The 60,948-nt window shown below is 45.6% G+C and overlaps 5 protein-coding genes, 2 long non-coding RNA genes and 1 other non-coding gene across 10 annotated transcripts; 7 read left to right on the forward strand and 1 right to left on the reverse strand.

Moving 5' to 3' along the window:
* The first annotated feature begins 2,254 nt into the window (after nt 1–2,254).
* mtmr9 (myotubularin related protein 9) lies at nt 2,255–9,857 on the forward strand. Its single transcript, XM_029141243.3, has 11 exons — nt 2,255–2,403; nt 2,771–2,960; nt 3,414–3,522; nt 3,631–3,756; nt 3,866–4,039; nt 4,123–4,340; nt 4,498–4,659; nt 4,767–4,908; nt 5,044–5,264; nt 5,398–5,549; nt 7,786–9,857. Exons 2-11 carry the CDS (start codon nt 2,779–2,781, stop codon nt 7,947–7,949), a joined length of 1,650 nt encoding a protein of 549 aa, XP_028997076.1. The 5' UTR covers nt 2,255–2,403; nt 2,771–2,778; the 3' UTR covers nt 7,950–9,857.
* A 234-nt stretch (nt 9,858–10,091) lies between these two features.
* tdh (L-threonine dehydrogenase) lies at nt 10,092–15,229 on the forward strand. Of its 2 annotated transcripts, none has more exons than XM_029141244.2 (9): nt 10,092–11,034; nt 12,042–12,236; nt 12,473–12,515; nt 12,599–12,669; nt 13,057–13,206; nt 13,288–13,460; nt 13,539–13,629; nt 13,879–14,148; nt 14,397–15,229. In XM_029141244.2, the coding sequence occupies exons 2-9, from the start codon at nt 12,050–12,052 to the stop codon at nt 14,534–14,536; spliced, it is 1,125 nt and encodes a 374-aa protein (XP_028997077.1). In that variant the 5' UTR covers nt 10,092–11,034; nt 12,042–12,049; the 3' UTR covers nt 14,537–15,229. The 2 variants fall into 2 exon arrangements, with proteins under 2 accessions (XP_028997077.1, XP_028997079.1); XM_029141246.2 differs by lacking the exon at nt 10,092–11,034 and adding an exon at nt 11,531–11,662.
* A 2,952-nt stretch (nt 15,230–18,181) lies between these two features.
* On the forward strand, nt 18,182–33,533 carry pinx1 (PIN2 (TERF1) interacting telomerase inhibitor 1). 2 transcript variants are annotated; one of them, XM_029141382.1, is made up of 7 exons: nt 18,182–18,279; nt 18,933–19,042; nt 19,143–19,235; nt 19,355–19,433; nt 20,049–20,138; nt 23,406–23,488; nt 32,327–33,533. In XM_029141382.1, exons 1-7 carry the CDS (start codon nt 18,261–18,263, stop codon nt 32,951–32,953), a joined length of 1,101 nt encoding a protein of 366 aa, XP_028997215.1. In that variant the 5' UTR covers nt 18,182–18,260; the 3' UTR covers nt 32,954–33,533. The 2 variants fall into 2 exon arrangements, with proteins under 2 accessions (XP_028997215.1, XP_028997212.1); XM_029141379.1 differs by lacking the exon at nt 18,182–18,279 and adding an exon at nt 18,728–18,755.
* Nucleotides 20,145–21,430, forward strand: LOC114849694 (uncharacterized). Its single transcript, XR_003784670.2, has 2 exons — nt 20,145–21,182; nt 21,367–21,430. It is a non-coding gene; the product is annotated as an uncharacterized LOC114849694 (long non-coding RNA).
* LOC129603708 (uncharacterized) lies at nt 26,581–33,693 on the reverse strand. Its single transcript, XR_008693879.1, has 2 exons — nt 33,614–33,693; nt 26,581–27,122 (listed from the first exon to the last, which is right to left on the reverse strand). It is a non-coding gene; the product is annotated as an uncharacterized LOC129603708 (long non-coding RNA).
* Nucleotides 33,694–35,658: 1,965 nt separating this feature from the next.
* sox7 (SRY-box transcription factor 7) lies at nt 35,659–38,496 on the forward strand. Its single transcript, XM_029141378.3, has 2 exons — nt 35,659–36,114; nt 36,797–38,496. Exons 1-2 carry the CDS (start codon nt 35,883–35,885, stop codon nt 37,759–37,761), a joined length of 1,197 nt encoding a protein of 398 aa, XP_028997211.1. The 5' UTR covers nt 35,659–35,882; the 3' UTR covers nt 37,762–38,496.
* Nucleotides 38,497–43,986: 5,490 nt separating this feature from the next.
* Nucleotides 43,987–44,069, forward strand: trnal-cag (transfer RNA leucine (anticodon CAG)). The gene has a single exon. It is a non-coding gene; the product is annotated as a tRNA-Leu (tRNA).
* Nucleotides 44,070–46,747: 2,678 nt separating this feature from the next.
* On the forward strand, nt 46,748–60,382 carry rp1l1b (rp1 like 1b). The gene is given in 4 exon segments (XM_055506517.1): nt 46,748–48,271; nt 49,290–49,455; nt 49,563–55,981; nt 55,983–60,382. Coding segments are annotated over 4 exon segments (11,109 nt in total). The 5' UTR covers nt 46,748–47,800; the 3' UTR covers nt 60,036–60,382.
* Nucleotides 60,383–60,948: the final 566 nt, after the last annotated feature.

The raw sequence follows: 60,948 nt of genomic DNA on the forward strand, positions 1-60,948 counted from the left end.
GTTTTAGAGTAGCAGGAAGAGTCCCAGTAATGCTGGATAAAGAGAATGAGGCCATAGCTATTCCTCCGGGCCACATGAATGAAAAAAAAAAATCTTTAAATGTGATCGAATGCACACAAGAGAATAAGATTTTGTGTGAGGGACTGGCACATCATAAAGCCTGTTTCATCTGAGTAACCTTCATTCTCACTTCTTCTTCCTCAGGGTGGGAAGGTGTACACAATGCACAATAGACGCACGCTCAGCTCTAATGTTGGAGGAGGTAGTAGACAATTTAATGCTGAAAGGGCCCCACAGCAATAAAGACAATCAAATCACGCGACATCAGTTCAAATATGAAACACCACTGGTTGACAAATCTCGTTCAAGAAATCTAATAGACAAAGAAAAACAAAGAAAACGGCTCAATATTCAAATAAAAGCCTTTGCAGTTGGCTACAGATGGAGATTTGACTATACTGTAAGAAGCCTGTCAGAGTTTGGTATTGGCAAGTCATCATTATCTGGCGTGAAAGACTGCTCTGATTCACTGGACAAGCCTAGAGTGAACAGAACATCCCATAAATAGCAACTTGAATGAACGTCAACATTGTCTCAACCGGAGACTGAATGAAAAGCTTGAGTGAGTTATGGTGTAGGTGTGGGTACAAAACGTCAGTTGCTAAAATGAGCAAAATAATGTTCAGAACTTGTCAATTACTGTCAAAACCTTATAACGTGACACAAAGAGCTGTGAAAGCTAGTCACAATTTACAGCCGCAGGTCATTGCTCACCACAGCGGGAATGATTGCACTTTGCTTTAAAAGTGCAGTTCCGTGTTTGAAAAGATTATGAACCTATTTGCAGAAATTCTTCCAACTCACCACAAGCAAAGTGTGTTTTCTGTTTTATCTCTGCCATAAAAGCTAACTGGTTATTTCTGAATCTTTTAAGATACTAAAATGAAATATTTTCCCTCCAGCTCCGGCATGTTTGTCTGAGCATCCTGCTAAATAACACACAGAGCTTCGGTTACTCCACTATAACCTTCACATGGCAGTGAAGTGAATAACTGCTTTGAGAGCTGTTTTTATCACCCATCTTCTCTTACAAAAGACACAGCGAAGCACATTTTCCTCAAAAGAAGGGCACTAATTTGGTTTGTGAAGCAATGCTAGGTTTCACATTCAACTGAGCTCTGGCGTCTCTGCCGCGCTGTCTATGATGTGGGCTGGAACGGCCCAGAGTAAGCCAGCGATTGTGAATCCCAGACAGGCTGCAACTGAAGCAAATATTGCACTGATTCACAATACACACACACACACACACACACACACACACACACACACACACACACACTGCCCTGACAAAGATGCATCTAACACAGCAAACACACAGGCCGACTGTATTGGTCGCTGAACCATCTGTCCTTTTTTGTGTCTCGCTCCAAATTCGTTTGCCTCATTCGGGAGTCTCAAGGTCGACGTGTGCTCCTTTGCATGCTTTAAGATCTCAGCAGGCAGGCCTCACCGCCTTCCCACAACTAAGACAAACTCCTCAGGCAGGAGCTCTTTTCTACGGTTCCCTCTTTGTTTACAATTAGCTCCCAGCTGCTATTAGAGATGCCAGCGCTGTCATTTTCCTTTATTTTTACTCAGTGGACTTTTCAAGTCAGCTAATTTGTGTTAGTGTCTATAAAGCAGAAGGTTTTCTGTTTATAGAGGGTGTTACTCTCTATTTTGACACTGACTCAAAACCTCTGTTTCACAAAGCTGCCCCTAGTGTATATACTAATCTATTTTACTTTACAATATACTTACTTGACATAATTATGCCTTGTCTGACTATTAGTATTTACTCTCTCTAAATAAGAAATACTAAAGCAGCAAAATACAGCTAGACATTATTTTTAACTTGAAACATATTTGAATAAAGATGTGAATAACAGGTTCATGAAATGCCGTCTTTTAATAACTCCTTAAAAATGTTTCGAGGTCACCACCTAGTGTCAGTGTTTTGTATTATCAGGAGAGGAGATCAAACGTTTAACTGGAAAGGGATCAATAACTCAGCACGAAACCGATCTCAAACTTTTAAACCGTGTTATTACGTTGTTATTTTTTAAATGTCATTAAGCATACATTCATTTTAATCTGGAGTTCTAATATCTGGAGGAATACCTATATAGCTGAATAACCTAATTTTAAGTATTGTTTTCATGCCACGTGTTCTTTCATAATTAGTTACTTCTCTGCGATATTTATAATGACAAACAAAATCATTATTATTTTATCAATCAATCGCAGTGTTAGTATTTGTAAACATTGGGTCCTTTAGAATCCTCGGTCCGCTGTTTCCAGTCGGCGTGTTTTTGTTACAGCACCAGTCTCGCCCAACAGTAAAATAAACGAAGAAGTAATAAGGTAAATGTAATGCTGAATTCTTTTAGTGAGTGTTTAGCACACCTATTATATGTATGATGTTAACATTTTGACCTAAACTTTAAATTGACCGACAGTTTGTAGGCGTAACGTCTCTTCTGTCACGATTAGCTTCCGAGCTAACATTAGCAACTTCATTTCCTGAGTCCAGCTAACTCGCTGCAAGATTTTTGCAGCTTTTGTTGGCTTAATTTACGTGCCGTCTTGTAAAAGCAGAACGTTACGTTGTAGAATGAGTCATCTTAACCTACAGTAACGTAACGTAAGCTAATCGATGACGTTTGTTCGTGTTTGTGAATGAGACTTCTCTCATCCTGGACCTGAGCTCCTGCTGTTTACGTTAATGTAGGTCAAGTCATGGAGTTTGCTGAACTGATAAAGACACCCAGGGTGGATGGGGTTGTACTACACCGACCTTTTATGCCCAACGTGGAGGGGACTCTGTGTTTGACTGGTCACCACTTGATTCTGTCGTCCAGACAGGACAACACGGAGGAGCTGTGGCTGCTCCATTCAAACATCGACTCTATAGAGAAAAGGTGATAAGTATAATCTCGTATTAAAATCATCATGAACTAGACTTGGATGAGCAGGGCATTCACTGACAAAGGAACTAAGAGTAGATTATTTATCATTTCCGTGGGCCCCATCCAAGTGCGACATTGCATCAGTTTTTACTGTTCCTTTGTACAATAGAGGATCCGAAACTGCTTTGAGGATACAAAACTGTTGATTTACTGGAAAATTGACACATGTTAAGAAAATATCTTTTGTAATTGCGGCTGAGGCGATGAATATGCAGCAAGCAGCATAATCAGGGAATAGACAAACAAAGGTATATTGTGTAACCTTTGGTTCAGATATGCTCCACAACTTATCTTAATGCAGCAAGGTTCCGTTAAAGCCTACATTGACACTGGCTCACAGAATGCCAGAACGACAGACTGAGATATTCAATTACAAAATTATTAATTCCATGACTTGTCTTTCAGATTCGTGGGGTCTCTAGGAAGCATCATTGTCAAATGCAAAGACCTGAGGGTGATCCAACTGGACATTCCTGGCATGGAGGAGTGTTTTAACATTGCCAGCTCAATAGAGGTAAAAGGGATTTTGTGACTTGATTTTATTAAGTATTATTAAGCATCAGGTTAAATTTTTTATAATTTACACTGTTAACAGTTTTTTGAAATATGTATTCCTCTTTAGGCTTTGTCCACACTTGATTTAGCCTCTCTGATGTATCCTTTCTTCTACCGACCCATGTTTGAAGTGGTAGACGATGGCTGGAATTCTTTCCTTCCTGAGGATGCGTTTAGAGATTTGGAGTCCATGGTATGGACAAGAGTAGTGAAAGCATTTCCACACTTACGATACATTATCTGATTCCTTTGTTTTAAATGCTTATAATTGCTCTTAACATATCACTTTCAATTCCTTTTAGACTGATGAGTGGCGACTCAGTGAAGTCAACAAGGACTTCAGTGTGTGTCCCTCCTACCCTCCTCTGGTGGCTGTGCCCAAAGATATTGATGATGATGCACTGAGGAAGTGTGCTACCTTCCGTCACGGTGGCCGATTTCCAGTACTAAGCTACTATCATAAGAAAAATGGCATGGTGAGTGCCTGAGAAATGACTTCTGGCAGTGTGTGGATTTCACTTGTTGGAACATCTTTGCCTTAAATAACTATAATTTCCAGGTTATCATGCGAGCAGGACAGCCTCTAACTGCAACCAATGGGCGACGGTGTAAGGAAGACGAGAAGCTGATAAATGCCACCCTGCGGCCGGGAAAACGTGGATACATCATTGACACACGCACTATTAATGTTGCTCAGCAGGCTAAAGCTCGAGGTGGAGGATTTGAGTCTGAGGCTAACTACCCTCAGTGGAGGAGGATTCATAAGGCTATTGAAAGGTGGGTCTATAAAACTGTAACTAATCACAGCTGATTTAAAAAATATATTTTTGGGAGATTTTAGGAATCTGAATTTAATTGGATCTATCTAAAAGTTGGTTGCATTCATGTTTGTTAGACTATTTGTTTAATATTGAATTACATCTGTCATTTCCAGATCTAATGTTCTTCAGGAGAGCCTCATAAAGCTGGTGGAAGCATGTAATGACCAGTCCCACAGCATGGACCGCTGGCTAAGCAAACTAGAGGCGTCTAGCTGGCAGACTCATGTGAAGGAGATCCTCACCACTGCTTGTCTGGCTGCACAGTGCATCGACAGGTTAGGAGACATCGTTTGATTTGCTTTTGCTACAAACCCTGTGTCAAATATAAATAAAGATAAAGAATCCATTCACAGATTGTTTGCTCTGTCCATGTTTGTCTCAGGGAGGGGGCATCAGTGCTAGTTCATGGTACAGAAGGCACAGACTCCACCTTGCAGGTGACCTCCTTGGCTCAGATCATTCTCGATCCAGCCTGCAGGACCATCAGAGGTTTTCAGGGCCTGGTGGAGAGAGAGTGGCTGCAGGTGAGGTTCTCCGAGCTTTGGTTCACTCTGACATTTTTCCCAGACTTTGACAGCATTATCATTAAAAAAAAGAAAGAAACTTTGTTATTTTCTTTTTTCTTATAACTCCTGTCACCTTTTTGATCATCTGTCTAGGCGGGTCATCCATTTCATCAGCGCTGTGCCCAATCCGCTTACTCTAACAGCAAACCTCGCCAAGAGGCTCCTGTCTTCCTGCTCTTCTTGGATTGTGTTTGGCAGATCCTGCGCCAGTTTCCCTGTTCCTTTGAATTCAGCGAGAGCTTCCTGGTGCTTCTTTTTGAACACGCCTATGCTTCTCAGTTTGGTACTTTCCTAGGAAACAGTGCAGCTGAAAGGTTAGTGTACCAGCTCAAGGTAACCTTTTGATTTTAGTATAGCCATCCGCTAAACTTAACAACTCATGGCACAGATTACAGGACAACCACTTTCCATAATTGAGGAATTATTACCTTCCTGTCTGTTTCACAGAGCCAAACTGTGTCTCCCTGAGAAGACGGTGTCCCTTTGGTCGTGGGTAAATCGCCCACAGGAGCAAGAGCGCCTGTCTAACCCTCTTTATGAATGTAATAACCTGGTGATCTGGCCCTCTGTGGCTCCTCAGAGTCTGCTGTTGTGGGAAGGTAAGAATTTAATTCTAAAGATTCATACTGAGTGCGAGTGTCTACAGAAGGTTAAGAGGTTAGGAATCTCAGCTGGAAGAAAACACATTGCAGTTTTGTGTCTTATCACATTATATGATTAAAAATAATTAGTAGAATTCAAAAGCAATAAGAGTTTACCCCGGAAATCCTTATAAGTCAAGACTTCCATTTTGTTTATCCAGTTCTACTCAAGTTCACTAAACTCATTGCTTATATAATCTGAATTTTTGTTGCCTTTGCATTGAAAATGTTTAGACTACGCATTCATTATCAGCTCAGAAAGCTCATATGGGTTGTGAGTTTAAACAGTACTCGTATGCTGGAGCACACTGGGTGTAGTTTACACTCCTGATAAGTATGTGCTGTGCGCACGTACTCTTTGATGTGATAGGTCTCATGACATTGAGGGTTTGAGTCATGGTGAGTTAGGTTTAACCTTGGACTGCACCTGAAAACAGTCTAAGGTTACGGCTAAAGTTGTAGGTGGGAGAGTCACAGGCATTGTTCATTGTCTCATCTGCAGTTCGATTTCTACTCAGTAGGGGGCACTATTCATTTCACCACGCACAGCAGATAAACTGACTGACCCTGTGATCCACTAGTACAGTACAGTAAATACAGTGCCATGTATATTTGATCCCTGTTTATATTTGGCCCTATATGTTCAAAGTTACATAAGGCCTTACATCATGCATGCATTTTATTATGTCCCACCCACAAGCATGTGTTTCTCATTTGAGGCAAAAATAAGTTCGGAAGTTGAATGAAGCAACTTGTTGCTAAGATGGATGAACAAAAGGTACAAAAGGAGTTTCTCAAAATTAAAAGTGGGCAAAGATTCATCATTTTGCTGCATTTACTAATTGTCCCCTGTAAATTAAATATATAAATATATCATTATCATCGTATGTAAATAATATCAAGGATTGCATCATGCTGCACATGACAACAGCATGGCTGCAGTCCAGACAATGCACAACACATGGACAAAGAAACGTCGAGAACTGTTCAATGTTTCTTTTCCAAAGCTTCAGCACCCGATCTCCCGTGTTTACACACTAGTAATAATGGTGAGATGATACACTGGTGAAAACATGGCCCTTCCACAACATTCAAAGACATGGCGCTGCCGTTCATTTCCAAATGATCCTTTATTCAATTAAATGGTTGAATTTCTATGATCCAGTGTGAATTAAACATAGTTGTGCTTATACAGTATAAAAGAAACTTATTCAGCAAATGAATTCATTCTGTTCTGAAAAACACCATAGAGTCTGTTAACCTCTGATACCCTCAACACTTCACGTGGCTTTCAGCGCCTTTACATTTTTTACATTGCTCAGTCACGGCAGTGATGTGTTTGCCGTGTGTGTGTCTTATTATAGATTGCACACACGGTTTCCTCACTGACATGTGAGCTGCCCCAACACTGCCTCATGATCTGTAACAGTAGGAGCCTGAGATTTTATCCAGCAGCAGATATATTTTTGTTTATTATAAATCAAGGACAGCACCGGATTGATAAGATGCCATCCTCGGTATCAGGGCTGGAAAATTGAGTTTTCATGAGAAACCTTTAATATGCGGGTTCAGTGTGAGAACGTGAATTCAGTGACATTACCTCTAGAAACAACCCTCTGTGCTTAAACATTCTAAATGTTCTGGTATCGGCTGAAAGTGAAGGCATTTCATAAAGTGTGTGTCCAGACAGATGATGGGTCACTAGGTTCAAACGTTGGTGGAGGCGTGAACTTCCTGCCCACTAATCCACAAAGCCCCACCTTCATTCTGTAGGCACAACGTACAGCAAAGGAGCTGACTGAAGCGCGTGAAATTCAACAGGCATCCTGCTTACACGGCTTTTTCATACAAAGTGCCACTCCAGGACCGACAGAAAGAGCCTGTGGAGGTCCTCACGTGGAGCGCCGGGTCATTGTCACACCTCTTCGCTGCGTGGCGTGTTCCGACCTCCGTGGTCACGCTCGTGTTTCCAGTATGCCAGTCCCTCTGTTCATCTGCCAACGTCTCCCACTCACCGCCCAAGTGTGTGGTTGAGGGCAGTTCACACACTCAGAGCTCTGTGCTTTTCATCAGTGCGGCGATGTCTTCTCAATTTAACTTCAGCCGCAGGAACCTTTATGAACCATGTAAAACAGTCATTTACATGTTATGGGTTTTTGAACCTCATGTAGTTACTTCTTCTTTTTCCTCCCAGGAGTGTTCCTGCGCTGGAACCGGTCCTCTAAGTGTTTGGATGAGGCCTATGAGGAAATGGTGCATATAATTGAGTACAACAAGGAGCTTCAAAACAAAGTAAACAGACTGCGCAGGCAGCTGGCCCAGCTGGAAACCGAAGACCCTCTGCTGCAAGCTCCATAGAGAGTGAGAAAACTAAGAAAGGATTCAAGATGAGTAGAAAAAGCGAATGTGTAACTAAAAATGACAACGAATCAGTCAGTTTGTTTATGTGTCCTTGTGCTGTGGGGTATCTGAGAAATCAGCTCCACGCAGGAAATCGCTCCGTGCATTTACATGTCCCGCAGTGCCCCTGAATGTAAATCTATACGCTTCCTTCCCTGTTTTGTTTGGAAAACGTGGCCTAGAGATTTAAACTGCATCGCGCTGCTTACAGATTTTCTTTTTGCCACGTCTGTGTCAGAACAAATTGACAGAGCGCCGAGAGGGAAAACATGCATACAGAGCAGAACAGAGCCCCCTTTCAGGTTTTCGGCCTGAATTGAACATTCAAATGTGGTGGCCAGCTTACCCCGACTTCTACCTGCCTCAGTCAGCCTTATTTTAAATAAGACAAGCAGTGACCCCTGTGAGTATCTCCCTGCTCCTTTTCCTAATACTAGTCTATTGTCTTGCTTATGGGCTGTTGCCAAAAGCCAGTTTAAAGCCCTGCAATGCATATACATGGGAGAGAAGGCTTTGTTCTCCTGGACAGATCAACCCCAGGACTCCGGTTCCTGTAATCTCCTTCCGCGATTACAGTAACCAGGCATTTAAATGCACTCAGTGACTAGTGAGGTGTCAGTTATTTACAGGTATTTCAGAATATACGATCTCTATGCGATTTGCTATTTTCAGGGATTTTTTTTTAATACGTTTTTTGTGTTCCCAGAAGGGATTTGGTTTATGCCTGACTGGACTAGTGGTGACTAGTAACCTCACAAAGTAAAACATGAGCAAGAAGGAGGATCGGTCACCTCCCACCTCTTTGGTATCATTGCATTTGCTGAAAACTATGTTCAGAGTCAGATAAATTAACATTAGCCAGTGAGACCACTTTCGATTTAACATTCGTATTGTGTGTTTGTGGGTCTGGGACATTTGAAGGCCAGTTGGACAGAAAGCGCGTCTGCATGTTCAGTTGCCACTGGTACAGTTTCACCAAGCATCCTGCTGAAAATATATGCCACTGAAGCAATGCAGCCGCGTTACTATGGCAACATATAAGCTGCCATAAGCCAACACGTGACTTTGCCGCACATCGAGATGATGTGAAAAGCGTAGGTAGGGTCAGCACCCACTGTACCCTGCAATGAGCTGAGAGGCTTGTTTAACGTGATTATGATCAAAAATATCCTTTGGTCCAATGAATTACACACTTACTGCACAACCACTTGCGCCAACAACCCTGATTATGAGTAAGACTTGCCATCCTTGAAATGAGATGCTTCTTTAGAGGCCGGTTTATATTTACAGTAGCTAATGAAAACTATCTAGCGCTTTTGTGGGCGTTGTTCATCGTCATGAGTGTCTGCTGTTTTATATTTCACATTCCAAACTGATGCACTTTGTTTGAATGTAGCTCATCTGTGTGCATGTACGTGGGTGAAGACTACAGTTACTAGTAGAGTTAGGAAAGCTCATCGCCGGTCGTCCTTTCAGCTAATTTCAAGAATCGTGTAAAAATCACACTAAACTGGAGCTGCTTTGTAAAGTAACGTTTACATTGATGTTTCATGTCTGCACTGCTTCCTGCAGCCTTCGCACCTCGAGGCTTTGCATGTGCATGGATGTAACCGAGGCTGTGGCGTCATTGATGACTGGACCAATTTCCCGTGCTTCGCTTTACGAGTACTGTTCCCTTTAAATGACCTTTGCTTTATCAAACACTCAAAACCTTTACGGTTATTTGTTGTTGTTGTTGTTGTTGTTGTTGTACTGATCATTGTTGTGTAATTGCTCACTGAAACTTCAAGTTGTTTTTTTTAAGTGATGTTATTGAAAATATGTTTTTTTTTAAGTTTCAACCCATTAAAATCGCAGCACAAATGATGTCTCGTATTTGTATTTATTAATAACTATTATTATTTGCTTGGCTTTTGTTTACTTTGTGTATTATTATATGACACGTGATGGCAGCTTGTGCAGCATCTAGTAAACAGCAGCCCCCGCCCCCCAAAAACCCTGTTACTGTGATGAAACCGATCATCTGATGAGGTGGCTGGGGCATAAATAGCCAAGGATCAGATACTTCATGAGGGCATGCGACAGCGGCCAGTGTTTATAGTGCTACCGGTCAGCCATAACTCTTCGCTTCATTAATGTGACCTCGCATCTGTCGCTACTCTGATTTCACGGCCGAGAGCGTTGCTTCGCTGGAAACCACAGATGCCGTGAGGCCTGAAGGTCTGTTGTGTCTGAGTGTTCTCCTCGTCCTCGACGCCCTTTTTGATGCTCACGTCTACGTTTGTGTCTAGTTTTTCCCCTTTTGTTTTGAGCAGAAGCGGGTCACTTTACATCAACACAGCGAGCAGGTCATTTGCCTCCTGGTGTTGACAGTCATGGGGGGTGTGCTCCGATCCACCACTCGCGTGCATGGACGGACCTTCAGCCCACCCTGGTCATTCTGCGTGGTCCTCCTCTATCTCCTGCAAACAAACCAATGCCAAGTCAAGCAGGATGTGCTCACACCATATGTTGCTCTTTGCCAATGACATGCAATAATAACATAAATGGGTGTAAAAAGGTTGTGAGGGGTTTATAATCTTTTTTAGGCGCTGACTAGTTTCTGTACTTCCCTTTAGTGTTAAGTAAGATCACAAAAATGTAAACGCCTACTAAGAATCTAAAGGTTGTGTATAAAGGTCCTCCAGGCGCATCCCATGTGAATCATCCCTAGTATGTCTCATCATCCAGATGGCCGGTGGCCTTAACGGCTGTGTAGGCTGAGTTTTTCCCGTAAATCGCTGCAGACGTGTGCAGCTTCTAAACGGACACACACCGGCGGCGGCTGGTGCGAGTGACGCCCGGTGGGCGTGGCCCGGCCAGGAAGGACCGCACCTCCGAGCCTCCGCCAATCCGAGCGAAAGCCGGCTCCTGCTGAAACCAGATGACCCCAGATATATAGCTGGAAGACGTAGCTGATGCAACACTGGTCGCAGCTTAAAGACGAGGCCGCGTCTCACTGAACAAGTCAGATTTAGTCTGCAGATCCTCATTAGATTCACCGGTAAGTCAACTGTTTCCGTTATGGCGCATTGTGTGACTCATTCCGCTCTGATTTAACGAGTATGTGTGAAGTGTTTCTACTTACATTGTTATACGTGTTTTATTAGATTATTTGTGCTTTATTATTAATTGTACAACGTTTATTATATTATATATAATGTTTATTATTATTATTATTATACCATACCGTGCGCCAACACGGCTTCACGCCGCCGCGTCGACCCGGTTTACTTTGTGTGGCCGCTTCCCGTTGATTCTCTTAACTAAATAGTATTAAGACTGTTCTGCTAATGCCACGATTGAAGGAACTCGCGCATGCCTACTACAGTACGCTGCGATGGGGGAAGTCAACGAGTGCATGCCCCACGGAGCGCACGGGTTTTTTGCGCAAAAGGAAACCACCACGCAAATTCAAAAGAGCCAAAATGTCAAGTGACCCCCGAGCCGCTTGGTCCCGTTTCGTTTCGTCACAGATTGTCGACTTGCTCCTGGCACCGGCGCCAGGCTGATGCCTGATACACTATAGCGCCGCACGCCCTCTCCTCCTGATTGGCTCGTGTTGAAGGTAGGGCAGTATAAAGACCCCAAAGTTGCGCTCTTATTTCTTTTTCGGAAGCTGTCGACGCGCGGTAAGTGCAGTTTTGTTCGCTAGAACTAAGCAAAACATTTGGAATTTGGCATTTTGGATGATCTGTGCGTAAAATCCACTTTCCGCGTGTCTCAGAACAAGTAAATGTGTATAGTGGAAATGTACAACTAGAGCATCATTCCCTGGCTTTTCTCGGTGAGCGTTTGACGCTGCTGCGCTGCGCCTACGTGTCTCCGGTTGCGTCACGTTTTTCACCCCCAGTGCCACTTTTCTGTTTGTCGTGACGTTTTTCCGCAGAGACAAACGACAAACCTTATAACCGGGGAAGGCAACATTTATTATACGCGTTTTTGACGCAAACGGGCTCTATGACCATGTTTGTATATTAATATACAAAGGGAACCTTTGCCTGTCCGCAGGTACCAGCATGCCTGTGATCAGAACCCTCACCCAGGTGGCCAAGCGGGCCGTGCTCAGCGGCCCAGCCTGCGCGTGCGCGCCCCTCACCGTCGCCGTGCGCAACATCAGCTTCTCCCCTCGACAGGTGACGTCCGACGCCAGCTTCCACTCTGTGTCCTTCTCAGAAACCGACCACCCCAAGGTGCTAATTACAGGTACGCGGCTTTGCCGTTAACTGTTGCATATTAAGTCACGCTGCTGAGTTCATAAGGGCCACGTACTAGTGAGCCGCAGCAGCTTGGCGGCAGGTTTGGCAGTGGGAGCCGGACAGGATGCCAAGGACAAAGTCTGCCTCCTTATTGTCTCCTGACCCGCTCTCCGGTCGCCATGGAAACGGCCGCTGGCGGCTGACCGCGTGCTGACTCTCGGTGTTTGTGTGTCTCCCCATCAGGAGGCCTCGGCCAGCTCGGGGTGGGCCTAGCCAAGCTGCTGAGGTGAGGGTCCAATGTGTTTGTGCGCCGCTGAGTCCATTTAGGTTCATGTTCTAATTGTGTAACGGCGGTGTTTTGCTTCATAGGAAGAGATTTGGAAAGAACAACGTTATCCTGTCCGACATCCGGAAACCTCCGAGCAGCGTCTTCCACAGCGGTGAGCTGGATGTTTCACAGATTTACATCTGACATTTACTTTTCATCATGACAGAACACGCTCACGTTCATCTGAAGTCGTGACTAATACCTGAATGATTTCAAACGCCAAGAGCGTACGTGGAACAGCTGAGGACGCTTGTTAATATATTACAAACGAGCCTGAAAGGACCAAACAAGGATCCAGCCGATATTGATTTTCTCAAACGTCACGTTTTTCCTCAAATACGCTTTTGATGAACCAGGCCAAATCAATGCGTGACTCAGAGTTTGTTTTGTCCTTCCACCCAGAAAATGTCACGATGGACACGCGGCCCTCTACAGTGAAGCCACATGTTGACTTTAACTGTTTGCTAATTCAACCTTTGAATCCCTCCGCTCGCACCAGGACCCTTCATCTACTCAGACATCTTGGACTACAAGAATCTCAGGGAAATAGTGGTGAACAACCGCATCACCTGGCTGGTCCACTACAGCGCCCTCCTCAGTGCCGTGGGCGAGGCCAACGTGGCTCTGGCCCGCTCTGTGAACATCACCGGTGAGTGGGTGGTCCGCGTTCGCCCGCTGGCTGAGGTCCAGCGTTCTCCTGGTTCTAATCGCAGCGGTTCTGGTTCCCCAGGGCTGCACAACATCCTGGACATCGCCGCGGAGCACGGCCTGCGCCTGTTTGTCCCCAGCACCATCGGAGCCTTCGGGCCCACGTCCCCGCGCAACCCCACGCCGGACCTCTGCGTGCAGAGGCCTCGCACCATCTACGGCGTCTCCAAAGTCCACGCCGAGCTGATGGGAGAGGTGAGCGCCCCGGTTCTGACACGCCACGAACCATGACCCGAACGGAAACAGGTGCTGATGCCTCCGCTGCCTTCACAGTACTACCACCACCGGTACGGCCTGGACTTCCGCTGCCTCCGCTACCCGGGCATCATCTCGGCCGACTCCATGCCGGGAGGCGGCACGACAGGTGAGGGGGGGGGGGGGGTGTCAATACACATCTGTTCCTGCAGCTGCTGCTGTTATGTCACACGTTCGTTATGTAACTGAGATCTGCTGCGACCTGTTTGTTTTCTCAGAGGGAATTCATATCATTCATATTTACATTTGGCGTCAACGGCCGCCACGCTTGAATCTCACCTTGGCTTTTCACAATAAAACTTTCTTCGACCCACAGTCTCGACCGCCCCTCTCTCTCTCTCTCCCTCTCTCTCTCCAGACTACGCTGTGCAGATTTTCCACGACGCCATCAAGTCGGGCAAGTTCGAGTGCAACCTGAAGCCGGACACGCGGCTGCCCATGATGTACATCGACGACTGCCTCCGCGCCACGCTGGAGGTGATGGAGGCGCCCGCCGACTCGCTCAGCATGAGGACCTACAACATCAACGCCATGAGCTTCACCCCCGAGGAGCTGGGCCAGGAGCTGCAGAAGCAGATGCCCGAGCTGGAGGTCACGTACGACGTGGACCCCGTGCGACAGGCCATCGGTACGCGACGCAGCGAGAGGCGAAGGATGAATATAGAACAACCATGCTCTTCGCTCAGTTATTAGGGGATTACAGTTATTGTTTCTTATGACGAGTTGAAATGCGGCCGAACAGGAACTCGGTGTTGATCAGCAGGTAGCATGAGTCAGCGGAATCTGAGCGCAGCAGCAAAACTTTGCTTTTTAATTAAAAAATCCTCAATTGGTCTCAGTTCCCACTTTAAATCCAGCGTCTGCTCTTCCCTGCAGCCGACAGCTGGCCCATGAACTTCGACGACTCCAACGCGCGCAGCGACTGGGGCTGGAAGCACGACTACGACCTGCCGGAGCTCGTCCAGACCATGCTGAACTACTTTGGGGTGGACACGCGCATGGCTCGCGCTAACTGAGGCACCGGCGGGCGCTTCCTGTACATACTGTAAAGACCGACCAAAGAGACTAGAAAAAGCTGGACGGACTGATTCTGTCTGTTCGGCTCTGCTTCCCCGGAACGAGCCGATGGGGTTTCCGGGGAAACCCCATCTTTGCTCTCGTCAACCTTTTTTTTGTTTTTTTATCTGCTTGAGATTTGGGGTGAACACGCTAAAGGTTTCCAGCTGCACGAGGGCGCAACAGTGATTTGCACGTTCATTAATTCCAATGTTTTCCGAACAAAAGCAATCGAGTTGAGAAACGGGGGGAATTTCGTGGACTCTAATCCGAATCGGTGTTTTCCGCTAAATTTCCGAGCAGTGTCAAAAATCAGGTGTTGGGGGAATAAAGCTTGTGGCTGGATGCATCAGCTGCGTCCTCTGATGCACCTAGGATGGATTCATGAGCCCAACCACCGGCGGACGGGATCCCGATAGAGCGGGTCTGTAGTTTGAGCAGCGTGGAGCGATATTTGTTAAGAATCGTTCTTCTGTCTATTCCATGTAACATTATTTATTGTCTGATGGTGTCAAATGCCTTTTTTTCTAAGTCTTTCTGTCCACTCTTGTTTTATTCTATTTTAGTGTGCAGAGAAAAGAGACGTTGCCTCTACCTGTTCTCTCAAACACACGAACTTTGAGAATAAAGAACTTTTTCTTTTTTCACACAAACCTTGTTCCCGCGTCTGTTCATTGGCACAACAGGATGAAAGAATTCAGCCTTTTATGTGGTTCATCAGGCTCTGAGTCGACTCATCGTAGGCAGCGTGATTGTTGGGGGTTGATTGTTGTGTCTATCAAAGGAGAAGCATCTGCTGACAAGCTTCATTAGACCACGCACTGGGTGATGCTCTGTAGGATGAAGCATTTGCATTTAAAGTGCACCCCACATGATTTGATGCAGTTATTATATTTAATATTTAGTATTTCTGTCTACTTTTCCTTTAGGCTACACCATGAAAACTCTTTTACCAGCCTCAGTCAGAGTTTCAGCTGAATGTATGTTTTTCCCAAACTGCCACGTCAGCAAAGCCTAACCCTTGGGTTCTTCCCAGGCCTGTGGACGCGAGCCTGTCATTGTGGTCCCTTCACGCTCCCGCGCCTTCCTCCAATTTCCCCCACGTCAGTAGTTGCCGCTCGCTCCCTGTGTGTTTTTGTTTCGAGGGGAGCGATCCACTTCATTTAGCTAAGCCCTGCGCGCACTAAGGTGAAGTGCATTTTCCACTCAGGTCCCGGCTTTGAGCCACTGAGGCTGAAGAACATGCAGGCAGCACATGAGCCCCTCGTTACCAATTAGTGCCTCTTGCCTGCGATTGAGTCGATACGTCCGCAGGTGTTCAGTAGCATTTTGTCAAATCGCTGATTTCTCACACTAGTACACGTTCTCCAAATAATATTATCTTTGTTATCGTAACTTGCTCAACAGGAGAACACAGAATATTGCTGACGCTTCAGTCGTGCTACATATATTTATGCTACTAAAAGCCAAGATGAGATTTTTATTAACAGGTTTACCTCAGAACACACAATTTGATTTTATTAATAGTATTTTCTGTTCTCAAATTGATTGAAGTATGAAATCATGTTGTTTGTTCATGTTCTGTTTGCAGTATTGTGTGCTTGTTAGAAATCAGTATTTGCACTTGGAAGATTGGAAAGTTCAGTTCTTGGAAAGCAGTGAAGGTGTAATTCAGTCCCCTTCCTCTGGGAACAGAGGATCCTTTTGCTGACTTGGCTGTAAAAGGGACGAGAACCTGGAGAAACGAGAAATGACCCCCGATGAAAATCAGCGCACACGTGTGCAAGCATGTGCAGAGCATCCACATGTACAGTAGTGGATCAGTTTTCACGGGCAGAACATTCGCACGTGCAAATTTTGCTTTAATGGCCCGAATTTAAAACGCATCGGATCAAGTGTGTCTCAGAGTGACCTCGTTCTTCGGCCTCGTGGAGCAACGTGTGAGGGCGACAACTGCGCTTTTCCTGCCCCGTGTTCACTTGGCTCTTATCTAAGACGTCTCCCTGTGCTCACACACACACTCGCAGGCTTGCCTCCAGCCGGCCAATCAGGCGCCGCGCTCAGTCGGCAGGGCCCCAGCGCCGGGTTCGTCATCGTGTAATAAGATTCTCACAGTGACTGGAGTTGGCTGGGGCACAGGCTGTGGGACTGAGTAAAAGCAGGGGGAGGGAGATGCTGGGCAATGGGCCAAAGACTCCATAACACCCTATGGTACAGCTGTTACTCTACACAAAGACCTGTTGCTATGATAATGGAGAGCCAGACCCCCGCGTTCTCCACGCTTTTCTTTAAGAAAACAGGAGCAGGCCAATGGTTTTGTGTTGTCTAGTGATTGTAAGTTGTTTGTTGCTTATCGTAAAATGTTTTTTTGGTTTATTCTAATGGCAAACAGTAATTAATAGCTTCTGAGAGTGTTACCCAACAGGGGACAATTATGTGATATAATGGATCTAATGACTTCCTTTTCTGATCTTATCGCTGTCATTGCACAGTTTCAGCACGTGGATCCTGTAATAAATGCGACATGCATAACAAATGTATAACAAATGGAACTTCAATAACAAGCTTAAATGGGATGAAGCACGACATGGATTGGCAGATCAGGTTTAGTGGCACTTGGGTGTGTCAGGCAGACACATTTACTGCAACTGATCCACTTACTGTTACATAACGTGTCTTAATCCTGTGTTTAACCAAACTTTGTGGTGAGATCAGAATGTTGCACAGCCCAGACGTAGTAAAAAAAAGTTGGATACTTGAATAAATCACGCTGAGTTCAATTCTGACTTGAATTTGAAGAAATGACAGCTTTGTGTAACAGGCATAAGTTCTGGTGAGAAAAAGAATGAAGTGGTACTGAAAATGTTTGTGTGAGTGTTAGTGAGACAGGTTTGGCGTCTGGAAGTTATGTAACATTTCAGACACTGTTTACGTTAAAAATTACAATGGAATTTTTCTTAGTCATACCTGAAAGACTGGCTCCTCCCCAAAGCAAACACTCCTTGAAAGTGATACAGATCAGATTTAAGCTTTTTGTCCCGAGCATAAACTTGTACAGTAAAGCTAATGTCAAGGGGAGTTATGCAACGTAACTAAATATTATGTGTATGACAGTATCGTTACCGCTCACAAAGCACCACTCATAGTACTGTATATGGCAATTGCTGTGACATTGAAATCATTTTACAGGCTGAAATTATTTACTTTTACATTGTGTGTGTCTTTGTGTTGACTGGGTTAATGTATAAGCAGATTATATTCTGAATCGTACATTGGTTATGTATTTGTTTTTATATTGCAATTAAAAATATTTATTTGGTTGTTTATTTGCTCTCATCTTAAATCTACTTTATTCTCACAATCACTCGTGGGTAGTTTTGGGTTCATTGAACCTGAGTTACCCAGTGCACCTATCGACTTTGCATAATGTGGCTGTGTAACTGTGGCGCCATCTATAGGCGACTATCAAGATTAGCAGAAATAAACGATAATTAATAACGATAATATACAACAAATAGATACAATGAAATAATACCACTGCTTATACTAAAGTCATCGTAAAGCATGACTCGCATTTTATACTGAATATTTAGACGCACAACGAAAAACAATCCTGGCCGCTTATTGTGTTCAGGCATTTTTTGAGGCTACCTGCGTTACGTCACGCTCTTTAAGGACCCCAGGATGTCCATGCTTGCAGAGCGTATGTACATTTTGTCCAAAGTATAAATGTATTTTTAGTTTTATTTTCTATATAACAGTGTATGTCTTTAGTTTTTATATCTTTAACCCTGCTAACGTTAGCTACTGTTAAGAAATATAGTTCAGAAAAACATCTAATATTTGTTAAAATACGGACAAAACCAGCTGCCAAAATTAGCATTAGCTTGAGTGATCTTAGTAAACACGTGTCATTGAATGTGAACCGGCTTCTTAGTTATAATTATTTGTTATTGGTTATTTTTTCAGCGGGATATCTTTATTATATTAATATTTTAAAGACCTTTTCTGTTTGACTATGTGACAGATGTCAGTCACTGTGTTTTCTTGCGTATATTATACTCATTGATGAAAGTTTAATGCGGACATTTAAACGTTAATTTCACGATTTTTGTTGCAGATTCATTAATTATGTAAAACTGGTGTTTTGAAATATGTGTTCTCAAATGTATAAGTCGGGTATGTTGTTTTCAAATAAGGAGTTTTTGTAGAATTAGAGTAAACTGTGTAAATACAATCGCATTGTGTCGTTTCTGGGTTAATGTTATGTGTAAGGGGTCGTAAGCATAGCTTAGCAGTGTGAGCTTGTCATATATCTGTTGGCTGACGGTTATGTAATAATATGGTCACTTACAGCCCGGAGGAAACAGAAGTGGTCTATTGACCCCAGGAACAGTGCCTGGAGCAATGATGACTCCAAATTTGGCCAGAAGATGCTGGAAAGAATGGGCTGGTCAAAGGGAAAGGTGAGTGTTTACATTTTTTTTAAATGGGTATAATAATTTTAGACTAGTAAGTGGAAGCTGATGAGACATAGTTGATATATTCCAATTTCCCTGTGTTAAGGGCCTGGGCCGGAGTGAGCAGGGCTCCACCGATCACATTAAAGTTAAAGTGAAAAACGATAATTATGGCCTTGGAGCAAATGCCAGCTATGAGGTGAGCATGATTGTTATTTGCTACAGTTTAAGGTTTTCTAGTTTTGTTCTTTGAGTGTTCCTTAAACAGATGTGCTTGTCCTGTTTTTATTTAAATAAATGTATCCTCTGGATTCACAGGACAATTGGATCGCACACCAAGATGATTTCAATGACCTTCTTGCTCAACTCAATAACCACCATGGCCAAAACAGCAACGGTATGTACAAGAAGCTTATTTAAGCTGTGCATTGCACATCTTGCTGTTGAGTTTAATTATTGTTCCATCTCTGTGCTTTGATATTTTTAAATGGGCTGTTCTTTATGCTCTTGCCAAAGAATTGTGTACTGACATCCATTAGTTTTTCATTTCTTTGATTTATTTGTAATTATTTGTTCAAGTTTTAAGTTTCACGGCAGTCCTATCTAGCATTGACACATACTTTTAGATAAACATATAGAATAACTTAGTTTTTCAGTTATAACCTCTGCTTCATCAGTTTAGCAGCTTTGCATCACATGACTACACCAAGCTAGTGAGTAACGTAATTTCAGTTCTCTGTATGTGAAAACATACATACAACATATTGTTGAATTGACATTAAAGTTGACTTTGAGTTTGAGTGAGCATTGTCCGTACAGCTTTTCCTTTTTTTATGGAGTGTTTTGTCTATTCATTAAACAGTAGAGGGCGCCATAGTGCAACATGTACACAGTACCACTATCCTGTCAGAAACAAAGCTGATGTATGGAAGCTGGTGGAAGTCTGGTACACTCACAACAGCATGTTATATTAAATTGATAAATGATTAGACTTTTTGTTTTATTGTTCTAGAGCCTCCAGAAGATGAACTGAAAGGTTTTAGCCTGGAAGAAAAGTCCAAGTCCTCCAGAAAAAGGGTCCATTACATGAAGTTCACAAAAGGTGAGTTTGTGTTGTGGCATCTGACATGGAACAGAGGAATAAGCTCCTCTTAGTGAAATCAATGAAATGTTTTTTTTTTTTTTAATTTTTTTATCACAAGTCATACTAGTTGTTGATTGGTCATTAGATTTTATGTCAGCAACTAAACTAGGCCCCTCTGCTTCTAATTAAAATTTCAGTCTGTGTAACTGTAAGCTTGCAGACATGGACATCCTTCTTTATCCCTTGTTGAGCACTTGGCCCAGACGTTTAACAATCTTATGCAGCCTGCGCTGGGTTAGTTGGTCCAGTCAGGGCTTGGGGAGGTTATTAATAACTCTTCCCTGATCTTTCATTACTCCTTTTCACGTCAGGAAGTCAAGATTTGCTGGTCAAGGCCAGTACACTGATAGGCAGGAGGAGGAATTTGGTGGTCAGGAACACTGGAGACCAAAATGAAAAACCGCTAGCTTTATTGCTCAGTCTTTTCATTTGGACATGCAGTATAGTTTCACGATGACAAGAACACATGTTAGAGTTTTGCAGTGTTCTTATGCTGCTTTGGATTGCACTTAAATTTTATTTGTATGGTATGTGTTCTTTGTTTTCATTGCATTCCTTTAAACTAAGGAACGAGTCCCAAACTGCTCAAATATATTTTGAAGTAATGAATCTATACTAGTTTGTCACTTGATTCAGATCTATCTCATCAAGTCAGTGTACATGGGAAAATAGCTCAACTTTAGCCTCACCTGGAACAGCCTTTAATGCTTTACGTCATTCAGTAGCACCTTCCTGTTTCCTGTTTGGGGCATCTGGCATGTCCATTTACTGGTCCCCCAAAAAAAATACATCCCAGGGGCTGTGTGACCTACTAGATGACCGCACCAGATAAAACATGACTGAGGCCTCTCCTCAAGACCCTCCTCACCCTGTTTTTGTGGTCTTAATTTGGCAGGAGTTGAAAAAACCTTGCTGACAGATGAGATGCACCACTTAACACACAAAGCCTGGACATTAGGGCTGTGACGATGACTTGTTTTCACCGGCCACGTTTGTCTGTCTGTCCTCTGCCTAACATTTGTGCTCTCTGTGAACTTTTATTTTAATTCTTTTATCGTATTTGCCTTAAGGTGTCCTTATTCCCCAACCTGTCGTCAACTAATTAAGTCTGATTCTACGAGACTTTGATACTAATCCGTTTGTGGAGATCCTTCTGTTACCTCTGCCAGTTGTTTGAAAATGTCAGGAGAGTTGGAAGCATTAGCACTTAAGACAACTGCTGTTTTTTAATAAATTTTCACTGCGTTCTGCATTGCGTTTTTCTGTCAGCTTAAGGAGCAATGGATTCGAGAATGTTAGTGAAATTTAATCTACGCAGACGAACTGTCAATCCAACTGGCAATTTAACAGCATTAACTGTCTTCAAAGAAGCCACCGACGTTGTCATGCAACAGGAGAGACGCTGGCACTACTTGTTTGTTCATAAACGACTCCTGCTTTAATTGAAAACGTGAGAGTTCAGTTCCTAAGTGGTACGGAAGGCACAAACCTTCAGCGCTTTTACAGCGAAAGGTCAAGTCTAAGATCTAAGATGTTGGAAATATTTTATTACAGCTAAATCAGTTATGGATTTCATTACTATTCATATAGTCACTGTGCCCAGTCTCATTTTGACTTATAAATGGACATCCAGATAGTTACCTGGCAATGTGAAAGTCGCCACGCCCGTTTGCATGCTTCCACAGAGTCCTCTGTTGCCAAGTTAAGGCTCGTAATGGACTTAGTGTCACTAAGCTTGTTACACGAGAGGATGAAAAAGTCAGGCAATAGTGCTATAGTTCTTGATGGTGGGCAGCCAAAGGTCAACCAGTAAGATCACCTGGTAAATACTTGACTGGTATTTAATGGTGTTTTCAAAATTGTATTATTGTTATTTGATCTTTGGCAATAAAAAAAAAATCTTTCTGAAATATTGATATCCTATAAACAATAGTCATTTATTGAGTGTTTTTTTTAAGTTTAACTACAGAATGTGTGGTTGCAATAACAGAGAGCACAACCAGTCTTGCTTTCCCTCTTAATGCCGGCGTCCTCTTCTCTCGCATGCTTTTTTTTATTGATATCCTGTTCACGCAGGCTCCCTCACTGCCAGCTCTGAGGATTGATGGCCTTTGTTTGTAGGGGAAAAGGCACCAAAATCTCCGCCGCCAAGGTCTGGGGCCCACAGCATAAACCAGTAACCCAGTTTTAATTGCTGCCGCCATCTATCACCTGTCAGGGCAGTGAGCATGGTTGATGCAGAGTTTAACTACAGCTCTCTGCTGCGTTGCAGTGTGGCTTTATTGCAGCCTTTGGGTTAATGGGTCTAATGTATATGCTTTGGAGGAAAGAGGGGGTTTTGGGGACATATGACTGTCTGACTATCAATCATTTATTTTCTTCTTTTTAAACTAATTAAGTTTTTTTTCATTATGCATTTGTCAGTTATGACGTCTGAGATCTGTAAGTCTGGTTTGACTTGTTATCTGTACTGACGGTTGTTACCATGACGACCATGGATTAGGTAACACTTGACACTTAATGTGAGCGGTGCTTCGTCCAGCGTTTGCAAGGGAAATTTAGCGTTAGACTCCTTTTTAACAGAACATCCGTTTTTACTTGGTCTTTGAACTCAAAGCCTGGGTTTCCTATGAGAGCTGCCTGACCCAAAACAGTTTACCTTTAACCTGAGTTCACTAGATGACAAACATCATAGACCCCTGTTATTTATTTTGTTTGCAACATACTTTCTTGGTTTAACTTCTTAGACCTGTGTGAGCAGTGACTTTCAAAGTCAGGAGTAGGGGAAGATAGAGGTTTAAAAGCAATAAATAACCAAATGTTATCAGAGCCGTGCTGAAGGAAGAGGATGCAGCTGTACGAACAGGACCCAGGCTTGAGACAGGCGACTGTGTGCTACAGGAGTCTTTGAGGCCTGGCTTGAAAATGGGAATCCGGAGGCGTGCCGTGGTAGACGTTGTCGCCGGTTTATTTTTCTTTGTCGTTTTATCCCTGGAGCAAGAAGCAAACCTCTCTTGCTCAGAAGCCTCCTCCCCTTCACTCCCAAAACATACCACATGCACAAACTGAAATGTCCCTGTACCTAACTGTGCAATGACTGAGTTCCCTATATTTAAAAGGTTTTGCTAAAAAATGTGTACACTTTTTGTTTTTGTCCAGGAAAGTGTGACCTAAGTTGTATGTTCTCATGTTGGGCCTTGAGTAATGCTGCTCCTTTGCTTTTAGGGAAGGACCTGTCCTCGCGCAGTGAATCAGATCTTAACTGTATCTTTGGAAAGAGAGCTAAATCTGTTAAAGACCGGGAGCAGGTAAGAGACAAGGAATTTAGACCTGTTTCTTTTTTGTCATGGGTTCATTTGCAATCTAATGAAGTGGCCAGTGTGTGTATTAAATAACAAATTTTAAAGCAGTGTGGTTACATTTTCAATTTTACCTATTTCCATAGTACCATGACTAGACACCCCAAATGTGAATGACAACAGTAGCTGTGATGAGTTCAGGCCTTAAGTGCATATGAGGGGAGACGATGACACACCTCTGGCCAGATGGCTCAAGTTTTTCTGCCTCTGTTCTGGTAATTGACCACTAATGGCTCCGTCAGTAGCTGCAGCATCATGTGCTCACCTCTGCTTCCACGGGGCCCAGTTTTCTGAGCAGCCTGTGGCCCTAGATTAGCTATGTCGCAGCGTGCTGCTTTAACGCTGCCAACAGGCCACTGATGGTGGCAAGGGCACCTAAATCCACTTAAAGGATGTACACCCTCACCCCCTACCCCTCTCCTTCGCACCATCCTCCGTCTCTGCCTCTGTCTTGGCGCGCTCACATCAGGTACTTGGGTGAGCCAGCGGGCATTATTAAAGGGAGATCAAAACTGCAGAGATCTAAAATGATGACGCTTGCACAAAAGTTGTCGAATAGCCTTTGGCACCGGTGGTCACTTTAAGCGTGACCTGTCCATTTGGCGGGTGTGCTGCCTCCTATGCTTTTGAAATGTAGCTCCGGGAGGTGCAAGTTAGTTTTCAAGTACCTTCGGTTGACCTATTTAGCAAAAAACAAATCTCTGTTAAGTGATTGTGCACATTTGGTAGCTTCTACTTATTATTATGAATGCCCTGCCTGCAGATATGAATAAATTGTTTTATTAGAATTCCTACCAAATGTAGTCAGAAAATGGACTGAATCTAGCTTGATTTACTGTTTTTAAATTTAGTAGAACGTTTAGATACTAACACAAATTGATTTGATAAGACCATTGAGCTTAATGCCCTAAAATCTGTCTTTTTTTATTTTGCATATCTATTAAAGTGTATTTTGTTAGTAGTAGACCTTTTATTAACTCAACATGGTTTCATGTGGACTGCTGACCCTGTTCAAAGCTTGAAGGACAGTGACAAGCAGAGCTTTTGGACTTTATGCTCAGAGGAGCTGTTTGCTGGCTTCCTCTGTTTATCTCAAGCATTTGGCTTGAAGAAATTGGCATCTTGAAATCCATAAATTGTACAGGAGAAAAACCTTCTCTATTCCCAAGCAGGTGCCGAGCCATAGCATCACAATGGCTGCAGGTCCCCAGCTGATTAACATTGGAAATGCAAGAAATACACACCACCATTTTGTCCCTAATCGTTTGGTTATGGGTTGTTATTTTTCAGCCAGGAGGGACACCATTGACCATATCGAAAACTGAACACGATCACAATAGCTTCTCATGAGGCCTCGTGTTGAAGGCCAGCAACATCTGAGGTTGTTGGGAAGAAGCTGATGGACCAATTGAGCTTTGGGCATTGTGCAGGCTGTCCCAAAGTCTGCTTATAGCAGACCACCATGTAGTGTACACACTAGCTATAATCTCAGTACACAGACCGTTGTATTCTTAAGTAGTGACTGTATAAACACAGCTATTGTGTTAGTTAATTTGCAGGGGCCTGTTAATCTGTCGCATTATCACATGTCTGCATCCTGACAAGGTGAGGCCACGAGACCGGACCAAATCTCGATTGGCTTCGCCAGAACTGCCCTCCTTCCTCCACATGAATCTTCCAGTGCTTCACCCCCTCACCCACTGTTGTCTCCCAGCAGCAGCCCCCCCCTCACCCCACCCCCTCACACTGCTTGGGTTTTCCTTCCTTTGCAGTGATGTGCTTCCTGCTTGAGTCTTATCGCTGCTCACAACACTCCCTGAAACGCAGACACACACACACACACACCTACCTACCTCTGTTCATCAAAGGCAGCAGTGCATGTGTTGAAAAGAACATGAGCAGATGGAACAGAATATAAATTTCAGCTTGTTAATTATTTATATCAAGGTAGGCACTAAGTCTGATCTGTTATATTTCTCTCTAACTCCTCTTTCACTTACGATATAAAAATGTTACTAGGTTATAAAGTATTTTACTTAACAAACATAGACCCTAATTCCTTCTCATTAATAATTTGTGGCAGTAAAATATTCTATACATGAGGCTCTGTGGGTTATATATGGTGGACAAACCCTATTTGCTCTACTCTAGTTTTCATGAATGACTTCACAAGCTGAATGACCCTCTTTCCTCTCACTCGTGTCGCTATTCGAAAGCACAAGCTCATCATCATTAATACTCCTTGACCAGTGCGAGTTATCAGGTTTTAGTGGAGCACCTGTCCATCCACACGGCTCCCCGTTATCCATCACCCATCCCACGCTTGCAAGCCCCCTTCATCTTCTGCCTCCTCTTGTGTCCCTCAACACAATTACTCACCGCATGACAAACGACAGGCGCTCTCTGCCGAGATATCAAAAAGCCCCGGCCACTTCTAAATGAAGGCACTTTGGCAGCCCTGTGCTCCCCGTGCTTATCGGCGGGCGAGCAGTGCCCCTGGCCATCCTACGTCCCCCCTCTCCTTCCACCACTCCCAGTTCTCTGTGCCCTTCTCAGGGGGTTTAGTTAGGGGAGCCACATGGAGGGCCAGCCCAGCTTGATTTATCTCCCTTGCCCCTCTGCCCAGCCACTCAGGCAGGCTGAAAGAGCCGACGAGGCTCCAACGGGCCGCAGCTAGAAAGCCCGGCATTAGCTGAAATAAACCATTCTGCCGCCCAGTGAAAAATGTCCTCTGATTGGCTAATTAATCAGTCAAAGGGGAGCGACACAGCTTGTGACTTGAGGGACCCAAGCGGGCGACCGCAGAGGGCCTGCTGATAAATAGACTCCCCGCCGATTCATATATCAACAAAAGTTAGTCATTTTTTAAAGGCGCCAGCTCGGATGAAAGGTGGAAACAAGCCATAGTTTTATTTTTCCACCTACATTGCTTTTTGGGTGTTCAGCACAAAAAAATGTTGTGCACGTGTACATAATTTGTACATTTTATTTTAAAAAAAACCTTAGATTTTTACATTCGGTACTGGTTATTGTAAAAAAAAAAAAAAAAAAAAAAAAAAAAAATGATTTCAGTATTATACATTTAAACCAAATCTTCCATCTATTAAGAAGTCTCCACTCTACTGTTTCTGTAGCTCTGCACTCCCTAAACATGTCAGCGAAGACAAATAGTCCAACCGTAATTTGGTCCAAGCCTCATTTTGACGTCCGCACCCTCCAGTCTCACGGTCGGTATGGTGCAGCCTGCTCTCCGGTCACCATGACCCCTGCGGCCTCTCAGACTCCCACTCCTGCTCAGGCACAAAGGGCTGAGGATCAAGCCTCGTCGGGTGGCACCTGTTGCGAGTATTTCCTGCCCACGCGTCGTCCACATGAAGAATAGCTCGACAGTGGGGATTCCCTCGATGCCTCCATCTTGAGGAATATGGGGCAGGGGTGACGTGGGTTGGGGGCCCGAGCGTTTGGCAGATGCGTCGGCAAGGCGCCAGGGAACCGGTGGGTGGAGTCGAGCGGCCAAACTTTGCTGACGGCAGAAGAAAGCACGCACTCTAAAAGTACAGGGTTCACAGGTTGCTATGGAGACCTGGGTGTAAAAGTTAATTAATTTTCAGTTTTTTGGTTAAAAAGGTCCTCGCAGTTGTTGCTCTAAACATTTGAGAGACATTTTAATTTTAGCTTAACTGCAGGAGATACATTTTCAACTTCTGTTGGTTTTGAAATGAGAATAGTTTGATTGCATTTGTCATTGACTGCATTAAAATAAATGTGGAAAGTTCTTTGTCTTAGTTGTTTGTCAACTAGATCTACTGAAAGGACATAAGGGTGTAAATGTGTCGTTTCAATAGGCCAGTCCACCGGCTGAAAGCTTCGGTTATTGTGAGGCTGAGGAGCTCCAACACCTTCTCAGATAACATCTAATTGCCTCAAGCGAAAGCTTTCCCTTTTCAGAGCATGTTTGTTGACAGGCCCTTTTGCTTCTGCCGCTGAAAATATCAAGACCCGCCAAGCGGCCTCTCCTGCGAAGGCACACACACACATTTACCACCCACCTCCCTGGCAGTTGTGTGGACTGCTCCCTCCTGGCCATGCCAGCTCGCTGACACTTACAGATTAGCAGAGGACAAAAAAGAAAAAGAGGGCGTCCGTCTCTTAGTTACAGGCCTAAGCTCGAATACATGAGGCCAGGGTAATTACTGCCTGGTGCAGCTAACCGCCCAAAGATTTCCAGCCCTCTCGGCTGTTTACAGCACCGAGTACCGTTTAATCACTGACTCTTTAATCTAATAAATCACAGCGGGGGGAAATAATCACGGTATCTTCTCTGGGGTTGTGGTTGGGGGGCTCCTATTCTCTTCGGAGGGCTTTGTCGGCAGTCGTCTGCAGTGTCGAACAAGCGCAGAGCAGTCATGCCGCATGCATAATATGGTCTTCATTTGTTACCTAGGAGAAACCTGCACCAAGTGCAATTTTTCAACAGACATGTTTTGTTAACTACACATAGAAACTACATCTTTTTAGAAAAACTGTGTGGAATCCTCCACGTGTGGTATTTAATATTCTTAAGGTTCGTAAGGCTCTTTACCATTTTTTGTGAATATTATTTCTACAGGAGGTGAAGATGAATATTATTGTCACTACAGAGGCAGTGACATTACTTAAAAAATATTGATGGTCATCCAGAGTTTTTGCTTATTTACTAGGGAATAAGATTCACCTGTTTTTCCGTCCGCCCACGTCAGGCCCATGAAGGATGGCCTGCTGGACCTGGGTGCTCATCAGGGACAGACAGCTGGCTAATCAGGGCCTGATCCATAGACCTTGAGTACCGCCAAATTTATTATTGTGGCAGGACAATGAGGGCACACTCATGCAATTGCAGACCCAACCAATATTGGCTGGAAATTATTGGGTAAGAAGAAGAAAAAATAGCAAGTAATGCTAAACGGCAGTTTTACATAAACTGGCAACTGCAGCTTTGTAAAATGCTAATTAATGTGAAAGCCAGGAAGTAGTTTGGCCTCATGAAGCTGATTAGTCAGACATGAAGTGGTCAATGTGTGTATTAAATAACAACTTTCATGTTATTTTACTGTTTTAAGAAAAACATAAACTGTCTGGGTTGACATTACAGTATAAAATGACTCGGGGTTTGTGTTGTTTCTCCTACCTTTGCATGAAAGCTCTTCAGAAGCTGAACATTCATGATCGGGTTCGTTAGGGTGTCTTACAACTTAATTGTATTTTGCTTGTTTCAAGCTTGCACATGGGCTATTTTTCCGTTCATGTGGAATTCACCTATGCGGCTTAACGGTCACCATCTGATTCTCTTTTCGGCAAGAAAAGACAGAAGTGTCTGCAGTGTGCGTCTGTGGCGCCGACTGTCCAGAGAAGCACACGCTCTAAATATGAGGCTGTAGAAGAATCGGCCCCGCATTTATTCTGCTGCAGTATTTGAGACTCCCATTTAGTTGGTCTATCGAGTGAGTAGTGTTTTAGGAATTACTGATGTCATTGAGGGCTGAGCGCTTCTGGATGTTCTGTTGTGAGGTCCTTGTGTGTAACATCCCAGTTTTGCATAGCACAGAGTGCAATTTTTAATCTGCTTAAAGAATTCCTTGTAGAGCGAGAGGCATAAGCATGTTTTATAATATGTGGGATAAATGTAAACATTGTAATGTCATGCATTCTTATAAATATATTTAGTCCGCCTTACAATTGCATACATATCACTCTCCCTACGTGTATGTAATCTCTGCCCACCACAGGCTCTGACTTTTACGCTTTCCATGTTTCAAGTACCGCACTGTAAAAATCCCATTGACTACACTGAAAGCTTCACTTGATTTGTCCTCTGCAACTGCACAGACTCAATTTCTTTAGGATCAGAGACATCTAATATTGTCTCCCACCTTGCGTGTAATGGAGTGGGTTTAGTGGATATGAATGCATATGTTGACTGATTTTTCTTATATATTAGCTCATCTAGTGTCAGAAGTTCCACATGCACTCCAGTGAACCTTCTCCGCCGTTCCTCTGCTGGCTGGATTGACTTGCCTCCTAAATATGTTGGCCTTCATATCCTGGCAGCCTGGCACGCGCCTTGCTGTTGGCTTTCCATTGGCTACATTAGCAGAGACAGATAGGTTTGGAGTGTCTTGAAGGAGGCGGCCTGTTGAACGTCTTCCCACCCTGTCTCTTTCTCTGGGACCCTCAGCGGACCCCCCTCCTCGTGTTCCCTGTCCAGCCCCGGCCCCATCCCCCGCTAGGGGAGAAAGCGGAGCAGGAAGGGCCCGATAGCCAGCCAGGCCGCTCCTCTGCTGAAGGAGCCTTATCTCAGAACTGCACACAGTGCACTGAGCGCATCCTTTTCCTGGGGTTCTGGGTCTGGGAGGAGGACTAGACGCGGCTGGATATAGGTGTGTTCTCCAAACCTCCACTTCTCAACCCCACTGTGTTCTAGCAAAGTCTGGCCTTTCTCTGGTTCCAGCAATTATGATTCAACAAATGCGTTAAAACCCGTTTTGAGATCTGGTAGTTTAATTTAAATGCTTTAATTGTGTGTCTTACTATTTTCCTTTATCTGCTTTAAATATAATTTGCATGCTTTAGATGTATATTTCTGTGCGCACGAGTCAGTGAATTATTGTAACGTTAGAAACACTTAATGGTTTGCTGTCCTTGCGTGACAAACATGCATTTTGTAAATTTTCCAAATGGCATCACCGGCCTTTTGTGGTGTGAACGTATTCCTTTGTGCCTCTTGTCTGCACTTTGATATCACTATTCGCACTGCGCTTGAGAATGGTAGCAGCCAAGAGGAGATAACCGACACCTGGAAATAGTGAAACACGATCTCAAACACTGCGGCAGAGTTGTCCTGGTTACATGTTGCCCTCAGTGTTGGCCAACAAAAATCTCCAGGGCTGCCAGTAATGCGGACTGGCTGTGCAGGTTTACATCCACACTGAGCGTGTGTTTCCAGCCTGTGTCAGCACAGAATTTTCTGCTTGTTGGGTCAGGGTCTAATGGAGATCCCCAGGCAGACGGAGAGCAGACCAAGTCCCAGCCTTTTCCTGATGAAGATGATGTTCTTCAGTCACTCCTGTTTTTTTTCCACACTCATTCACACTCTCCATCTCTTGAGAGTAATTTCACAGGCAGCTCTAAAGTGGCCCCCAGCCATCTTCCCAAATCCCAGTTACATGTTGTTTGGCGCTGTCAGCTCTAAGCCCCATCTCCGCTCCGAGCGAGGAGGAAGCCATTGTGCAGTAACGGGGAGTATAGATTTTCTCTGGGTAGCTGTAAAGTTTTGTTTAATGGCACCTCACCTGACCGTGTCCCCCTTGTTAGAAGTTGGGGCTCTTTGTAGCCCAGGTCTGGAATGGTGGAAAACTTTATGGTCCATGTGAAAAATGCAAAACAATGCCGCCTCCTCATTTTAAAGTCAGGGGTGTGCGTTATGTAATATTCATCTATCACATATCGTCCTTTCTGTACCTTTTCACGTCTGATTCACAGCTTCAAAGGAGTTCATCAATATATTGGATCCCAAGGCAACCGTAAATAACTGTAAATGTATAGACTTTTAAGGGTTTAGACAAATGCTTGTGAGGTTTTACAGGAGTCCCGTGTGTCATAACATGAGACTTTTCATAATTCTGAGTTGACTGTTAAACCCATCATTTGACGTAGTACATCAATCCCTGGAGAAAGACCAGTGTATTTACTGTAGGTCCCCCAAGGCCTGCATTCATTGTTTCAGCTGCTCATCAGTTAGTCTGTCTGTCACAGTCAGTATTGAGGGTCAGAGCAGTGTGATCTGTATGTAAAAGTGTAAAAGGCCAAACTACGCAGTGACTCCTAACAGCGGTCCCTTCAATTTATCTCTAATCTGTAGGCTTTGAAAAATGCTGTTCGCTTCAGCATCTCCGGAGTCGCACACGGTGCTGCTGTATTGTTTAGCGTGATCCTCAGGAGGAGCGTCTGTATTCTTCTGAACAAATCATTATGCATTGAGTAGGCCATTAGGAAAATGAAGACAAATGGGTCGCAGGCGTGAGGTGACAAATTGTTCGTGCTGTGGAGCTAAAATCCCGACCGCGTTGTGCCTCGCAATTGTAAAAGTGGTCGTGTTTAACGTGGAGCCTAAAGGTTGAAGAGGGGCGTTGGTGTCCAGATGCTTCTCTTCCTTCTGTGGACATCATCACTTGATTCTATAACCTTTTTGCTCTGAGTAGCTCCCACTTTGATCCCAGTGTGAGCTATAGAAGTGATGATGGGGAAAAAAAAATACAACACCATACAAAAAACCTTTTTGATTCTTGTTACAGGAATGTTAAACATGTTACATTTAAAAAACCTTTCTTTTCTAATGATAGTGTTAATTTAGCTAAAGTAATAAATATCAAATTTACTTTTTAAAGACCACAGTCTAATTTACCACAGTTATGTAGAGTGAAAAATGCTGTGCACACTGCCGACACTTCTGTCAAAGTGGCTTTGACATGTATTGTTTTATTCTGGCGGGACAAAATTAAGTCTGTTACAGAGGGACGACAGTTAAGGAGCTGACTGTGCAGGCAACGCACAGCTGCCTGTGTGAAGAAGGAAAGATGATGAATGTTGTTTGATGGTTACCTGCTTTTAAAGGCTAAACTCTGACACCCAATCGTTACATCAACATTGTTTGAGCTCTCTTCACAACCTGCATGGCTCGTCTCTGTATGTTGAGTCAGTCGAGCCTCTGGCCTAACTTGATTTTTTTTGTCTCTGTGTCTTTTTAAATAGGAGAGCAGCAGCAGTGATTCTCAAGGTGAGACGGAGGTGAGCGCGTCTGCTGGTGCTGAACTGGACGCGGAGTCCATCACCAAGACTGTGACCAGTACTCTCTCCGTGAAGGAGTATTTCGCGCAGCGAATGGCTCAGTTGAAGAAGGCTCGAGGTCAGGTCGAGGACTCTGGTCCCATCCACAGCTGCAACGGTGACACAGAGGAGCCCAGAAAGAAGAAGAAAAAGAAGAAGAGAAGCAAAAAGGCTGAGGATGAAGTGGATGCAGAGGAGAGCTGTTCTAATCTCACTGTGGTGGAAGGTGAAGACATCCAGGAGATGGAGGGTCCAAGGAAAAAGAAGAGGAGGAAAACGATAGAAAGTGAGACTAGTGAGAACTGTGGCTTTAACCCAGATGTGGCTGTGGAGCAGAGCTGCGAGGAGCAGCCTCCTCCCAAAAAGAAAAAGAATAAAAAACACTGTAAGGACACTGAGCTGCTAAATGGACACGAAGCTGCTGATGATCAACCTCTCAATGTATTAAAAGACGGGAAGGAAAAGAAGAAGAAACGCAGAGAGGAGGTGGACAGTGTCGTAGAAGAGCAGCAGGTGCAGAACAAGTCCAGAAAGAAGAAAAGCAAACTTTGAGAATGAATTGAAGTTTAGGTTTAGGTCTGTACTCTGCTTTGATGAGAAGGTTGACGACCAGCTCTGAAGAAACCCTGAGATGCTCGGTCCTCTCATTAAACTGAGCAGGAACATACCATGTAGATTGGCCCAGAACGTTGTGCTGTTAAACACATACGAATCTATTTTTGACACTCTACAATGAAAGGAAACTGGCATCAGAGGTCCACAAACCATTTAAGCAGAGATCAAATTATAGGATTCTAATGAATTAATGGTGTACGATCGTATCAGACTACCGGTTAGTTGTAAACCATCTGTTAAATTATTTGTGCAAATACTGTCATATATTATTCTCTCCAATGCTGTTTATACAAGATTCTTCCTGTCAGCTATTAAATTTGTTTTTTAACCACTTTTGTCCAGTTGTAGATGTCTGCCTGTAAAATTAAACTCTTCACATTGTTGCCCAAAGACAGATAAGTATAGGCCATTTAATGTGGCTGTATATGAACTGATGTTCACCTTCTCACAAACAGGAAAAATGGAAAACCTTTGTGCCAAACGGGACCTTTCTCCAGTTAATAAACTTGAATTGTCACGTTTGTTTGTTTATTTCCTTAAATCTAGGCCAGTCACGAGTGTTAAAGTTTATCTAAGGATTCGCCCACATCGACTCACCTGAACACGAAACCCAACAGCCGTCCAGTCCATTTCCAAACATGATGCATGAGCTTTGGCAATGTCTTGTTGGACTTGACAGACAAACCTGTAACAAGCCAGGCTTGTTCGGCAGTCGATGTGGGCGGTGAGTCAAAGGAGGAAAGAGGAAGTTGCCGAGGTCTTAACTATCACAAACGTGGGGCTTCCAGGTACTATTCTAAGTTTGGTAATTTACAGGTGTAAATTACCAAACTTAGGTGTGTAAAGTGACGACTACTGCAAGAATCTCTGTGTCCTCAATATATTACACATTGGCCAACAGGAACGCTGGAAGCTGGCAGTACCACACATGGATGCTGGAAACCAAGCCTTCATTCCTCCTAAGTTAATCAGCATTGGTGTTTTTAATGAGTGTCATGTTTTAGAAATAATGTTTTTTTTCCTTTTGAAAATCGCATTTATCGTAATCAGTCTAATATTTGTTCAACCTCTCACTGAGGACGTGCACAGGTGGACACACCAATAGAAACAAAGGGTTAGCTTTGGTTTTAGCCGCTGATGCCCAACCCTGGACTCCAGCTGTTTAGCGCATGTACATAAAAGTTGTGAAAGGGAAATTTGTGTCCATTGACTCCCTCCCACCTCCACGTCTCCAGCAGCCACATGTCTTCATCCCCCCAGAACAACAGCAGGTTGATGGCGCCGCGTCCCACACAGTGGTCCCAATGAGTGGGCTAATCACATGTGCGCCCGCCAGCTCCCCGGTCAGCCAGCCGTCTGACTGCTCCATCAGCTCACACTTGTCCTGTTGTGCTGACTTTCACTGGCTGCACATCGGCTCGGCCCGTTTCAGGCCGGCCGGGAGGAAGTGCAGCTCTATATATCACCGCCATGCCTGCTCTACGCGCAATCTGTGGCTTCAGGTGCCGTATCCTGTTCCTGTGGGGGCCGAGACTCGCCCCACGTTGAGCTGACGCTTCGCTTTGACGGGTGCTGACTGAAAGATGCCTCTTCCTTAAGATTCACGTAGGAGCCTGCGTTTAACTCCGGAGGAATAAAGTTCACGGCTCCTTTTGGGTTTTTCCTTCTTACGAAAATATCACAAACCAAGATATTATCTGACCTGTGACCAGGAGCTGTTTTTAGGCCTCTCTGTGTGTATGTGTATGTGTATGTGTATGTGTGTGTGTGTGTGTGTGTGTGTGTGTGTGAGAGAGAGAGAGAGAGAGAGAGACAGAGTGTGAGCTGCTCCAGGACTTCAGCCTAAGAGTGTTCTGTCAACAGGAACTCCTGGATTTGACACCCCCCCCCCCCCCCCCCCCCCCCCCCCCCCCCCCCTCTGCCCGGAGAAGGAAACTGATTTGTTTGTGGTGTGTGTTCGATTGGTTGTATCTCTTTCAGCCACAGATGTGTGTGGAGGTTTCACAAATTGATCTGCACCCTAATTATAATACACTGAGGGAGTCGTATATTAAGATAAAAAGGATAAGATACAAAATGATTTCTGAATGATTTCTAAATATAGAGTGATATAGAGTGGGTTTTGTCAGTGCTCTTTCTGTTTGTTTTTTTTTGTCTCAGCAGGTTCAGCTGAACGCTGAAAACGCCACCGAACCGGTACAGTTTGGTAGCAATGTCGTTAAGTACCGCACAACAGGTTAGATGAGGTTGTCCCGTTCGGGTGTTGAATAGAAAAAAAAAATCAAGTTGCCAAATCTGTGTCGTCACTACACGAGATGTCATTTGAGGCCAACAAATTTTATTTTCTCATTCTCAAAAAAGTATGTTTTTGTTTGACAAACTTTTTTAGTATTGTTGATCTTTTTTAAACAAAAAGTGTCTCATCAGAGATTAAAAACATAACTAGAACGAACACAAGGTGTGATGTTTTCCCCTGCTGTTAGTTTACCTGTCAGTATAAAGTCATTTAAGTAGTTAGAGGTGTTGCAATGCTGCTTGCTCGCTCTTTCTTTTCACGGGGCTCAAGTTGGAATCAAGGAGGAGCCGAGAGTCCTCCGGGGTTTCTCCTGCAACCTGCTCCTCAAATATAAAGCGCTGCCCGTGTCCGCCAGGAAAGACTGAATCATAACGCACGAGCGCCGCTGCCCGCGCGCATCTGCGGTTTCTGCTCAAACCTGTCCTGTGCGCGACTGAGCCATCGCCGGATAAAAACGCGCGGCTCGTCCAGTTCTTCGGGTTGTTCGAGAGACGTCGCCTCGGCCGCACGCGCACCTCAACTTGTCCGCGAGAGTTGCGAGGAGCGCACCTTTAAGTTTGGAGAGCGCAGATGGCGGCGCTCATCAGCGCGTACTCGTCGTGGCCGGAGTCCTTCGAGTGTCCTCCGGGAGACGGGGACGGGCCCGACGGACACGGAGCGCAGAGGACGCCGGTGGACAAGACTCCGGAGCCGCGCATCAGACGACCCATGAACGCGTTCATGGTTTGGGCGAAAGATGAGCGCAAACGGCTGGCGGTTCAGAACCCAGACCTGCACAATGCCGAGCTCAGCAAGATGCTGGGTGAGCGCAAAAATATTATTATTATTATTATTATTATTATTATTATTATTATTATTATTATTATTATTATTATTATTATTATTATTATTATTATTATTGGTGCTATGTTTTTACCGCCAGGCCTCGGACGTTTCACGGAACTTTCTAAAGTTTGGTACTTTTACTTACTAAAAAAGAAACATCTTTTAATCGCAGTTGGTCCGAAATCAGACCAAGTAAAAAGTTTAAAACTAAAAATTACGTTTTTCAAACTCGACAGCTTTTCCAGCTTTTAATAAAGAGCTGGCGCTCGCGCGAATCGGGAATCATTTGATCAGTAAAGTACACACTGAACGCTGGGTATGTATTTGTAAAAAACTAAGCGTTTAAAAGAAAAGGAAAAGTTTAAGTATAGTTTCAAACCAAGTTTCATCGGCATAATAATAAATCAATATTTTTTACAAGCAGTTTTTTTAAATGTTTACCTTTTATATTAACACTAACTTTTACTAAGATAAAATGTAGTTAAAACGTTTTAATTGAGTTTCAAAATAACTTTATGCACATATAGCAGTTATATGTTTTATTATTATTTATATTTAGTTTTATTCCACTTTATATTTTCAACTGAGATGAACCTGATATAAAAATGAAGTGCATTGTTTTCGCTCCATTTAATAACTGGTGTCTCGTCCCCATGTAGGTAAGTCGTGGAAGGCCCTGACCCCGTCCCAGAAGCGGCCCTATGTGGAGGAGGCGGAGAGGCTTCGGGTGCAGCACATGCAGGACTACCCCAACTACAAGTATCGGCCTCGCCGGAAGAAACAGCTGAAGCGCATCTGCAAGAGAGTGGACCCCGGCTTCCTCCTGAGCGGCCTGGCTCCGGACCAGAACGGCGTTCCCGAGCAGCGGGCCCTCTGTCACCCCGGCGACAAAGACGACGGAGGCCCCGGCGGCGTCGGCGCCGGCTTTCCCAGCCCCGGCCCGGCTCTGCCCAGCGTCAGGAGCTTCAGAGACCCCCCCGGCTCCAGCAGCAGCTTCGACACCTACCCCTACGGCCTGCCCACTCCGCCGGAGATGTCGCCCCTGGACGCCATGGACCACGAACACGTGCCCCCCCCTTACTACTCCACGTCGGGCAGCTCGTCCTCAGACGAGCACCATCAGAACCAGTCGCACATGGGCAGCCCACCCCCTTACCACACTGAATACACTCCCAACCAAATCCACTGTGGGGCCCCTCACATAGGTCACATCCCTCACATGTCCCAAAGCGGAGGCAGTGGAGGCCTGATCCCAGGAGCGCCGCTGTCTTACTACGCGTCCTCGTCTTTCCCCCAGATCCACCACGGGCTCCACCAGGGCCACCTGGGTCAGCTGTCCCCCCCGCCGGAGACCCAGGGCCACCTGGAGACTCTGGACCAGCTGAGCCAGGCCGAGCTTCTGGGCGAGGTGGACCGCAACGAGTTCGACCAGTACCTGAACTCCACTGGGCCTGGGTTCCACCCCGAGCAGGCCGGCGGCCTGACTGTTACCGGACACATTCAGGTGGCGTCTTCCGCCACGGCCGCCGCCGCCGCGTGTCCCAGTAGCGCCGCGGAAACCAGCCTCATTTCTGTGCTGGCGGACGCCACGGCCGCTTACTACAACAACTACGGCATATCCTAAAGACAGTCGCAGCACCCATTGCACTCGTGGCCAGAGACACTATGCTTAAAATGGGTGAAGACACTGGGGAGGATGTTGCACTCGGATGCTGATGAGCTTTCTCTCATCCGTAATTTCAAAAGTGCTCATTAGCATCTGCGGGCGAAGTCATTCCAACACAATCAAAGCCCGGACTGAAAGCTGAGCAATATGATTGTCTGAAGCCGAAGAAAGAACAACGTGAGCAGTTGGAGGACTGTGAAGAAAGGGAGATGGACACCTCAGGGACGCCGACGCGAAACACTACAGTATGACGCCTCCACTTGTTCTGAACCGTGGAACCCGAGGAACAATTGGAAAAGACTTGTCCTCTTGTAAATGCCACCAGTTCCTGTCGCCACCTCGGCCTGTACATACGCTCCTTAGAGGCTAATTTAAGTCCTTCGATGTTTTGCATAAACCCTAACTGTAATGCTATTATCAGCGCTTTCCGTTTGAATGTTTGTATCATATGTTCTCCTCAGTTTGGGAGTCTTACCTCAGTAGCTGTAGCTGAATGAGGTGTTAGTTGGACATTTCTTATGCAATTTAACAGAACGGTGTATAATGAAGAAAAAAAGGCGTTTATACTTCTTCTCAAGTACTTAATAATATGTAATCGTAACCTCTACAGTGGAAAATAATAACTATAACTGTTTGCTGATTTAGGTTTGTGAAAGACAATAATTTAAAATAAAGGTCAATTTTTATACTATTGCAGTAGCTACTTGGATATTGGACCCACAGGCAACAAGCACAACCTTTTATTTTTCCTATTAGACGTTGCTGGTAATTAAAGGCATCGTGCAGCAGCAGATGTAACACATTTCTACTCACATAATAAATATATCAAAGCTTGTCCGTCTTTGGATCTGGACTCGCACCGCGTTCCCGTCTATTCCGGGCCCTGTCTCGCGGTCGCGGTGCGAGCGGCCCCGTCCCGACGCCCACGTCCCCCCTTTTTTTCCACCCTCCATCACATCATCCCTCTCCCTCCGTCTCCTCCTGCTTTCATTCCGTCCTGGTTCAGAGGATTAGTGTAACGCGCGGCCGTCGTCACCCGCCTCCATCTCAGCCGCTCTTTGTTTTCCCGGAGTCTTATTCTGGGTGCCATTCTTCGGCACTCTGGACCCCCACCCCCTCGCCCCGTGTTATATCTTGCTGATGCAGACCTTTCGTAATCTGTGCAAAATAAATAAAAAAATAAATCCCGGGGCCTTGTTGACTGTTTTATACCCTGCTAATTTGCCTTGTTTTTCCCCCTTTCTCCTCCTCACTCCTCCCCTCCTCACCCTCTGTTCTCTTGAATTTTTCTTTCTCGATAAAAGGAATTCAGGGGGCTTTTGACAAATCCTGGAGTCTGGCTGGTCTTCCTGCATTTTTTGGGAACGGTTGAGTCGTGCTTCTTGTAAAGAGGATGTGGCGGAGGAGCGGTGTTTCCTGACTGATAAGGGAAAAGCCTCTCTCCGTCAGGATGTTTGGACCTGGCTGGGCCCGGCATTAAAGAGCCAGAGTGAGGGAAGGGAACCCGCTGCTCAGCGAGCGGGAGGAAACGGGGCCGCGCTGATTAGCATCTTAGCTCACCCGTCTCTATGCGGCCGCCATTTTTAAGGGGAGGCTGCTTTACCTTGGTCTCAGATGCACTGTGAATCTGACCTCTCCCCTTTTAACACAACTCGATTAAACTGGCCAGAGTGACAACATTCATCATATATCACTGTTTCCAGCTCTTTGAGGTGGAGGGGAGCTCCTTTAGGGTGGGATCATTATCCTTCGCGCCTGCAGGAGCTCAGCACCCCTCGGAGGGTCCGTGTGATTGCAGTCATATTTTGGACGTGGGATCCAGACAGGTGGAGCCCCAGGCACACGCGCTGAGAAAGCGGCGGTTGCTTCAGCATCGGCCCCGGTGTCGTCGGGGTCAGAGCCTCACACACACACACAGACTCCCCCGGTGAACGCGCCCCGCAGTGCCTCAACAATCACATTCGCCACCTCAGGGTAGGAGACTGTAGCGTGGGCAAGGACAAAGACGCCGGCCTCAACCAGGCATCATGACATTAGAGTCCACACTAGAACCTTAAGGCAGTCACGACATGAGACATAAGTCATAGTTTAAGAAGCAGAAAAAGACTTTATTATATCATATTACTGCTGAGATTATTTACAGTATTATTTAAAAATAAGGAAAACATGTGACCTCCATTTAACCCCATTTTAAAGGTAGTGAACAGGTCACTCTTTGTTTATTAAAGCTGATAGTTTATTAATACATCCACACCTTCTTTCTCGACAGTGGTTAGTGGGAGTTACGCTACGGGAAGCGAGGGCAAAACGCTCAATGTGTCAGATTCAATTCTTTCCTCCCTAGAAGTTGACTCATCACGGCGTTAGGCAGGGTTTGTCTCGGCCATTTGCAGAAACCCTTCGTCGTTCGCCGCGCTGCAGTCGTGAACCGCCTCAGCTCTGCCCTTTGTGCCGGCGGGAACCGGCCGTGCAGCCATTCCTCCCCAATGAGCGTAATCGATCGAATCGGGCTAATTGCATCACTCAAATGCGCACAAGATCAAGAGATTTACAATATTAGCAAATATGAGGGACAGAGGTTGAACAAACAAAGTGCGTCCTCTTGTTATTTCTCTCTGATTGCTGGCTGGCTCGGCTCCAGGCTCAGGTCAGGCCTGTGGAATGAGTCTGTCAGGTAGTCTGTTATGTTTCCTATTTCCTCCCCTGCCGTCATGTCACTTCCTTGGGCAAACAAACAACTCGGCGGCGGTTCGAGCTGCCGCTCACTGCAGCAAGGTAGCGACGAACGGCCCAGTGTGTGTGTGTGTGTGTGTGTGTGTGTGTGTGTGTGTGTGTGTGTGTGTGTGTGTGTGTGTGGAGCCCAGCTGTATAACGTCTTATCCATCTGCCGGGACCGGAGCAACGATCACTTTAAGTATCGTGTCCTCCGGAGGAGGCCGACTGTCTCCTCGCTGCAGCCTCCATTGTGTTGCTAGCTAGCAGCGTCCAATCATGCTGCATTCGGAGGTCCACCGCGTCTGCTATATGACGTTATCTGTGTATTAGCTGTAGGTCGAGAGGAAGTGGCTGATTTGAACTACGTGACCGAGGCGGATCGGTTGCGTGGAGGGAGCTGCCCTTTAAACCTGCTTACTATAGATATGCTGGGACGTGTCCTAGTTGAACCCACTGCATGGCGATCACACAGAATGCAGCAAAGTCGCTGTTCAACGCGATTGTCTGGTTAATCCCTGCAAATAGGAGGCAACAAACCCATTAAGACTAAATGCACCGAACTTTACACCAAATTAAACTTCTGCGTGTGACGGATAAAGACACACTTACATCAGTAAACACTGAATGTTGTCAGAGTGCATTTCCAGTTGGAGTGTGTCACAGGCGCATAATAACCTGTTTACAATTTGTACTTGGCCCCGAATCTGGCCAAGGAGGGAGAAGATGAAAACACACACACACACACACACACACACAGACACACACACACACACACACACACACACACACACACACACACACACACACACACACACACACACACACAGTGAGGGATTATGGGTGCAGCTATTCTTCATCTCATTGTGGCTCAACAACAGGCGGAGTGTGCGGTGGCAGGCAGGCGTGTGCGCCGCTGGACGAAGAATGGACCAGACTCGTCGAGGGACGGCTGCCATGTGGCAGAGGATGTGCGGGGGACGCAGATGGGGACCCCTGGAAAACTTGGGGGAGCGCGCGCGCGGCCAAGGGCCTCCCACCCGTACCTGCGCTGTGAATGCTGCAGCCGAACGGGATCCGGCACCTGTTCTGAGCAGATACAGGCGACCGGCGGAAGCACGGGAGGAGGCCAGCGCCGCGGCTGCCAAGCGGCGAAGGAGAAGGCTAGATTTCCATTTACCCATAATCCCCGGCTGATTAGCAGAGCGACGGCGGCGGGGATCTTAGGCCCTCCTGCGCAAGTATGCGCATTTGACTAAACTCCCCTTGAAACATCACAATCACTGACGCTGGAAAACCTGCATCTGAAAAGTTCTAATACAGATTCGAGCTCCTATTTTTAAAAGGAGCCGCGCTAAATTCAGTGCGTGGCCTATTTTCCGAGGCCGGTCCGCATCGGTGCCGCTCGCCGCGCTGCAGTGCTGTGTGGCTTGTTTTTGACTGCTGCACACTCTCCCAGGGGTGGTGTAACTCTTCACCTCAATGTGGAGGAGGATGTTCCTATTGTGCTTCCTAATTGCAATGTGGTCGTTCCATTTAAGAGATAGAACGTCCTTATCTGTTCCGCGTGTGATCTCACGCTGTGGGAAACAACACGCGGAGTCCTTTCAGATTTCCACGCTTTGATCGAGGCAACGTTTGATGCTATATACATTAATTGACGCTAGCTCAGGGGGCTACTTCCTGCATATAGGCTAAGTATAAGCATTGATTGAGTTAATACTGATAGACACGAACCACAACCCCATCCAAACCCTGACAAAGTCATATTTTAAAGCCTACGTGTCGTTCTATGGCTCTTACTCTCTGCTCTGGTGGCTGTGGCCCCGCCGTCCTCCGCCAGCAGAGTTTACTCCGCACGCATCCTGAGCAGCAGACGCACTAATGGGTCAGATGAGTGATGGCAGCGGTGAGAAAGCCCCTTTTTAACGGATAGACAAAGCAAAGCTCCACGCTGCCCGATGACGGCCTCTGACACCGGCTGAGAGCCGCTCACTTACGATCATTTCAGCAAACAGCGTTCATCAAATGCGCGCGGCAACACTTTTAATCCAACTGCAAAGCTTATCAGTAACCAGAAGAGATGGGATCTGTTGATTAACTTTATTATCCTACTGTGAAATGGATTTATATTGCAGAATAAAACAAAACATGTCAAATGTTGATAAAAGAGTTTCCCCGTCATGGGATGAATAAAGTCTATCTTTCAAATTTCAATATTAGCTGGAGCTTCTTATTTGACACGTTGAAGTCTTTGGGTGCTGATCAAACAAAAAAGCAATACATAAAGGAGCAACAAATGTGATTTACTGCTGCTTATTCAGATATAAAGTACGTCAGCCATGACACGCGGCACTTCCGCTGCCTTGATGTGCTCTGTTTACGCTCAGAAGCTCCGGGGAAGAAGGCTCCTGCCTGACCTTGGCGACGGGTCACTCCGGCATCGTTTCCACGCTCGCTCTCATTCCTCCGAGCTTGCGTCGCGGGCGTAACGTTCGGGATGTTGTTGAGTCCTGGAGCTTGAAGGAACCCCTTCCTGCTGGATGCTCGGAACCGTTTCCTTAAAGGCCGAACATCAAAAATGAGACACATGGACGTGACTCACGCACTCGTCCCCAGAGCTCGGACACTTCGGCTAAAGCGCCACGTTGACAGATTCAAAACAGGATATGAGCTGCGGAGGCTTATGTTTATTACAGATGGCGGAACCCTTAAGAGCAGCCATGGCTGAAGGCTCTGATAAGTAAAACAAGCCGCTTCAGTCACGTATCCACCGTGACACTGAGCTCACAGATCACCAGGCCCCATAGGTCTCAATTAGTCATTTCACATTCCGGCTCACCAGTCCACACACTGTGACAAAGCAGCAGCACAACACGTGTAAACAAATGAAGTCATGCCAACGCGTTCCTCAGAAAGCTCTGACCTCGCAGCTCGGTCAGTCCCGCTCCTGCAATGTTTTACATAGGTTGCATTTTCACAGGCTGGTTTTCCCGAGAGCTTTAATTCTAAGATCTATAAAACCCATTAATTACACCATCCGATGACCTTATAGGCTAATCTGTGCAATTTATAAGAGGACTACATTTTTCCTTTGTAATGTAATATTAATCCTACAGGACGTCTTCTCCTAACATATGCATTGAAAATACCAGATATCATAAGACAAGACCAACCCTATTAAAATATTTACATATTAATATGTATTTTCATTTCTATATCTATGAATATTCTATGCGTCTTTCTGCGTATGTGGAGCTATTCACAGCCTCTAGCGGCCAATGAGCGGAAGCGCATGCGTCAGTCTCTTCCGTCTTATTACAGTACGTCCATGTCGGTGACTCGGTGCAGGCAGACACGGCTTCTCATGTCGGGTTTTTTCTGTATTTACCGTTTAAACATTGATGTTACGTCACTAAACCTGGCTAAACTTTATTTGTAGTGGTAGTATGGCTGAATGTCAGCGTAGTTGTCAGGATGGCCGAGCGGTCTAAGGCGCTGCGTTCAGGTCGCAGTCTCCCCTGGAGGCGTGGGTTCGAATCCCACTTCTGACAAGTAAATGTTTTGTAACATTTCAAACCATTTAAATAAAGTCGCCCAAAAAGCTGATGTGATTGTTATTTCCCGACTGACCAGACAGGGTTTATCGCTGCTCACCCTTCAGAGCATGTCTGAACATTCAAAGACTTCTGAGGACTTCCACAGTAACTCTTACTAATAGGATTGACAATCAATGTGTGTTAAGTTGACAGGTTGTTGTAAAAATAGTGACTGCACACTATAAAGACACTCACATGCTTTTATATAACCACATATACGGTGTAATGGAAGCTGAATTTAAACACCTGAGCCGTGTGTCTTGTCTCTTGTCCTTGTGATCCTTGCTGTGACCCCCTGTTGCAGATAAGGGTTATAAGGTGAGCAGAGGTAAAGCCTGTCTGGACTCTCATTATCACCAGATTAACACAGGTTGATTAGTATTTTATCGGACGTCCTGGGACAGGTGACCTATTCAGGATGGGTCATTTAGAAATGATTGATAGCTTTAAAAGTGATTGATGTATTTCTGTTATATTCTATTCATTTGTCATAGGCTTGCGTGATATTGATTGATTGATTGATTGATTGATTGATTGATTGATTGATTATTCATTTATTTCATATATATATATGATTGATTGCTTTACTCGGGTGTCTTCAACTCCGACCTTGTTGATGAGGCCTTTATCAGAGTTTCAGCTTCTTGAGTGGGATGCTTTAACATATTGTGACTTAACATAGCGAGAGTCTTGTGGCACAGCAGGTTGCACAGTAATCAGCCATGCAGCAACAGGGAGGTGCTAAGCCGCACCATCAGTGCACGCGTGTGAGCTGCATGGCCCCCTGCTGTGACTGTGATCCAAACTGCATCCGGTGGAGGCTAGACAAGGGAAACATGCTCCTCAAGCTTTCAGGATGCAGGTGCAGCTTTTGTTTGAATATTTTGCTAATTTTTCTGGTGTATACATGTCCTTCTGTGAGAAATCTGTTTGTTTTAGAACTTAAAGATCAGAGCTGAGTCAGACTGAGAGTGAGCCCTGGAGTGAAGGGAGGCTTCCTCCCCGCACAGGAAAGCCCACAGTGAGAAGCACGTCCTCAGCACTTGTGAACCGCTCAGTCACTGTCATGACTCAGCAGGGGGTCTTTCTGTCGCCTTCATCCCATGAGTCAGGGCACAATCACTCTGCCCAACTACACCCACCATGACCCATCAGGCTCTCTCAGATTAAAACAGATTGCAGTGCTAGACTTTGACCCACTATGTGTGTGTGTGTGTGTGTGTGTGTGTGTGTGTGTGTGTGTGTGTGTGTGTGTGTGTGTGTGTGTGTGTGCACTCATTACTGCAGGCCAGCTTCATCTGCATTCTGTGGACCCCTGATAAGAGCAACCCTGAAAGGAGTGAGTGATATTTAGATGGAATTTAAATAGCTGCACTTTTAGCACATGCAGGTGGACTAGAGGGTCGGTGCCTCTCTTATTAGCGCTGCAAAATAAATGTCTGCCCATTTATCTTGATATGATGCATGAGATCATGTTTCACCTTCTGTAGCCCCTGTGTTTAATTGCATCTCCTTTATTATCCGATGGCTGTGCTGTAACTTGTGTTGCTATGTCCACACAAAACTAGGTGCCAGGATTTATTAAGTACAGCTGAAACACAGGAGTAGAGCTTTTTCTAAGACACTCAAAAACCAAACCAACAAACAAACAAACAAAAAAACACTTTATATGACAATTTTGGCTGAGCTCGCTGAGCAGGTTGCCCACTAATCACAAAATTGGCATCTCCTCCTGTCAATGTGTGGAGGTGCCCTTGACCAACATTCTGATCCATAATGTTGCTAATGACAAAGCCAGATCCACACATGAGCGACAGATTATTATGATCCCCATTATAACCCAAACTACTGAAAATATCCAAACTACTAAAAGTAGAAATTAAGATGAATTTTGAGTTAAAGCACAGGGATTCTAAAAAGAAGGTAAACTGAAACATCAGCATAAGGAGTCGTCAGTGCTTGTATTACTGAGGACAGAAGAGGAAAAAGACATAGAAATCAAATAATCCAGATATGAATTCATCTCCTTCAACTCACCAAGCGGCATACCTGCTCAGAAAAAATGTGACTGTTGCTTCTGTATCTTAAGATGTTGTGATTACAGCAACACAAACCTCACTGTGAAATCACTAACCTGTTTAGTCAAGGATTCCTGCCTCAGAACAGTGAATTGGTATATGATCCTATTTATGTCTTTTGTTGCATGTGCTATAATATCTGGCTCAGTTCATAAACCACGCATCGTGGGACAAAAGGTGGCAGATAAAACCGGCGACATTCTGCCTATTCACAGATAATCACCGAGCCGTCAGCCGCTTTCTAAAAGTGTGTTTAACGCCCTTTATGCAATGGCGAGGTACAGTACGAGTCATGTGTCCAAAGCATCAGCAGATTTCAGTCCAATCTCAGAGTGATTAGCAGGGCTTTTCAGTCTATCCTTAGCCTCCCATGTATCTGATTAGCAGGTAGAAGCGCTTCTGCAGGGAGGCTTTTGAACTGGTTTCGCTCTCCTGTGTGCACGAGCGCTGGCATTTCTGTGGGAGTTTATATTTTTTCGTCCTGTGGCTTTGGAGGTATTTCCTTTCCTCCTCTTTTGTCCACTGGATTAAGATTGAGGCTCGTGTACTGTAAGTATACGCTGCAGAGACCGGCTGATTTAATAGCAGTCAATTTGAAAACTGATAATAATTAAAGACGTGTGACTAGAAAGAGCTTAAATTGGGTCAGAATCTAAGACACAGTGTTTATTTATATAGAACCAATTCACAAGAAAAGTCAGTTCAAGGCCTCTTTAAATATAGGAACCAACATGTCTTATGCAGAAATGGTTTAAAACAAGGATTCACCTACATAATCCTCCACTATGGAGGACATTTTCTATTTAAGTTGTAGATTATAACAGCAGGTTGGCAACAGCAGTAAAGAGTATTTATGCCAATCACTGACTGTTCTCTGCCAACATGTTCTACTGGAGGAACCACTTGCTGCTTGAACGAGAACAACAGCCAAACCAGTTCTTTATGGGCGTCAGTCAGGCTTAGCCTATTTTTATTTTTTATTTTTATTTTTTCACTCCCAGATTCTGACTCACTCCTATTTGCATCCCTTCCTATCAGACAGCTTCTCCTCACCTCTCCGCATTGTCTCACAAATAATGCCTTGTGCTTATTGCAGATATTTCTGCTTTTCCAAGGTAATCCGTGCCGGCTAACGATGCATTCTCTCCAGTGACAATCCCTGAGGTAACGTCCACTTTCACTGCTCACACAGAATTAAGCCTGTTATTTAAAGTCACTTGGTAGATTCATACATCCGACACGTGTCCTTGTTGCCCCTGTGGTCTTTTAGTCTTTGATCTGTACACGTCTTATGTGCTTTTGATAATAGGGGACATTAGTAACTGATTCCACCTATAATCCTATTGGTCTCCTTTTAACAGGCTTATGTTATGTTTTAACTTAAGTACCTTAAAGAAAGAAGCAGGTGCAGCTTATTCACACAGCAGCCAAGAAAAGAAGCTGCAAAAGAAAAGTGATGACATATTTTACCTTTTCCTCAGGCTGGGACGAGTGGTTCACCTTCCTCTAATCAGCTCGGGAGAAACATGACGGCCCCCTGTCTCTGCGCCGTTCGTCCGCACCCCTGACTTCATCTTCCATCCAGACCGGAGAAACCCGCCGCCCACCATGTCCACCAACAACCACAGCTTCCAGTGCTTCAGCGCCGTGGGAGATGAAGGCTCACATAAGACTTCCCCGTCCTTCAAGCACCACACCACCCGCCTCCCCAGGATCCCCCGTCACAGCGCGGTGGCCCACCGGGACCCGCTGGACCACTGCTACCTCTGCTCCGAGCACATGGGAGCTCTGGACCCTCACGTCTCACCCCCGTGTTACTCACACTATCGCCTCCATCACCCACACCAGTATGTCGTCATGGCGCCGGTCAGGCCCGAGGAGGCTCACGCGGGCCACCACCACCACGCTCATCACAGGCACAACAAGAGGGTGATGCTGGTGAAGAACAGCGACCCCTCGTTCAGGAAGACCATCGTCCTGCACCGCCGGAGTCTCCGCAGCTTCGGGCTCTTCGTGGAGGAGGTTTCTGAGCTCATGCAGTGCCGCGTTAGGAAGCTGTGCACTCTGGAGGGCCGCAAGGTGAGATGGTACACACCTAGAACAAAAAAAGGAAAAATCTTACGTAACCTATGGAGAGCTTGGGAGAAGAGGGGCTGTGAAATATTTGTATTACGTGTTCAGGAAACTTCTTTTTCCAACAGGAAATGTCTGTTGTTGTCCCTAAGTAAACGCTTCGCCTTGTGCTTTAATGTATGAAGAGAACAAAGCAATAGCACATCAACACTAATGTGTTTATATTTAATATGTGCACCTTTTTAATTTTTGCAAAAAGATGATGAGCTAAGTCGAGCAGGACAAACATATTGAGAGTGTGCACGGGGATATTCCGTCGCACACGGCTCCAGACTGTGGGATCTCTACAAATCCCATTAATCTTGGTCAAATCAGTGCTATTTCTGAGCGAGTGGAAGCAGGTCAATGACGAAACTCCACTCCCACAGTTTGATAGCAGATGTGTCTCAGAAATGCGTCTTCCACGGCAATTAATTATCTTCACGTGGGCTCTCTGTGACCGTGGGCGAAGCCATTCATCTGCCTCATTCATCTGAACTGCACAGTCATCGAAAGCGAAAACAAAAAAGCAGCTCAGTGTTTTATAGCTGTCAGTTTAATAGTGTCATGAATATGTGAACACTATGCAGGCATATACACTAGATCCACCCCTGCTAATAAAATAGTGGCAGTAACGTTTCTACAATACAACAACAATTAATAATTACCTTTCTATAAACGGGAAGCTTATAATTCTGCTGAGCAACACTAGCGCTCTCGTGAGTGACGGTGCACCGTCATCTGCTGAGGTTTCCCACAGATCATCCTGGATTAGGGCATTTATCCTGCCTTGACTCGCTGCTCGACTCAGTCTTCGCTCGCAAGGCATCAAAGCAGTCAGCTGCACAACAGAGGAGCCGCTACCTTGACCCAGTTGTGGAATGTTCAGCCTTGTTTCTTAAATAACTGGCGCCTATCAGTTATTTGAAGCATGTTGGTTCCAAATGGAATTATAATTCAGTGATTGCTGTTTGTTTTTGGTCAGATTGACAGCGTTCAGAGTCTCATGCAGTGCCCCCGTGTTCTTGTCTGTGTGGGCCGTGAGCCTTCACACCCTTCCATCGTGGAGAGTTTTCGGAAAACGTCCGAGGACAAACTTCCGAAGTTAACTTCGAAGTCTCACTCCAACGGATGCCACGAAGACCGTGAGGGTATGAAAAGTCACTTTATCAACTCAATTTCTTTTTTTTCAGTTGTTTATTTATTATTTTTTAAAATTTTAAATTATTTAAAAAATTGCTTCCTGTCTCCTTTAAAGCATTGATGGGAAACCAACGACTTCCAGCAAAGCAAAGCGTCCAAAACCCCAAAGTGGAACCTGACAGGAGGTCGAACAGACCGTCTGTGTCATCTGACAAGTCCTTACCAGATGGGACTGATTCTCCAGACAATGTGGATTCACGTCAACCCACTGGCGAAGCAGTGCGAGATGAGGACATAGAGAAAAGGGTTCGCATCAATAAAGATGGCAGCTTGTCTATGGAAATGAAAGTGCGATTTCGGCTACATAATGATGAAACGATACACTGGTCGACAGAAGTAAGAAAGGCAACAGGCAAGACCTGTGAGTACGTCCAAGAACACACAAAGCCCTGTTTTGCACCTGTTAGCGATCAAAGTTATTCAGAGTCAGAAAACATTTCACTCGGTGAACAAGAGGCAGCCTTCGCCAAGCACCTTCAAACATCAGAGCAGCCTCACTGTCCTCACTGCTGCAGTCACTGCCAGAAGTATGACATTTGGAAAAAAGGGAAACGCAGAGCAAGTTGCGGCATTCAAACCTCCAGCTCAAGTGCATCCTCACATACGAAGGTCTCTAGAAAAGTGGTGGTTGAAAGGAAAAGGGTGTCTCGATCGAGCGATGAACACACAGAGCAGGTGGTGGAGGCAGAAACCTGCGTGTCGGCTGAAACTGTGGAGTACTGCACCATCAGGAGTGAGACCTGTTCGCCAAAGGACAACGCACAGGTCACCACCGAGGACGACTGCGGCACAAAGGATCGGGCCGATGTCCAAAGCGCTCAAACGTCGGACCGAGAAGAACGGGCAGGATCTGGTGACCGCGATGAGGATGACGACGTCCCGACCAGTGTATCGAGAACATCTGAGAGAGAAGACGCGGCGATGACGGAGGCACCACCCACGCGGTCGTCCTCAGGCCCCAAAGCTTCAGAGCAACCTAGCAAGTCAATCAAAACAAAAGCTTCACATAAGTGTCAATGCGGAGTTTCTGACAAGGGCCAAGAGGAAGTAGAAGGTGAGGTACGAGACCGATCAAGTGCCATGTCCGTCAAATCCAATGCCTCTGGCAGATCAAACAAGTCTGAAGATGTACAGAACACACAGCGTGAGGATGGAGAAGTGAACCGATCAAAAAGTGCCATGTCAGCTCATTCAAATGCCTCGAATGAATCCAAACAGGCTGAAGAAATAATCCAGGATGAAGAGGAAACACAAGAAAGACCAGTAAGCAGCACATCCGCTAGATCTGAAAACTCCGAAGTGATGTGTGAGCAAAACAAATCAGGGGATGAGGCGCACGAAGAAAGAGCTTTAAGTTCAATGTCATCAAAATCCAAAGCATCTGTTAAATCAAAGGTCTCGTTTCTCCTAAACGAGGAACAAACTGAGGAGGAATCGGCGCAAAGGACTTCCAGTGCCATGTCAGCCAGGTCATGCGCATCTGCAGAGGAAAACAGCCATGAAGCAGCTCAAGAAAATGAGGATGAACCTGGGGAGAGAGCACAAAGTGCACTGTCAGAGAAGTCGAATGAGTCACATAAGTCTAAAGCATCTGAAGCTCCACCTGAAGAAGATGAGTGTAGATCTGTGCATTCGCCCGCGTCATCAGAGGCAGAAGATGCAGATGTAAATTTGGGGGAAGAAGACGAAGACAAAGAAACTCAAGAAGATCAAGACAGAGTGCCAAGTTCCATGTCAATCCAAACCAACACCTCTGCAAGATCAACACAATCAAAAACATCTAGACCTCAGAATGAGGAAAATGCTGAAGTAGAAACTGACGACAGACCGACCAGCGTCCTGTCTGCAAAATCTACCATGTCAAAAGCCTCTGAAGCGGATGTTGACCAGCAGTCAATCGTTTCTGATCATACAACAGAGGACAAACAGGCTGAAAATGAAGAGGGTGAAAGGGCATCAAGTGCAACGTCAGCTACGTCTATCAAGTCAAATGTATCTGTAACATCCAAGAGGTCTGAAAGTGCAGATGATGAAAATGCTGAAGAGAAAAGGGAAGAAAGACCAAACAGCAGAATGTCAGTGAAATCAACGCAGTCAGCCAAGTCCAATATTTCTGCAAAATCAAGCAAATCCAAATCATCTAACAAGGACAATGACGAAGATCATGAAGAAGAAAATGCAACGCAACAAAATGAAGAGAGTGCATCAAGCTGTAAGGATGAGGCTGAAGAAAATCCAAGCTGCATCCAGAATGATGAAACCGAAGGAAGAACATCCAGCGCCATGTCTGACAAATCGTCTAAAATGTCCAAAGTCTCTCACGACGGGTCTCAGGAAAAAAACAACGATGAAGAAGTTGCAGAAAGAGCTCAGAGTGCAATGTCGGCAAAATCTGCCAAGTCAAACGTCTCTGTTATCTCCATTAAATCCAAATCTTCTCAAGTTCTCTCCAAAGCTAATGAAGCATCAGATGAAGCAGAACAGGAACCTGACGAGAGACCACAGAGCTGCGCGTCACATAAATCAGCCAAGTCAAACATCTCAGAAGCATCAAGTGAATCAAAGCACAGTGAAAATGTCACTGAAGACAATGAAGGCAGGGTTTCTAGCGTGCTGTCGCTTAAATCTGCACGTTCGAATACGTCAATCAAATCTGCCAAATCAGCACAATCCAATATTTCTGCCAAATCTAAAATGTCAAAGCCCAGTGAGTGTGAAGAATGTGCTACAGAACAGCTGGAGTACATGTCATCCAAATCTGTTAAGTCTGTAAAGTCCAACGCTTCCGCCATATCTGTGAAATCAAAAGGTTCTGAAATGCTTTCGAAAAACTGTGATGAAGATGAGGAGGCTGACAAAAGGTCAGTCCAGTCCGTTGAGTCAAGTGTTTCTGTCAGGTCCAATAGGTCTAAATGTTCTGCTCGTGTAGCAGCCGATAAAGAAGAGGAGCAGAGCGAGATACGTGCATCGAGCAGCATGTCAGTAGCGTCACATGTTTCTGAGATATCCATAAAATCTGCCGGCAAGACACCAAGTGTCCTGTCAGCTAAATCTGCAAAGTCACTGGCCTCCGCAAAATCCATCAAATCCACTGCCTCTCATGGTCAAACTACTAGGATTCCTGATGACGGTGATGGTGGAGAGGAAACTCCAGGAAGAGTGGAAAGTGCATTGTCAGCAAAAACTGCAAAGTCCAACGTCTCTGTAAGATCCAAAATGTCAGAATGTTCAGATGAAAATGATAGGAAGCAAACTGTAGAAAGAGTTGCAAGCAGCTTGTCCGCTAAGTCTGTCCAGTCCAGTGTTTCAGAAATATCCATTAAGTCTGCAGAAAGAGCACCTAGTGCTAAATCGGCTAAGTCAGCAAAATCTCGTGCTTCTGAAAAATCTAAAAAATCAAACGCCTCTGAAGCTTCTTCTAGCAAAACTGCTGGAGTTGATGATGAGGAAACTCAGGACAGAGCGCAAAGTGTAAGATCAGTGGTTTCTGCATCATCTGGTAAGTTACAGGGGCCGGGTGGCCCAGCTGAAGGAAACAGATGCGATCATGAGGAAAACGAGGAGCGAGCTCCAAGTAACACGTCTGTCAGATCAGCGAAATCCGTCAAGTCAAATGTTTCAGCGGCATCTAAGAAATCCAAAACTTCACACGTTCCCTCAGAGCACGATACGTTGGAAAATGAAGTGGAACAAAGTGAAAACAGATCTGCAACTTCAGCGTCAGTCCATTCAGTCAAATCAGGTGTTTCTGTGAGCTCAGCAAATGCCAAATGTTCTGCTGACAGACCTAAGTCGACTGCATCCGATGCTCCCACTGACACCAGTGCTGCTCCTGATGGAAATTATGACGACGAAACTCAAGACAGAGCAGAAAGCGTAACGTCTGCAAAGTCAGCCACCTATGCAGAATCAAATAAGTCACATGTTTCGGCTGAGGAGAACGAGGAAAGACCTTCAAGCGTCAAGTCAGTGAAATCAGTGAAGTCAAAAGCCTCATGTGTCGTGTCTGAACACAGCGTGGAAGCTGCTGATCCCGAGAACAAAGGCAGAATGAGCCCAATGTCAGCTCAGTCTGTTACATCCAATGCTTCTTCCGTATCGAACAAATCACAATGTTGTGACGTCCAAAATGAACCCAGCTCTGACACCAACGAAGAAGAAAGAGCAGCAAGCAGTACGTCATCCAGATCAGTCCGCTCACATGTTTCTGAAAGATCTGCTGAGTCTCATGCCTCTCAGCTCATCGCTGAAGATGCGATTGAACATGTGAAAACCCCAGAGAGAGCATCTAGTGCCTTGTCAGTTAAGTCTGTGAAGTCACATGTTTCTGCAAAATCTACTAAATCAGACATGTCTGAAATTTGTTCCGGACTGGAAGAAAGCGCAGAGGAAAGAAACGGTGAAGAGGAAAGTCAGAAGAGAGCTCAGAGTGGACAGTCAGTCATGTCTGTCAGATCCAGCAAATCTAAAGTCTCAGACTCAAGAAACACACAGTCCCAAAGGTCAAAAGGTGCTGAAGAGGAAAATTCAGAGAGAGCACCAAGTTGCACCTCAAATGTCACTGAAGCATCTGTCACTCTCAAAGAAAATACTACAAAGGAGGAGAACGAGGACCGTGCCCCGAGCTGTGCTTCCATCAAGTCAAATGCCACAGCTGTATCAAAGAAATCAAAAGCTTCTGAGACTCCTGCTGGAAACAGCACAAACATGGCTGACACTAAAGAAGAAGAAGCAGCTGTCGAGTCAGTTAAGTCGGTGACGTCATCATCCACAAAATCAAAAGCATCAAAAGCAAGAATTAATAAAGACGATGCTGAAGACCCAGCAGATGGGTCAATCAGCGAGTTGTCTGTGACGTCCAGTCTTTCTAGAATCACCACCAGTGAAAAGAAATCTGACCACAGGACACATAGTGCCAAGTCAGCAAAATCAGACAAATCTATTAAATCATCAAAATCAAACAAATTACTAACACCTGACTTCTCAGCTAAAGAAAGTTTAGATTCTATATCAGTGAGATCGGAGACTGCATCTGAAATGTTAGGAAGGTCTGAAGTTCCTGCTGTGACTGTTGAGAAAACAGAAGAAGGGGCATCGACAGTCACGTCATTGAAGTCCAAGTCTTCATCACGTTCAAAAAAGTCAACATCCATGGTGAAAGGAGAAAAAAGTGATCGGACCAAGAGTTCTTCATCAATGAAGTCAGATCTCACTACAAAATCTCAAAACTCCAACCGAACTGATGCTTCCACTGAAGAAGGTGTGAGAAGCAAAGAGTTTGAAATGCTGATGTCCTTCGTTTCTGCACACAACGCAGAGGAGACTCAGGACGCCAACATGCTAACATCTCATTTAGAGGAGGAAGAGAAAGAAGAAGAGGCAGCAGCGGAGGAGGGACAGGGAAATAAATTAAGGGTGATTCCCCGTGAAATGTCGGACGAAAGCGATTTGTCACAGAGCCTGTCCAGCTCTGACGTCGTCAAAGAGCCGTGTGAGATTCCAGCGCCTAGTGGGTCAAAACCTACTAAGGCTAAAGGAACGAGGAACGGTCCAGTGACACCTACGGACATCCCCGATAACAAAAGTGGCAAAAGCAACGCGTGCAAACACAATGACTCCGATTCGAATGACTTTGAGCTGGTGTCGTCCAGTCTCCCCAACACATCCCCTACCGAGGTTGTGAATGAGTGGCTCAGGGCCATACCGGGGGACGGAGACATGTACGAGGTGGAGGAATCCAGCGAGGCAGAAAAAAACGGAGGCACAGCCGAGGAAACGAACGAGAAGGAAAAGAACGACGACTCTGGGGCCGAGAACCCAACAGACGCCAATGGGGGGGTTTCTGAAACCAGTGCCCCCAACGAGGACAGTCAAGCAAACGCAGAGGCACCGAATGAAGACAGCGACCAAGACACCACAAAAACTTTCCACTCCTCTGTGCAGGTGATGAGAGTACTTTTAAGTCCAAAGCTTGACAGATGTAACAGTTTGCCAGAGGTTTCTCCAGTTTACGGGCGTAAACTAAGCACATCAGCTAAAGGCCTCCTAGACTGTCTTGTGAAGTTGCAGCTGATAGACAATGATCCTAAAAATGCAAATGAAAAGGGTGAAAAGTACCAAGAACTAATGAACATTCTTCAATCTCTTTGGCTTTGTGATCCTCCAGAAAACGAGCTGGTCCTAAAGGACAATCAGCAGCACTCTGTGGACGATGAGTTCATTCATACGTCATCCTCTGGCGTGGACGTCAATAGTGGCTCCACTGGCTCTGGCAATAGTAGCGACGGAGTGAAAACTAGTGATGGTGACACACTGCAACCACACACCAGCGCAAATGTTTTAAGGAAAATTCAAGAAGACTGTGAAGAAGAAGAAGAAGAAGAAGAAGAAGAAGAAGAAGAAGAAGAAGAAGAAAGAAGAAGAAGAAGAAGAAGAAGAGAAGAAAGAAGAAGAAGAAGAAGAAGAAGAAGAAGAAGAAGAAGAAGAAGAAGAAGAAGAAGAAGAAGAAGAAGAAGAAGAAGAAGAAGAAGAAGAAGAAGAAGAAGAAGAAGAAGGAGGAGGAGGAGGAGAACACGAAGAAGAAGGAGAAAAAGATCAATGGATACCTGAAAAAGAAGTAGAAGAAACGCAGGAAGACAAGCTAAAGGACGATGACCCAGCAACAGATGAAACAATCCAAAGCAGTGACAGTCCCAGAGGCCTGTCTGAAACACCCCCGTCATCAAACAAAAGCTTAGAGAACGACGGCAGCAGCCAAAAGGTTCCAGGAGAAGATGAAACAGAGGGTCAGGAGAGTCCTTCCCTTGGTGAACGAGCAGAATTGGTCAAAATGCTTTCTCAAGATCCGGATCCTGTTTGGGTGTTAACCTTATTAGCCAAACTAGAAAAGCAGTTCATGACACATTACATCAACGCAATGAGGGAGTTCAAAGCCCGGTGGAACCTGATTGACGGTGCACAGCTGGACGTGATGATAAGTGAACTTGAAACCCAGGTCCGCAAGAGGATCCAGATAAGCATAAACAGGGAGCTGAAGAGGATCCAAGGGGGAACTAGCCTCCCGAGGCCCCCCAAGGAAGCCATGTCCCGAGCATCAACGACCCAAACAGAGGAGAGGAGACGGAGACTGAAGGCTATGCTCAAACAATCAGCTGATCCACCACCAGACAACAGTGAGGACTCTGCAACAGGGACATCGTACAGTGACCAACGCAGCGAGAACGACGACTGTCCATGTGACTCCTGCGTTAGGAAACCAAAGCCCCCACCTTCTGCAGAAGTTATGAATATTGCACCTAGTATAGTGGACTTTGACCTAAAAAGTATTCTAACAATGACGTACAACGATGTGGAGCATGCACAAGCAGCTGACACCGAACGCAACACTGAAACCACAGCGGCATCAGCGGTTGTAGGAACAGCCGTGACAGATCTGGAGGAGGATCAGATCCAGCAAGCCTTTGAAGATGTAGATGAAAAGGAAGCAGAGTATGTGGGTACAGAAGAAGGGTCAGAAAACAATGAAGAAGAATTAAGTGCACAGATTGTTTCTGAAGATACAAATGTAGATATATGTCATGTGGAAGATGAAGTGGTTTCTGCTGAAAATGAAGAGATAGTGGAGAATATGGAGGCACGAGAGGACGAGGAAGTGGAACAGGATCAGTCAGAAGGAAACTGTCTGGAAGCATCTGCAGACACATCTGGAGCCGTGTTAGAGTCTGCAGGCGCAGAAACCGCAACAGAACTCACCTCTGACACAGAGAAAGACGTCATGGAAGTGGAGGATGAGAGAAATGAGGAAGAGGCAGAGGTTGGCGTGGAAGTCGGTGCAAGTGAGAACGAACCTGAGGAAGCAGAGGAGAAATCTGAGGCAACACCAGCTGAAAACCAATCTGACGAAGAAGAGGCAGAGGGAGCAGGAACAGTTGAAAATGAGGAAGAGGTTCCTGTCACAGAAGCTGAAGAAGAAACAACTGAACACGAGGTTGCTGATGATAAGGTGGATGTTATCACAGGTGGCAAAGATGAGGACGATACCCCTGCAGACGCAAGTGAGGAGGAAGAGATGGTTGTCACCAGTGGAGATGAAGTGAAGGAAGAATTTCTGGACGCAGCTGATGACGGAGCATCCACTAGTAACCACAAGTCTGACGAAGAGGAAGATGAGGAAGCAGCGATTGAGGGTGAAGCGCTCGCTTCCGCGTGCACCAATGGTTCTGCAGAAGAGAAGGATGATCCGACCACAGCTCATGACTCATCGGAGGAACACGACGAAGAAGCGACGACCGAAGATGAGATTGTTGAAAGAAACGAAGCAATCGCTGCCACAAGTGAAGATGAAGAGGAAAATGTAGTGGCAACAACTGAAAATGAATCGGAAAATGACAAAGAAGTAGAAGAAGAACAAGAACAAGAAGCTGTGGACAGCGGAGAGGAGACCGGCTCTGCAGATCATGGGACTGGAAATGAAGATGAACCTGCAGAGGAGAAATGTGCTTCAGAGGACGGAGCAGTACCTGAAAATGAGCATGTCCCAGAAAAAGAAGAGCCCGAAGAAGAGGCTGCAGAAGAAGAGACAGGCTCTGATGACGAAGAGCCTGCTGCCACAAGTGCTGAAGAGTCTGACATCAACACAACTGCAGCAAAAGATGGGCATGGAGAAACAGACACTGAAGGTGAGACGGCCGAAGGAAAGGAAATCATAAGCGAGGATGAGGAGGCTGAAGGTGATGTCACTGCAGAAAACACGTCTGTGGCAGGTACGAGTGACAACGAATCAAACAAAGAAGAAGATGGTGACGATGCAAAAGATGCCGTAACAACCGAAGATGAAACCGCTGAGGAGGAAGGCGATGCCGTTGCAACTGAGAAGGACACGGATGAGGAAGATCAAGAGTTTGTCGAATCCACCCACACTGAGAACAAAAATGCTGCAGAAGAGTCTGAGGATGAGTCTGACAAAGGTGAAGCCGAACAAGCGGAGGAGGACGACAATGGAGAACAGACTCCTGCCACAAACGATGAAGATGAAACAGCCGAGGAGCCCGATGTCGTTGGTGACGAAGATCCAAGCAAGGCAACTGCAGAAACGACGACTGCTACTGAAAAAGACACGGACGACGTAAGTGAAGAGGCTGCAGACGACACCAACGCAGCCTCGACCGAAGACGAACCCGAGCAGCACGAAGCCGTGGCAGAAGAGATGGACACAGCAGCAAGTACAGATGAAGCAGATGGGACCAGCGGAGCAGAAGAGGAGGAGGAGGGCGTATCGGCAGCTGAACATGAATCCGCAGAGGAAGAGATTCCAGCCACCACTGGGAATGAGTCGGAATCAGATCAACACGGACCCACGGAGGAGGAGACTGATGATGAGAAGGTGATCGCTGCCACGAGTGAAGATGACATAAAGGAAGCCACCGATACAACTGGACATGAAGACATGGAGGAAGAAGAAGAAGAAGACCCGGAGGTCACCACAAATGATGAAGAAACCGCAGACGAGAACGGAAAGGAGGTCGTCGCCACGGACGACGACGATGCCACGGAGCAGGAGAAGTCAGGCCAGGAGGAAATCAGTGAAGTCGTGGCGTCGAACCAAGAGGGAGAGGAAGAAACCACAGAAGCTGGCGAAGAGGCTGAGGCTGATCCTGAATCTGCAGGAGAGGCAAGCTCCAAAGACGCAACTGAGAGTGAATGTGAGGGAGACGCGGAGAACAATGCAACAACAGATGAAAACGAGGCCGCGGGAGAAGAAGAGACTTCGAAGGTGACCAGTGAGTCAGGAGACGAAGAAGAGAATGAGACTGGAGGAGAAACAGGAGCGTCTGAGGGAGTCGCAGGAAGCGACGTATCCCGAGTAGAGACGCTGAAAGAAGGCGAGACAACGGGAGACGAGTCGGAGGAGGATGAGGCAACAGGTGAAGACGAGGGCAACGAGACAGAGGAACGTGAGACAGAACGGTCTGCAGGGGAATCTGCAGTGGAGGAGCTCAGAGGAGCCCAAGACCTGAGGGAGGAGTCCACGGGAGAAGACGACGAGGTTTCAGTCAGAGAACTCACTAACGACGAAGCAGAAGATCTCGATGAGGTGGTGGAGCTGAGGCCGGAGGAGGATGTGGGTGTGGAGGACATATCGGAAGATGGAGGGACCGAGACAGGTGTGAGAGACGGTCGCCACGGTAACGCTAAGGACAACGCCGACGCCTCCGAGAAGGAGGAAGAGGAAACCGAGGCGCCCAGCGAGGACTGCAGGGGATTCCTGGGAGACGAAGAGGACGAGGCAGAGGAGGATTCGGACCGGGGGAGAACAGACGAGGACGAAGAGAGAGACTTTGTCCCGAGCAGGAGAGAAAAACCGGCGGCGGCGAACCGGGCGGCCGAGGAAGCGGCGCTGGTGCCACTGGACGCCTTGACCAACGTGGAGTCTGAGGACGGGGCTTACGCCGACGTCGAGGACTCGGAGACCGAAACCAACGGCCAGGATGACGTCACGAGCCTCGAGTGGAAGGTGACGAAAGCGTAAACTGAAAGCAGGCGAGCACTAAAGAGACACAAGCACTTTACTAGCGTTTCTATTTGTATGACGATGCTGGAAGGACCGCCAGTGTTCTTCTTTCCTCTTCATCTTGAATGTTTAACATTTTAACTATCATGCAGGTAACAGGTCGTGTTCTAGCGCCGGATATTAGGAGGAAAACTGAATATTTATTACTCTCAGTGTCAGCACCTTCAGTAACTGGTTTCTAGATGTAACCAAATAAAATGAAAAGTAGCAGAAATCCACAACAGGATGTGTCAGCAAGAACATCGATCACTCTGTACGACAGAGTGCTAAATGTACTGTGGCAAATTAAATGTACTGGAACCATGTTTCTGTTGGTGTTTTGCAAGATAAATGATGAAACAAACAAAAATAATATTACATCACACAGTGAGGAACCTTTGGGCCCCACCATTTTGGCTGTGGTCCAAACGGTGTGGTTCAATCCTTGTTCAATGATATTGTGTAGTCAATTGTGTGGAGCCATTCACACCTGAACGACCGGTACCAAGGTCCATACGCTTTAACTCAGGTTCAGGGGGAAAGAAACAGGTCTGTGTCCTTAATGTGACATTGTTCCTCAAAGAAGAAATGTAGTTAACAGCCACTGGACTCCAAAACCTGGTTTACGGCCGAACGGTCTGGAATGCGCTGTCTTGACAACCCTCCGTCACAGCAATGCTGCGGGCTGATGACACGAGACCCGGGCCTCAAATCTTCTGGAAGAGCAAAGGGTTTTGGGGAGGAAGCACCTGCTCGCTGGCACGGGCGCCGTTTCCACGGTCAACACTGGAGGAGTGAGGAACGTCATCCGGAGCACAATAATAAGGGGCTTTCCCAAAACCGTGTTTACTTCACAGCTGCAAAGGGTAGCTTCAGCTGCTCATACTGTAAT

The sequence above is a fragment of the Betta splendens genome, chromosome 24 (genome assembly GCF_900634795.4).
Source record: "Betta splendens chromosome 24, fBetSpl5.4, whole genome shotgun sequence".
In the NCBI taxonomy this organism is placed as follows: Eukaryota; Metazoa; Chordata; class Actinopteri; order Anabantiformes; family Osphronemidae; genus Betta; species Betta splendens.

Excerpts from the sequence above, each read along its gene's own strand:
- tdh (XM_029141244.2), top strand. The coding sequence starts at position 12,050 with ATGCCTGTGATCAGAACCCTCACCCAGGTGGCCAAGCGGGCCGTGCTC. Across the intron at positions 12,670-13,056 it reads GAGCAGCGTCTTCCACAGCG|GACCCTTCATCTACTCAGAC; the intron begins GTGAGCTGGATG and ends CGCTCGCACCAG. Across the intron at positions 13,207-13,287 it reads CCGCTCTGTGAACATCACCG|GGCTGCACAACATCCTGGAC; the intron begins GTGAGTGGGTGG and ends CTGGTTCCCCAG.
- mtmr9 (XM_029141243.3), top strand. The coding sequence starts at position 2,779 with ATGGAGTTTGCTGAACTGATAAAGACACCCAGGGTGGATGGGGTTGTA. Across the intron at positions 4,341-4,497 it reads ATTCATAAGGCTATTGAAAG|ATCTAATGTTCTTCAGGAGA; the intron begins GTGGGTCTATAA and ends TGTCATTTCCAG. Across the intron at positions 4,660-4,766 it reads GCTGCACAGTGCATCGACAG|GGAGGGGGCATCAGTGCTAG; the intron begins GTTAGGAGACAT and ends TGTTTGTCTCAG.
- pinx1 (XM_029141379.1), top strand. The coding sequence starts at position 18,731 with ATGTGTTCTCAAATGTATAAGTCGG. Across the intron at positions 18,756-18,932 it reads TTCTCAAATGTATAAGTCGG|CCCGGAGGAAACAGAAGTGG; the intron begins GTATGTTGTTTT and ends GGTCACTTACAG. Across the intron at positions 19,434-20,048 it reads CCATGGCCAAAACAGCAACG|AGCCTCCAGAAGATGAACTG; the intron begins GTATGTACAAGA and ends TTATTGTTCTAG.
- sox7 (XM_029141378.3), top strand. The coding sequence starts at position 35,883 with ATGGCGGCGCTCATCAGCGCGTACTCGTCGTGGCCGGAGTCCTTCGAG. Across the intron at positions 36,115-36,796 it reads CGAGCTCAGCAAGATGCTGG|GTAAGTCGTGGAAGGCCCTG; the intron begins GTGAGCGCAAAA and ends GTCCCCATGTAG.